Raw genomic sequence first — 60,948 nt, forward strand, 5'->3', positions numbered from 1 at the left:
TTTGTCTAGCAGAAATAGGCAGCACACTAAGATAGTTACATTAACTGCAGTTTATTGGTTAGTACTACAGAGCTCCTTCAAGAATAAGGAATTTGGAGGCATCTCTCTATACAGGAGAATGTTATCACAAGCCTGAACACAGCTTCCCTATCACCCACATGTAGGCTTCTTCTCTAGCAATGAAGAGAGATGCCATGCAATGTGAGTCACTCTGAGGGTGCTGGTTTTCCCCATTGACTAAGGAAAGCAGATGACTAGGTCAGCAAAGCTCCTCACCTCACACTACTCAGAAGAGCGCCTAATATTAAGTAAAATTCATTCTGCCCGATACCTGTTTGGTATGGTCACTGTCTGGAATACAAAACAGAGCTGCACACAGGTCTTCACCCAATGAACTTGCTCCCTCCTTTCATGCATAGACAATCTCCGTTCTTCTCTTTGAAATCTTCTTTCAGACAAATCACTTCCTTTAAACTTTTACCCAAGTGGAGACTTTTCCCCATCCTTGTATGGTGGGCTGATGACTAATGCATCTGGCAGATGTTGGAACTCATAGTAAGAGGCATTTTTGCTGCGGTCGCCTGAGAGCACCAGGAAAATAGTGGATTTTTGACAAACAAATCGGGTAGGGACCCTGAAGATGAGCTAAAGGAAATCAAGCTGTGGCCATTAAAAAAAAAAGATACTTCTAAAAAAGTAATCCCCTTAGGGATATGAGCCAAAAGAAAAATATGAAAATTGGAGGAAAATACAGAGATGGTGTAACCTTGGATGGGATAAGAGGATCCTCTCTTTTTCTATCCCTTTCTTACATGCTTGAGAGCTTCCTTATCCTCTGAAACCAACATTTGAATTTATGGCTCATATCCAGAGCAACCACAGAGACGTAAATTTTGAAGAGTGCTGAGCATCTCCATTGACCATGGACAGTAAGCTCTGAAAATCTTGTCAATTTCATGCAGGAATCTAAAGACAGATGTAGATACCTAACTTCAAATGGATAGGCTTGAAAGTGACTGTCTAAATGGAGAATAAGATTTTATTTGATAAATTCCAAGTTAATAAACTTGGCACTTGAATCATTACTCCACGCACAGAACTTCTGGAGAGCAGTTATGGGAGCAACTTCTGGGCAGGCAGAAGTAACTTGTAAAACTTCTTTTCACGTTCTTTGAGGAACAGCAAGTGCTTAAAATCATGCATTTCGCTTCTTCCTTTGACAGCCTTGGAATTCAATTTTTACAAGTTTTTAGACCTTTTTTCCTCTCAAGTTTTTCTTAAGGGTTTTTGTGGCTCTTATAGCTATAGCATTATTGTGGAAAGCAGCTGAAGATTTATGAGATCAATCCTGCAAATACAAAATACTGCCCACGATGCATATTCCAAAAATACTGGGTAGATCCGTAACACACTATGCAGCAAGAAGTCACAGTAAATAGTCCCAGAAATGCCAACATGCACACACATGTCTAAGGGTACAAAGTATGTATATATTCAAAATTAAGTGTAATATTTTTACATAGTAGTGTCATTTGCTGAACAGATAAAAATAACAAATAGTGTTGCCTCACAGTTAAGATTAACAGTGCGTTTTCAGACAATTAACATAACTGTTTCATTGGTGTCACGCATTTCTATTTTGCCCAGAATCCGTATCTAAGCCAGTTCATGAAAGTCACACACCATTTCTTTGAGCATAAACAACATTTCTCACTCACAGACAAGAAGATGGTGATCAGCTTCCTTGAATAGCTAGCTCAAGGAGAGATGACTAATTTATTCTCCATTCTCTGTGGAGTGGCATTTTTTTACATGCTGACGTGCTGTGATGAGCACTTTATGATGCATAGCTGACTGGCTCTAATACCACTTGATCCTTTATAAATTAAGGGGCAAGAGGCTGCAGCCTATTGTGTAACTCCATTACTGGGATTTGGATTAAGAGTGTCTTGCACATGTTATTGTCTTTCTTTTAGCCGCTACATGTTAGGTGCCTTGAGAATAGCTTTCAAAAATCTTTTTCTCAAGTCGTCCTGTTACTGACCAGCTGGGCTCTCTGAAAGGATCTGTTTGCCAGTGAGCTGCACGGGCCCGAGTCTGGGGAAAAATCCAGCAATCAACAGAAAAAGAGTAAGTTTAGAAAAAAATGTTTCCATTTCATTTCCTTCTGCATTGCAAAATCTGATCCTGGCTACTAGAGGAAATGTTTTTCTTTGCATAACTATTTGTAGGTTCGTCCTAAGAAGATTTTACCTGTTATACTACAGTAGCGACTGTTTTCCCAAGAGATTTGTTTTAGCAGGTATAACAGTGGGTACAATAGCAATTAGGACTTTTCCTTTCAGCTTTGAGAGCTGGTGGGTTTTTTAAGTTTAGAGACAGCTTGCTTGCTCCTGCATTCTCCTATGGTATGGGGCTTCCTACTGCGGCGCACCCCTCCCACCTCAACTCACACAGCCTCTACACACCCAGCCGATCAGCCACGTCGAATTTTATGGGAAAGAGTAAAACTAATGGGGAGGAGGGAAATGAGAGTTTAGATCCCCTCCTCCCCTCTGCCACAATAGAGAAGCCAGACTGATCCCATTATTCCAGCTGTGGCCCAAGGGAAACAAGGCAGAGGGCCAGTGGGACTAGGAAGGGCTGTGCAGGGCCAGGTCAAATCCTGTAGCCTGATGGAGAGAAGATACATTTAAGTCTTATTGTCATGAACAGGACCTTCTTCTTACTGAAAGGAAGAATGTTTAAATACAGCTGGGTTTCTTCGCACTTGTGAGCAGCTGGTCTTTGGTTTGTGCATCAAATTGCTTGGAGCTAAGAGGTGCAATTAGCAGCTTTGACAGTTGGACATTGTCTTTTTACACGTCTTCCATGATGATTGATACTGTTACCTTTATTCTTCCAGACAATCCTTTTCCTCTGTATTGGGTTTGCGTGGCACACAATGAGCCCCAACATCCAATACCCCATCTCACATTAAATCAAACCAACATACCCAAAGAGGATATAACCACCCAGCTGTGTGCAGGACGGTACCTATAAATCATGAGAGGCCGGCTCCAGGCATTGCCAGCCGCTAGTGTGCAAATCTTGGCAGAATCACCAAGAAGCTTTTGCTACATCACAAAACTCTGACTAAGGCATATCAGAGCTGAGGACAACAACCATGAGATGCTCTGTCACCTACACAGTGTAGCTTTCCAGGGGGGGAAGAAATTAGAGTGTAACTGCTGCCAAGACAGCTTTCCTGTTCCGGTAAGACTTTTTCCCCATCATTAGCTATGTAATGCTACTAGAATGCTACTAGAATGTGTAGCATTCAGAAAATCAGACACATATTCTCACAGTCAAACTGTTACCACAGCCAGACAGAGGTGGGCTAAGCGTATCTACGCTCTGATCCACTTTATGGACTCTTACAATCCCTGGCCTTCTTAGATGTCTAAGTTGCATCTTGAGATAAATCAGGGAAGTATCATTAGAAGTTTGCCCTGTCCTTACGCTTTTCTTGAACATCTGCTTTTGGCCACTGAATGAGACAAATACTGGGCTAGATGGATCTTGGATATGACCTAGTACAACCATTCTTATAGTCTCTAGTAAAAGAAGATCACAGAGCAGCAAGGGATTCCAGGAGGCACTGCTGTTCAAAGGGAAAGCACTCACACACTCCAGTGACGGGCAGTGATCCAAAATGCTAAGGTAGATGGATGGCAATAAACTCTGGAGACAAGCAGATGGCTCCCAAGCTACAGAACAAGTTCCCAACAACAAATACTAATGGTCTTAAGCCATTTTATGAACTTCTCACAAAATGTCAGAGCCAGCTATTACATGTCTGAGCTTCTTAAACATCAAAGCTATTTTCTTAAAAGTTGATTTATACAAGCCAAGTTATGTAATTTTAAGTTAAAACTTGCAGATCACAGAAACAGCATCCAAATTTTTTTTTTCCTAATAATCCTTTCTGACTAATGGATTTTTGGGCCAAGTTTCTGCCCTTCATACTTTTATATATCCCAGTTACAGTTCTGCAACTCCTTCAGCGCAGTTTGAGAAGAACAGCCGAAGTTAAATTGACTCTGGGCTGCTGCAGTCCTGTCCTCTGCCCTGGAGAGCCACGCGCTGCCAGCCACGCAGTTCTGTCCCTCTCTGGTGTCTTGCTGCTGGCATTTGTTCAAGCAGAAGGTGAGTCTCTCCAGGAAACTAATTTGTCTGAAGATGAACCTCCTCTTCCTTTTGCTGGGCTGGTTTTCAGTCACATCAGCTCCTTCAAATTATCCAGGCAGTGTGGAGATGAGGAGGTGGACACGCACAGGAGAGAAGGGCAGAATTCACAGCCTTGCTTTAGCTGAGTATTATCTGCTGAGGAGCTCTGCTGCTAGCAAAACTATGAGACATCCTGCTTCTGCAGGTCACTGAATGATGCAGTTTGGAGGTTTAGTTGAGACCTTTAATTTGATACACAAGCTGTCAGAAAGGACCACCTTGGTACAAATGGATCAACCAGAAAACAAGGATGGCTTACATTCTTTCAGTGATTTACCTGCCGTGAGAGCACATTCAAGAACTGCCTGGCCCACATGCTGGGGCAGAGTGTTTCTCGTCCTTTTAAGTCCCAGCAATGTTCTTTCTATGGTTCCTGTAGAAGACTCTCCTTTCATTCCTTGGAAGTTTTTAACAGAAGCACACATTTGTATCAAGTATGGTTTCTCTCTCGCACCTGCTTCTCCCCATGCTGATCATCAGCGATGACGCCTCTGAAGCAAAACACTCTTGACTCACCATTCACTGGCAATCACTGCCTCCTAATACGCTCAACACAGGTAGAGACATCACATATACAAGGTTGCGCCTGACATGAGAGAAGGGATATTTTAACATTTCTTCTCTCACTGTATCAGTAAAAGGAGTAGTTATAGCCTCAGTCTAATGAGGGAGAGGAAAAGGAGGCTGTACAAAGCCACTGGACGCAAGAGCTCCTACACCAGTCAGAGCAAATAGGACTTTAACATCTCCCTCCACACCACTAAATCTACTCTTGTTTACAGATATCAGAACTGGAAACATTATCAAATATCTTCTAGCCAAAATTATTTTAGTTTTATTTCTGTGATCTACTTCACTATATTTACCGTGGCTTATATTATGCATAAAACAAGCATTCCTGCTCTCCACTCGATAAATCAGTTGCTAAAACTCACAACTACTGGATTAAGAGTTTTAGTAAAAAGATTTACACGTAATAGGAACATCTGGTTGTCAATCTTATGATTAAAGATTTATATCACAGGTAAGTCAAAACTGGATTTAAAAAAATGTGGTAGAACAATTAAGAAATAAAATCTCCCTTGGAGATCCAACAGTGTTTTAAAAGTAGCTGCTTTCCAGAGTAAAATGTTTTACTGTCACGACCAGCTGCAAAGGACAAAAACTAAAGACCATTTTCCCCTTCAGAAGAGACTACACATAAATGCTGCTGTACTGTTTACTGCTGCTGCGGTGGGGGTTTAATCCTTCCTCTTTGAATATCAGTGGGTACAGGACTGGCCCTTGAAAGTAAATGTTTCTTCTGTCTTGTAAAGCACACTATTTCATGAAAAACTTCATTTAATAGGAGTTGCCACGGTTACCATCACAGGAGTGCTTTTGTGAATATGGTGATCATTCACTGAGTATATGTGAAGGCCTCAAGGTGCTCACCAGAAGTCAGAACTGTCTCACTGACCTCAAAAGTAACACCAAGTCTGTTGTCTGCTTTCCTAGCAAACTTTTCACACATGTGACACTAGTACTCCTAAAGCAACAACTGAAACATTTCCACTGTGCTTTAACGGATGGGTGCCAATACACTCTTAACACTTTCATCAAGGAAGAAACCAAGAAAACATTTGATCATCACCTAACATGCACTCTGGCTCAAATGTTGCCTCCCCAACTCAGCAAGTCCACAGAAGACAACTACATTCTCCATCCAGCAGCCAGCACAGATCAGAGTAGCCTCTAGCCAAGCGGGCGAAGAGTACCTGGAAATATGTGCCAATTTGTAGGTCTACATCCAGCCACTAAGATGTTGATAGCGCCTCCCCAGTCCCAGTGGAGTCCCAGATGGCCTTGTTTGGATCGTGCTGGTGCACTCTCTCTTGCAGGGCGCCAAAGGAGAGGTGCAGTGTAACACCGGCAGCTGGTGACCAGAAAAAGGGGAATTAATCTGCATGACCTCCACATCCCTTCACATAACTGTGGCATGCAGCCCTTGTACACCAGGCTTTCCACATTCAGAGCTGTCCAAACCAGTGCTAAGCTCTTCCGGGTTCCCTCACACCAGTGAGAGCTGGGTCAAGACTGGGAGCAAAGGCTCACCTTTCTACTTTATCTGGGATGTCAGTACCAACCACAGAGCCTGGGGGCTGATTCATTATTGCTTGACACAGAGCCACCGCCCGAAAGTCCAAGCCTGGGTGCTGATCCTGGCACCTACAAGCGAGAAACCCACAGAGTCACCTTGACTTGACGTCCCCTGAGAAAGGCTTTCCATCGCCCAGCTTAGTCAAGCTTCCAACTAGATGGTTGCAACAGAGATGGGGTGCAGCTCTGCTCCCCCTTGTACTTCCATTCAGTTCTGGGCTTCAGAATGATACAGAAAGGGACTCCAAAAACTCAGGATTTTATAGCAGTTGTTACTGAGTGCTAGAATTTTCAATAAAAAAAAATTAATATACTAGCATTCAAGTAAAAAAAGAGCAATTTGCTTGTAAAATACATATTTGCTGCACTGTACCATGAACTCTGGTAGGAGTGTGCATGCTAGGGTTTTCAAATGAAACTTAAAAGAGTGGGACCTGGGAACCAAACACCCTGCAACTCCAACTGAAAACCCTTGCCTCAGTGCTTTGAAGAAACAGCTTTTTATTGCATACTTGTATTTTACCTCAAAATTGTAGAATTTTAGGAGGTTGGGTGTCTGGCTTGAGACCTACCACAAATGAAACTGACCTCATCATAACCCTTTAAAAACCCAACAACCCAACAGTCTATGTGAGAAACTGCCACAAATATTTTGGCAACGTTTACCAGTCTTGAAAGTCAGCTTTTTAAGGCTGACCTAGCATGAAGACTGAACCACATGCCAAGTCGTAACTCCCCTCCTCCTTCCAAAACTGCAATTGTCTCAATTTTTTTTAATCCACAACCCAGTGTCTTAAGTCCAGCAGTGAATGTTAACAAAAGCTTGACCTGTGGAGTGCTAATTTCTTCTGGGACCACTAAAGGAGAAAACCTTTTCTATAAACGTCAGATCCTGTAAAACGAGAAGTTCATCACTGCAACACCTAGAGTAGGATGGAAAGCGCCAGGAATGGAATCCAGAACCCCTTATTAGGGGTGAGATTTTGCCTCCAGAGTTAGGTAGCAGAGGATGGAGACAGCGTGATTACAGTGCATTTTGAAAAATTTCAGTTGGGAATGAAAAATCCCATCTGTTAGCATCTTTGCCTTTTCTTCACCTACAGTCCCGAGTCCTCTGCTAAGCTAGATCTGTGCTCTGTCTCTCAAAAACTAGAAGAACTCTTTAATTTATGGTATAATGCCAGGAGGAACTGCAATGGCATCTGCCTTCCTTTTTTTTTTTGCAACTGCACAGAAGAAGTGAGAGATCCAAAATGCTGCATGAAAAGAATAGAAATGAGTACTTCTTTTTCCCAGCAGTGTAACTGTACCCCCAGAATTTCAGTTACATGAAAAGGGACACCTCTTTCCCTACCCTACAGTGAAGCTCTGCCATTGCATAGAAAGAAATATAGAGAAGAGGCTGGAAATACCCCGTAAGTGATACCAGAATGGGTAGGACATTCACATAGGGAAATGACCAAAACAGCCACTTCTTTTCACCCACTTGTTTTGGGACTGGAGAGCCAGACTCACATTATTATGCTCCACCCCCACAGTTGGTGCAGGAAAGATTATAGCCCAGCAGACAGAACTCAGGGAACAGAAAAGAGATTGAAATTTGAATCCAGGTGCGGATTCATAGGGGAAAATGGATGCTTTTGCTTCCTCTTCTGTTTTAGCACACATATGATCTGATGAGGTTCACCTTTCAGCTTTCCACCCTGCCTTTCTTCAGCTCCAGGCTGCAGCTATCCCTCTCCTGCCCCATGTTCTTGGTTATGAAGACCATTCTGTGAGGGATGGGGAGGAGGCTCCTGCTGCCTGCATTTCCTTCTGCGAGGACAGAGGTCAAAGCAGTTAGGTGGTGCTTAGCCTTGCTAATACAAGCTAAGATGGTTAACCTTGTACAATCTGGACATACAGCACCAGGCACACTTAAAGTTTCCTTTGGAGAGTAGACACCTCCTCATTAGCCACTGTGTTGGACTTACCAGGCTAACAGATTTGGACATAGTCACAAAAATTCACTTTACATCCTCTTTTAAGTACCTTAAATCCTACTTTAGATCTGGTCCGAGGCAACTACAAGGAAGATAACTTTTCGCAGAACTAGCATTAATTTCACGTCCTCAGTGTTAGTTTGGTTTTGAGAACAAGGTGGTCTACTTTTTTGGCTTCTTCAAAGATGTCTCCCGATACTTTCGTGTCTGACAGTCTTTGTGACCACTGCTATTAAATGTTATTTAATGAAAGGCTTGAAATTTGGGGAAATTTAACCTAGAAATGTTTTCACTATATCTTTATCTCCAAACCATTATCATAGCCTCGTAAGTATAAGGAAGTAATTAAAACTTAACTTCTCTTTTCAATAAACCCTACAGGTGATCTAACGTGAAGCACAGGTAACAGAGAGAATCTAAGTAAAGGCCAGGACTTAACACCTCATTCATTAAAATCTCTGAAATGTTTGGAATTTAATGCAGAGAAGTCTCCTTTTCACCATAATTATGTGAAACGCCAGAATAAAACAGAGTTAAATGGGGCAAATATATAAATAAGAGAGCTTCGAGTTTGTGGTAGCTTTACTTACTATCTTAATTATATATTTTCTTCAAATGTTTTTTTTTTCCCTCCCTGGGACAGATGGAATAAATTAATCTTAAACGCAGCATAAAATCTATTCCAGATCCTCTCATATCCCAGTGCTTAAACATAACTAACCAGAATAATAAAAGTCAGAGATGGTAAAGATCTATTAGCTGACCACCTAAAATTTTACATACAGAAATGTATCAATTTAACTAAACCTATTTCTAAATATTTAAGGAGGCCTGGTTACATCTTAAATCAGTTCAACAGTGGCTAGTGTCAATTATTTCACTTTGAAATCACACCTAAAAGCAAATGGAAGTGACCTCCTTTTAAGCACAGTTGCACTAACTAAATAAATGTACGTGCGCAGACCAAGAATCAGAGAGACAGCAAGGTCTGTCCAGTTCTGGTAACACAGATAGTCATCAACACCCAACACCCCTTCTGGGGGGCTCAGGGTCCTCCCCTGCCATTGCAGTTGATAGAGAATAAATATTTACCCGTTCCCAAACCAGAGGCCCAAGCTGGGAATCAAGATATACTGAACTGATGTCTCAGTTTTGCCTCTCTCTGGCCTTGGATGAATGTCCTAACATCGCATTATGTCTCAAAAAACTTTAATGTCTCTTACCTGAATATGATGATTCAAACATGAGAACCAGCTTGTATCATGGCTACTTTCAAAGCCAGGCACAGCATTTTGGTCCCAGTCCTAAAAGAAATTGTATGCATTTAATGTTGTGCGTACCTTGGTTCACATGGCAGCTTACCAGTCACACAGGACAGAAGAGTTTGTTTCTGTATATTCTGAACTACTACGTAGGTGCCTGTACAGGACTGTTCTGCATGAGCACTTCTTATAGCATGATATTTTTTCCTAATTCTTGATTAATAGGCTGAAAGTTTCTTCTAAAGATCACTGGAGACAGAGGGTGGACTGACCTCCTGTGACACCGAAAGGAAGGGAAGGGACGGCACACGAGCCCAGCAGAGCAGTGGGAATCCCCCAGTTTCATAATAAGCATTTCTAGTTTTGGCACCTGCTGATTGTTCCTAAAATATGCTAACAACACCTTGACAGCTCTTCCCAAGGTCTTCTCCTTTCCTTTGATTTTACAAGTGTCCCACTCACATCCAGATTATTTTAGAGAATCAGGGTCATACGCTATCAGAGACAACAGTGTCATGAACTCCCCCTACTCTGCCCTGGTGAGACCCCACCTGGAGTACTGTGTCCAGTTCTGGAGCCACCAACACAAGTTGAAGAAGGTCCAGAGGAGGGCCACGAAGATGATCAGAGGGCTGGAGCACCTCTCTTATGAGGACAGGCTGAGAGAGTTGGGGCTGTTCAGCCTGGAGAAGAGAAGGCTCTGGGGAGACCTGAGAGCGGTCTTCCAGTACCTCAAGGGGGACTACAAGAAAGATGGGGAGAGGCTGTTCAGTAGGGCCTGTTGTGATAGGACTAGGGGTGATAGGACATGTGATAGGACATGGAGTAATGGTTTTTAAATAGTGGGGGCTAGATTCAGATTGGAAATTAGGAAAAATTTTTTTACAATGAGAGTTATAGAACACTGGAACAGGTTGCCCAGAAAGGTGGTGGAAGCCCCATCCCTGGAAACATTCAAGGCCAGGCTGGATGAGGCTCTGAGCAACCTGATCTAGTTGGGGATGTCCCTGCTTCTTGCAGGGGGGGTTGGACTAGATGACCTTTGAAGGTCCCTTCCAACCCTAACCATTCTATGATCCTATGAACTATGCCCAGTGTGAGCCTGTTAAACAATGTTAAATGTTACCATTAATTTGTCTTACCATATGCCTATATACGGCTTAACGTACCACCAACAAACATTAACGTATCTTGAAATGAAGGATGCCAATGCCATACAATGTAGACACAGATAAAAAAGTACTGGTGGCAAACTAAACCAGTTTAGCACTTCTTATGCTAATGTAAGATTGTCCTGTGCAGTGTATTTTTACATTCTGGTCCATTGTATGTCCCAAATATTGAGATTTCCACTATTTTTCTTCTTTCATGTAAGGCACAAATAAGAAAAAGTAGAAGAAAATAATTATATTTTTACAAACTTTTTTTTTCCTTACTTCTGACCACTTTCTGCAAGTGGTTATCTCCTGCAGCTGATAGTAACCTGCTAGTTGAAGAATTTTGAAGAGAAAATTTGAATTCATTAAACCTGATATTTTCCAGAAAACAGGAACAGGTTGCCCAGAGAGGTAGTGGATGCCCCATCCCTGGAAACATTCAAGGCCAGGCTGGACGGGGCTCTGAGCAACCTGATCCCGTTGGAGATGTCCCTGCTCCTTGCAGGGGGGTTGGACTAGATGACCTTTAAAGGTCCTTTCCAACCCAAACCATTCTATGATCCCACGAATACTTGTATTTACGTAAATGATGGTGAAAGGGAGAGGTGTTTACTTCCAAATACAAACCAGAGGAGCACACGTGACATGCACAGAATACAGGAGCTGGCCCACAACTTTTCACCACGTTATTGAATACAACTGCCCCGCTACCGGCAGGCTTTCCTGCATCAGCACTTCTTCACAGGCAGCGTTCAGAACGCTCCTTTTGCATCACATCAGGGTTTTTTTTTGTCACCGTCACAGAAAATCTCACGAGGCTGGAAAAGCATCCCCTGCCCGCTCTTGCGTGCTCTTGCGTGGAATTTCAAAAATTATTATATCAGGTGTAATGAGCAGGTGCCAGGCAGGGCTAAGGGAGGCTGGAGAAAGCTCAGCACAGCAAAAGACTTCACATAAAAGGCTGCAAGAGTGGATACTCCAAAACTATACGGGTGGTGAGGAGGTCCACCCCAGAGGCTTTCTTACCTTTCACTTCTCAGCCCTTCCTCCAACTGGAAAAAGCGAAAGCGATAAAACGAAGGTGCTGAATTCGTTTTTAAGCCTAAGCGCGGTGGCCTGTCGCCAGGCGCGGGCGAAAGGTTCTCCCTGCGGGACGTCGGCACTTCCACGGGGGAGCGGGGGAGGGGGTCGGTTCCCCTTCCCCTCCGACCGGGCTCTCCCGCCGCACAGGGAGGGGCGGCAGGAGAGGGGAAGCCGGGAGGGGGGGCTCAGTGGGGAGGGGGAGGCCGGTGCGGGGGAGCGGCTCGGAGGCCGGGGCGGGCCGGGCGGCGGCAGCCGCTGCCCCTCGCACAGGGCGGGGCGGTGGCGGTGGCGGCGGCGGTGGCGGCAGAGCCAGGTCGCGGCAGCCGCTGCTTCCCCGCGGGAGGGCGGGAGTGGAGGCCTCCCGCCCACGTCGCCGCTATGGAGAAGCAGCCCGGCGGCGAGGACGACTGCGTGGACTCGGGAGCCGAGACGGGCGGGTGAGTGAGTGGCGGGGGATGGGTGGCGGGCTCTTACCTTGCCCTCCCCACCCAGGCTGGGTCGCGGCTGCGTGTCCCGGGCCGACTCGGGAAGCAGACGCGGTGATCCCCGCGGGAGACGGAGCCTCAGCGTGCCGGGAAAGCCCCGGGAGAGTCCATCTTCTCCTTCGGTTGAGCGAGGGAAAGCTCCCCATCACCCTCCGTGGGGAGGGAGATCGGAAGGGGTGGTGGCCGTGGGCTTTTAAGTTTGTGCTGCCTCAGCGGCGGGGCCCAGCGCTGCCCTCTCTGGGCTGCAGACAGGTTGGTCAGGGCATGGTGCGCACCATCCCTGTATCCCGGGATAACCGGTGCTGGGGACGGTCTGGAAGCGTGGCCGGCCTTGTGGCAGTGACACTGGGACAGCATCAGGCTGACTCCATGGAAGGACCATCAGAGAGCACCCACAAAAGCAGGTTAGATCCGTAGGCGTCTTGAAACTGAGTTGCTGTTGTCATGGTACTCATTATACTGAGCTATGAAGTGCTGCAAACTTTGCTGGTAGTTGTCCAACCTGTAAGAATCATATTAGAGTCAAGGAGATCAAAGATAACTCCTTTTTTTTTTTTTCTGATTTTGTGACCCCGCTGCCAGAGGTGTGTGCTGTTCGTTAGCTGGATGACATCTCCTAAGATCAGGGAGCTGCAAGGATGATCCATGGGATCCCCCATTCAGCTCCCACCTTAAGCCGGCCTCTGTGGAAGGGAGTGGGAAGTGCTTCCCACCCTGTCCTGTGTGCTTCTGCCATGTCATCTTGTTGGGAACAACAGCGAGCCTTTCCTCTTTTTCTGGCTCCAGAAGGAGAAAAGGAGGTTGCCCACTCCTGTTCACACTGTTCTCTGCTAGGTCTTCATTCTACTCCCTCCTTGCTTTCCCAACTGTCTTTCTCCCAGCTCTGTGTCCGGTGTATCTCCCTTGGTCTCTAGTGTGACTGTTGCATAGGCACGAGGGTGTGCGCGTAGACAGATAGTTCCCTTTGCAACAAGGTCAGACAGCGTTCCTGTTCTTACTTTGACTCTTTTCCTTCTTCTTACCCTAACAGAGGTTCAAGTATCCTTATCTCAGACTGATACTGGCGAATAACAGCACCTGCCGTTGCATGAGGGCACCACGCTGGTGTATGAGACTGAGAGTGTAACGAAACTGTAAAGGCAATTTTTTTTTTTGCAAAGTAGTGTCAGATACACAGTGCCAGAACTGAAGTAGCAATATTACAACTTTTTTTTTTAAAAGGTGGAGATGGAATACGGCAATCTTTTTCATACATCCAGCTATCAATTCAAATATATTTTTTTAATCTTTCCTGTGGTCTGGGAAATTAAGGACTTTTTCCATCACCTTACATACCTGTAGTACTGTGGACACATCTAATGGAGAGAGTTTGAAAGTGTTTTATGTGACATGAGCTTAAAGGAAAAGATCCAGACTTCTTTTCACGTAGTGGGATAACAGAGTTTTGGTTCACCTTTGGGGAACGTGGGTAAAAGGAAGACAAAATAACCAGTGAATTCATGGCTGGTTCAAAGCTCAAAAAATCCTTGATGAGTCAAGTCACTCTGGATTTGCTATGTTTATCTGGAATAGAAAAACCTGAGTTTCCTTAGGAAGGGTGCTTGGAAGGATTTGACCCAGCTGGTGACATTAGCCTTTAGACCTCAGTGACCAGCACGACAGCTGCTTGTGTCTGGTATTGATGAGATGCTAAAGCTGATGATGATTTCACGCAGCGTTCCTGTCCCAGGCTTGACACTGGAAGGTGTAGGTTAGCAGAAGAGTCTGTCTGAGGAATTTGAACAATGACATATGGCAATTAATAACTGCAGTGCTTTGCACTGATGTTTGTTTTGAAAAGCAATGGATCTTTGCATTTCAATTATTATTTTTAGTTGTGTTTAGCAGCTATTTTAGTCTGATAAACATGTTGCGTATGTCTCTTTCACAGTGTTTATATTTCAGCTTTCTCACCAAACCAACTGTTCACAGTTCTTGCTTTTCCCTCTTACCGGAAGATCTGCTCTTTGCTTTGTCTCAGTCCCATCATAGCTGTTGCTAAATTGAGCTGTTTTTCCTTTTTCACCAATTACTCAATGGTAAAAGAAAAATAAATGAATTAACTATTTTGAAGTTCAGCCGTCACCCTCTGAAAGAATAAGGAGAGACAACTGTCAGAGTAATTCAGTAACAGTTTTACATCAAGTGGTCCCTTTCTGTCACTCAGGGAACTATAGTGAATAGTGACTGTAGTAAATCCAGGCACTGCAAGCCCTTCTCGTCTTCTTGATCGTAGCTAACGATGTGTGAGCTCTTATACGGAGCCCATACTGCTGAAGCTGCTTATAGCAGCTAAGCAGTCAAGTACGTCAAGTACTCTACGGGGCATGTGTTCCTTAAGGTTTTGCTGAGGCTTCCAGCTACAAGAGCAGGCAAAACTCCGTGCTACAGCCAAGATCAGTTACAGTTTGAAGCCTTCATTTTCCTAATCCGTTGGAAAATCTGTTCCTCTGACTGCATTCACCTTGGTAAATAGGGTTGGCAAAGGGGCCGCTGAACAAAAATAGCATTTTTTGAGTTCCTGAATCCAATAAGAATGGATTGAGCTGTTGTTGTCAAGTACCTAAATAAAGAGAGTAGACCGTATAAGCCAGTTAGTTGATATTGGTTATTTATTAATGAGATTTGAAAGAGTTTGACCATCCTTGGTCTGCAAGACTTTACCCGTACAAACTGTATCTTCTCAGGAAATGTATTTCTGGGATTTTTAATATAGAAAACTTATTTCATCTACTACTGAAATCTTTTAGCCCAGAAGTATGGAAGACAGAGAGCCTTCTCTGGTGATAGTTCTAGTAGTGGATTTGTATTGTAAAACCTGGTCTTTTTTTGGTCTTTGATTAGAAAGCAAAAAAAGGGAAAAACAAGTGGAAGAAAGAAATTGAAGGGAGGAGAAATTTGTATATTTGAAGAACTGAAGATAAATTGTAAAGAAAAACAAAAAAGCTAGAAAAAATAATGCTGAGTTTCTTAAAATGAGTTGTAGAAATGTTAATTTTTGATTTTTCTAGATTTTTCAAGCTATGCAAATGCTGCTACGTCAGTACTCTAAATAGCAGAGCAAAGGTTTTTGGGGCTAAACCACCCAAGATGACAACCTAAGACAATTTTAGAAGTTGTTAGGCATGTAATTGTGAAGCAGTGAAACAGATTATTGTTACCACTGATGTCAAGGGCAAAGCATCAGCTGAATTCGTTGTATTCAGGACTGATATCCCGAGTGACACACGGTGAATGTGGAAAACAGGTAGCTTTTCACACCTAAAGTCTTATATTTTTTATTCTTTAACTTTTATTTAGTCATGTTAGCTGTGTTAAAGGATTACTTCTACAGGAATATGCTCTCCTGTTTTTCAAATGTATGTGCCTTAACTGAGGATAACACTTCAGTGAGATAGCTGGCATCAATGAAGATTTCAATATCTGTGACACTTCCCAGCAGAGCTTCACTTGTTGCCCTAGACAGCTGTAAGAGCCCGTGTCTTAAAGGGTTCACATTTTAATCCTTAACTTACTAATAGTATCAAAGTTTGCCTAAACTCTTAGTTTTCTCCTTCCTCACTTAGAAGTCGTTCAAAGTTTTGAGAAGTTATAACTTTTAACTTAAATTATTTGAATTTGCAACTTTTGCACTTATATTTCAAGTAATTTATTGATCTTTTCAGAGAAAGTGGGGAGATGTTATTGAAGTACAAGCATTTTTTCCTGTATAATAAGTTTAAAACCTAAATATTGATGATTGTCCTGGTTCTGGCCAGGATAGAGTTAATATTTACCTGAGCTGGGTGGAGAACTGAAGCTGGTAGCCCCTATGGCTGGGATAGTTAACTAATTAGCTAACAGCTGGGGTTAATTTACCCAAATTAGCCAAAGGGCTATTCCATCCCATCTGACATCATGCTCAGTATATAAGTGAGGAGGGTGCTGAAGGGAGGCCCTGCTAGTTGGAAGAGACTGGATGTGGAGATCTGTTGTGAGCTATTATACTGTATTTGTGTTCCATCACTCTATTGTTTTCTTCTGTCATTACTGTTAAATTTACTTTTTGTTCAATCTCAACCCGCGTGTTTGTTTTTTTTTTCTCCTGGTTTTCTTTTGTTTGTCAAATCTCCTCCTATTCTCTCGGAGAGTGGGGGGGGAGTGAGAGAGAGACTGCGTAGTCTGGTCCCCGTTGGGGCTGAACTACGACAATGATGCAAACTGAATTAATTAGTAGTTAATTGCTGAGTATTTGACAAATTTTAGGAAGGAGGAGAATTATACTGTTTCTTTGGTAGCAGGCATCTGCGAAGGAACAGTTCAACAATTTATGGAGAAATCCATTACAAAACAGAGAAACAAAAGATGTTTGAGGCTTAGGACACTGTACCATACAGCAGCTATTTTGAACATACATTTAGCAAAATCCAAAACTGTTTGGTTACAGCTGTTATTCAGGGAGGTTGTTTCTTTGCATTTTCTCCTATGGTTCTATCCCTCAAATTAATTTTGGAGAGGTTATGTTAATTTTTTTACCATGCTATAATCGTTTGTTGGTTTTCCTTGTGGCTCTCACTAGCTGCATGTGTGATCCCAGACAAATCACAAATTATTTGAGCCTCTGTTAACTTATCTGTTAAGGAGATAAAAATTACTTTTTTTATTTGTTGCAGTCCTGTAAAATGTATCAGACTGTAAAGCAGAAAATACAATTGTTAATAGGAGACAAGGCAGCCTATAAGAAAGAGGACACACCCCACTTAAGGGTAGAAGTATTAAGAATATTGTAATTCGTGCGTGTCCTCAGTCAGGAGGGGTTGCTTAAATTATCAAATGAGTAGTTGAATGGTTTATTGGGGTGAGAGGTTGCTTTCATGTCAGATATTTCTAGCTTAAAGGGATTCAACACTTACAACTTTGTCATCTGTATGGTAGTCCTTCACTATAACACGTCAGTCTCTTGTCACATATTTCATCCATCTGTGAGAAACTCTCAGGAATACAAATCACTGCTGCTGAAATCTATTTTAAGACCTATTTTTGCCTTGGGGTTTCTTTTTTTTTTTTTCCCTGAGACTTTCACTTCCTATATATCCATCATTCCAGATGTGTCAAGGTAGACAACTTGTCTCTTATTTGTCATTCAGATCATATAAATTTGAGCTATTTGTCACAAATTTGGGTTGAGGCACCATTTCTAGCCAGATTTAGTTGGTGAAGCGAAGCTCTTTGGTTGGACTTCAAGGCAGACAGACCTGCTATGTGTGGCACTGGGGCTAAGCACCGAAAGAGAGGTTGAAACAGACTTGAAATCACATTCTGGTGGCCAGGAGGTCTCTGCTGACACCTGGTGATGCCTAGGTCCCAGCAGGCAGTGAGGTTCACCTCAGCTATGTGAGAAGGTTAGGTGTTTGGTATAAGTTAGGCTGCTTCTATTGTCAGTTAAGAGCAACAAGACCCTTGGAGGGTGACATACCTGCTGGCTTTGGACGGGCAGGTACGTGGCACCTGAGTCCTGATGCGTCCCTCAGGGGAGTGCTCTGTGAATGAGTGCAGGCAGGTGTGCTCACTAAAGCACAATGTGGTCCTGCCCCATCAGATGCTTTTTGAAAGATTACAAACAACCCTTCATCCTTACACAAAGATGGCAGTGATGATGATGGTATCTCTTACATGGGGCCTCAAGCACTGCTGATGGTGATAGGCTTCTTGAGTGGGGCAGTTAACCCACCTTGAGTGGGAATCCATCGTCTGACTTCATCACTCGGCTAGAAATCCAGAGCAAGGCGTTTTGAGACAAAATGCTCTGAGTTATCCCATTGCAGTTGTCTTAATTACAGAAGTAGAAGTACGATGAAGGTAATGGGTTTGCCTTGGGCTGATGTTAGTGAAGCAGATTGCAACCTGACCTGCAGGAATTTGGTGACAAGAAACTCAAGACAGAGCTATGAAGTTAGATCTTCTGGCTCACACATTGAGCTTTAACTGCTATAAAATCTTCCCATGTGCCCCATGGAGCACTGTCTGGGGGAGGGAAGGCAAAGAAGCTGTTAAATACAGCTCTTAATATAAAAGTGAAATCTGAAACAATGCAAGGTAGAAAAGGCAGGGGAAATGTGAATCCAGCGAGTGCCGTTCCATCAGTTCTAGGCAAGCAAAGGATGCAGACAGCAGAAGAGCTTGTAAACTTTCAGCGATTTCATTTTTGGGGAGGATTAAGGAGTCCTGGCAGTGGAGACCTTGGGAATATCATGTCCCTGAGCACCAGGACAGAGTTGTCCATATTGTTGAATACTTAAAATGGTTGATGGCATCAGTTTGGATGGGGCCATCTCACTCTCTCCCATGTGATTCTTGGGTGTATTTTACCATGGGCCAGGGACTTGTTTATGCCACATTACCGTGGCCCAGAGACTGTTCCTGGCAGACCACTTGCCAGGCTGTTTTGGAAGGTAAGAGGTTTTAATGGCACAGGTGCAGATTGTTTCATGGCAGCTGGCTTCAGTCCCAGACGGTTCTCCTGAGCGCGTTTGTTTATTAGCGTAAGTGTCACCGCTGTAGCTGCGTTAACGTGACGCCGCGCCGCGGCTGCTCAGCGTGCTGGAGTAACCCCGCCACAGCACAACGCTGGTGTAGCTACGCTGTGTGTGTGATTCAGAGATCTAACATAGTCGTGCTTCTTGCCCAAAGAAACAGGTTTGCTGTGTTTTTATATACCATACTCAGTAACTGCAATACTTAACTGGTATTCTGTTTCCCTTTCTTGGGTATTTGGAGGCTCCGTATTACTAGCCAGCAATGAGTGGTACAGGCTAAACTCAGAGGGTTGCTCAGGATCATTTGTGTTCGTGACAGTCCGGCGCTCTCCGATAACACACAGTCCTGATCCTTCAATGGCGCTAATGGGAATCGAGGTCCCACATTTATTTCAAGCTTCTACATTCCTATTTTAATGTCTCTTGACATGTTGACAGTTCCTCTTTGCTGGTGAGCTGACCGTTGAGCACCAGTTCTTTGCAGACTGATGTGTCTTTTGACTAAGTGATGAGCCCTCCTTTTCAGTACCTCCCACTGCTTCGCTACCCTTTTTGATCATTTTTTTCCTCATTATGTGCCTATAAAGGGAACAGTCCTCCATTTGTTCAGTTTCTGTTCTGAATGTCTCTTTCCTTTTATCTATAATTTAATATCTATCAGAGGAAATAGCTTGCTGCAAGACCATGCAATTGGCCTGGAACATCTGATCCCCAGTATGGCCCCAGTCTGTCACCATTAAAGCCCAGGAGTGCTTTACTCTTGAGTTATCCTAATGGGAAAATCCTATTCCAAGGGAACTGATAGAAGCCAATACTCAGAATGTTAAAAATGGGGATGGAAAGAATGAGAAGGAACAAAGTTGCTTGATGTCCAGAGAGTCTACCATGACCCAGGAGGTGTTTATTTTGATACTTGATTTTTCTAATGCATGATCTTGTCAAAGGGAGTGTTCATTGTGTATACTAGTCCAACAAGCTTAAAAGACATAGAAACCTCAGGATTTAGTATCTGAAATAGCTGAATGTATTTTTTAAGCCACTTGCCAGCACATGTCATGAATCTGAATGGTTTGTGCTAATGTTTTGAAAATGTTAAGGATTTTACTAACAGTGTTATTTTTATTCTTAAAGACAAGATTCAAGACAGAGAAATTCGAAGAAAGGAGTTGAAGGGAGGACAAAAGGTGATTCAGGTTGGCCCTGAGAGCACATGGAGAGACTCATACTCATCCCATTTGGTTTTAGGCATGTAGTCAAGGGTCCTACATTGGGAATGGTATTTATGTGGGCTTCATCTCTAGAGAACAGCTAGGGAGAGGCACACTTCAGACCTCTCTTTTTGTTGACTATAGAGGGAGCTTAGGGAGGGTACAGGCCTCATTTTGGTATCTGAGGTTTACATAAGCCTCTGAGGTTAATTATCCTTTTCTTTAATTCTGTGTATGTCAGTTATGAAACAAACGTGAATTAAATATTAGCTTGAACCATATTAGAATTACAAAAAACCCCCAATACAATTCTAAAGCCTATTAAAATGCGTCTGTGCAATTAGTCTCCAAGCACACTGTTGTCTCCTCTGTCCTCACTCCCCATCTTTTTATTTTTCCTCTTGTCTCATTTTTCATGTCCTGCCTGTATGTAGACTGCCACTTCCTCGGTTCAGGACTCATTAATTCTCCGTGTCCTGTAATGTGCCCACAGCACTTTGGGGTAATAAAATAACAGTGTGAAAGCTGCTTCTCCTTGCAGTAAGCAAAAGGCACAATGTTGTCTCGCTTGTATCTGAAACACAAGCAGTGCAGATTCATACTGAATTAGCCACCGACTGCTGAACACGGATACGCTGAAGGACAGCCCCGGGCTGTTTTCAAACAGAAGTGCAGACTGAATTAATCCTTGCTTGGGATGCTTGGAGGCAGCTGGATGTATATTGCTTGCCTCTGGGCTTGTGAAGAGTGACATGTTGCACAGTTTCCACACCCTTCCTGATATAAGTGGTGCCAAATGATACCAACATGGCTTGCTGCTGGAAACACCGTGCAGCTTTACTTGGCCAGCCCCTGAGATGGCTTCCCTGTGGTCCCTGCCCAGAGCCAGACCGGTGGTGTGTATGTGGCCCAGCAGCAGGGAAAACGCTGTCTCCTTCTCTGCTCGTGTCAATACTGCCTCTGCCTTTCCCAGCTATTCAAGGATGCTGAGCGAGGTTGGTTGAGGGATAGCAGAGGCTGGTTGAGGTATTCACAGAGGAGGTGCTATCTAGGAGGTATATATAGAGTGACAGAGGGGCTACTAATGCCCTAATCCTGTGGTCTCTGCCGTGCATGACAAAAATGTTTCCTTGCTCCCTGATATTATCAAAGTGGCTGAGAGTGCAGGATTTAGTAAAGGAGAGCCTCCATCAGCAACTCTCTCCCCAGCATAGCAGACCTGTTTCAAAAGCTGTGATAACCTCATGGCACTTGAGAGAGTTGGGGCTGTTCAGCCTGGAGAAGAGAAGGCTCCAGGGAGACCTTACAGCAGCCTTCCAGTACCTCAAGGGGGCCTACAGGAAAGATGGGGAGAGACTCTTCAGTAGGGCCTGTTGTGATAGAACGAGGGGTAATGGTTTTAAAACAGAAGGAGGTAGATGCAGATTAGACATTAGGAAAAAAAAAATTTATTATGAAGGTGGTGAAATACTGGAACGGGTTTCCCAGAGAGGTGGTGGATGCCCCATCCCTGGAAACATTCAAGGCCAGATTGGACGGGGCTCTGAGCAACCTGATCTAGTTGGAGATGTCCCTGCTTCTTGCAGGGGGTTGGACTAGATGACCTTTAAAGGTCCCTTCCAACCCAAACTGTTGTATGATTCTATGATTTTTTTTTCATGAATATTGTGCAAAATTCAGATTGTACCATCTTTCACTGGTCCAGCAGGATTGGCAAGGAGAGTTGGAGCTAGTTCCTCATGGTTTTTCTCACCTACACCAGCAGTCTTATCATCTGATCTGCAGAATACTGAGTGCTAAGCATGGGGCTGTGAAATATTGGGATGATTACAATCGCTTTGTTTCTTCTGCAGAGTCTATGTCCATATTAAAATCAAAAGCACTCACTATAGTTATGTGAGGTTGATGTCCTTTATTCCCTTGGATGCCTGAGATCCTAGAGTATGAAGGTATCCTGAGAATATGCTTAGATGGCATCTATTTCCAGACAAATACCTTAGGAGTCAAGGCTCACATATTTTTTTAATTCAAAGCAATATTGCAAACTTGTTGCAATTATTTATATAAAACAAGCATTTAGGTTTGGATCCAAGAACTGTGTTACGGCTCCCCAAACAGTTTGCCTGTTATGTTTGGGGCACTGTGGGGCATACATGTGAGATGTTAATTGTGGCAGAGAGCTCTGGCAAGTGGGGTCTGTTCTGGGGACCCAGTGAGTGGGGGAGTGGAGGCCCTGTGAACTGTGAACTCCAAAACCAAACACTCGAAAGTCATAGGTAGGGCCTCAGAAGTGGAAATTATTTTTTTTTTTTTAATATATCCAGTGATGGCATATTTGTTTTACCTTGGTATTTCTGAACGTTTAGGACATAAATGGGCCATGTTTTAATCAGCCCAGAATGGGGTTTTCAGGAGTTTGGGGTTATATGCAGCTGCAAAATTAATTGCACTGTTCTTCAAAATACTTAACTGCTCTGACTTTCTCATGGGTAATCCAGTATGCACTGAAGGAGAACCAATGAGTGGTTTTACTGAGAGATGTCTTGAAGAGGAAAAGGTTTTCCTAAAGTAAAAAGCTTTGTCATCTAAACATTTACATTTTGGTACTCATTTTGCGTCTTCCCTGCCAGTTGTGACCAAAGAACAATAAAAATTCTCCTCTTTGAATAGTATTGTCTTTAAAAAACAAAAAAATCTGCAAAGCAGCATTTAGAGGACATAGGGTGAGGAAGATGAGGAGCAGAGTCAAAATCTAGTAGACTTCTACTCCTAATCTGTGTCTGAAGCAGCCTGTTTTTTTCCTTATAGAGAGCCTTCTGAGCTTTAATTTTTGTGCCTAAACCTAGGTAACATGAGTAGCCCCTAGATAAAACCCTAGCTGCTGTACTCACTCTGTGTAGGTGTTTTCAAAATTCATCCAAGATGCCAGTTTTTCTGAGGCCATGTTCAAAACCTGTTCCAGTTATTATCTTAGCACAAAAATAATGCTAAATGGGCATTAGACTATTTTAATATGCAACGTGAGTTAAATTTGGTGCATTTTTCATTATCTCTTTTAGGTTTAATATGGTCTAACTAAAGTCTTTGTCTTGCAGGTCTGAGTACAGCCGTATGTCCTCTACCAGCAGTAAGTATAACTTTGAGAATTTTTTTGAAATAGATTCTCATATTTTCTTTTTTCTGGTTGCTAATATTCATTAACATCAACCTGGTGTTATGATGGAGTTCGCTTTGACACAGTAAAGACCCTGTTCTTTCTCTTCCTGAATCTATCTCTAGAAACAGTCTAGAAAATTAGACTGAGCGAATGTTTATGACCAAAATACGAGCCGTGTGTAAAGTCATCAATATTGGAGCTCACAAGGATGCAAGACAAAATGAGAACAAAATCTGTAGACACGGTGTGGTCGGTGCAAATGGGTCCTCTGGCATAAATGCCATTAGAGCTGGGGGATGCGAGAATAATTGAATGCATATTGTAAGCTGATGCCAAGAGAGCAAATTCTGTGAAGCATTTCTTTCATTTCAAAGATAATAGATGCTCTAGTAAGTGTCACAGTCTTTCTAGACATTTACCATAGCTAGTTGAATTTCAGGTTATCCAACTGATAAAAGATGAATCCTGGTGTCTGGATTATTTTTTCTTTCATTTTTAACCAATGCAAAATGGCGATTTTTTTAAGTAACAAGGAGCACCTTTTCAGTCTTCTATCTACCCACTCCAATTACATTCTTAGTTGTAGGACATGCTGTATCCACAGCACTTTGAAGTGCGATAATGCTTATTCATGCACAGCTACTAGTATCTCTCCCTTGTCAAAGTGCAAGGTGATGCCTGTCTCCCTGATTCACACATAGACATGAGCTTTATTTATGCCAAGCAAATAGATCCAAAATTCACAGATGACTAATTGTGTTTTATAATCTGGATCTTTAAGTGCCATGAAAATCAGAGGGGAAGAAAGTTGTCAGTTTTTTCTCATTCACACATTCTGGCTGAAGCGTGGAGAGGGTTGTTTTCCATCTCCCATGGTCTTCAGCGGAGAGCTTTTATTGATTTCAACAAGAGCTGGATCAGACAGTGTTCGTAATGTCTGGCTCCTGAGCTGATGTGGCTAGCAGGGAGCTCGCTGTCTTCTCTCCGTCTGCTCAGTGTGTTTGTATCTGAGAAAGAGAGGATTCTGTGCAGCTTTTTCCTGAATTCTGTTGGTTAAATGGATTTCTGGATTCCTGCTGTCAGATGTAATTTTTGAAATTATTGGGAGGTAAAATCCAGACAATCAACTTTTCCATGATAGTGAAAGCATATTGGATTTGACTGGTTACCCCAGGTGTATGAACTCCCCCTCAGCTCATGATTTTGGGCCATGGCTTAGGGAATATGCTGCCAGCTTCCTCCACTTTTTGGGTGGTGATTTACAATCATTTGCCCAGTAAAAGTGCTTATTTGGCAGGTAAGTTCAGAAGAGAAGGTGTAAGTAAAGTATTTCTCATCTAAAAATTTGGGTTTCATCCCTTACCAAATTTGTGCGATTGCTGCACTTTTTACAAATAAAGGTAACAGATTACATTTTTAAGTCTTTGTTTTTATTAAATGAGTTGTTTGTAAGGGTAATTTTTGGTTGTGTGGCAGTTACAGCGTGTCATGTTAACTGTGATCGCCTCAGTGTCTCGCTGGCCTCGGCTATCCGGAATATGTCAGGGATTGCAGTTGTATTTAAACACCAGTAATTTGTCAGCACAACGGTGTATTATCATTCCAGCAAAGACACAAAAGTTCAGGAGGCAGAACAGTCTCTTTCTTTCTCTTTTCTGCTTCCAAGGGAAATTGTATTGATGCAGCTTAATGAGTAGCAGTATTTAACTTTGCGTTTTGTGGGCTTTGTGTGGTCGCTTTGGTCGGATGCTGCAAGAGTAACAGAAACAGCTACATAAAATAATTTTGGTAAAATAGAAAGGCTTTCATGTCGGAGGCTGGCAGTCTGAGGGTGCATAATGCATTTGAAGAAAAGATCGTCGGGGAAGAGATATTAGCAAAGAAAAGGTAATTTGTCCATTTTAATTTCTTTGGGGAAAAGATTCAGCAAGTGGTATCACTCATAGTAGAGAAAGAAGTCTAATCGATGATGCTCTTAGGCCCTAACATAATACAAAGTAAGCTGTTGTAAATTGAAAAGCAAAGAATCTCTGTTACCTACAGCTGCTTCATCTGAAGCTCCTGTTCTACTGAAGCGGAATTTATCTAAAGCAGAAGGATTACAGGGTAATTTGATTTTACAGGGGTCTTATTCGGTAGTACGAATGAGGCTCCAATTTCAGTGTTTAATAAATGAATAATCCTCTAAATTTCTGGGTGAACTCCACTGGACAACGGTTTTCCACAGACATGCCAGGCAAAGGATAAGAAAGATTTAGCAGATGAATTAACTACGGCTGCCCGTATCACTTGCTGCGATGACAGCAGCTGAACAAACTGCAGGACTTTGCACCAATGCAAAAGTATACAGGAACCGCAGATCCTCCAAATCAGAAATAAAATCTCGTCAGCTGCTTTATGGCAATGGAAGGATCATTCTGTACACACATGATTTCTGATACTTTTTTTTCCCTGAGCATATGGCAGCAGTTGTTGTGGGCAATGTAGTACTTCAGCAGTTCAAAGCCCTGCCTGGCGGGTTGGTTGGACCTTGGGTCTTACGCAGCATCTCACTTCTTTTCTTCTTTTCCCTTGTGTCCCAGCTCCGAGTAACCCCAAAATGCTTTTTACTGGCAGCATTCCTCTAACATTTGTGGTTTTGTACAGCAAGTGCTTTGGGAAGGAGTACCAAGAGTGTGTTTATTTCTGCCAGAAAGTGCTGCGGTTGTCTGCCACGCGGGCTCTGGCTGTTGTCAGGGTGACTGTGTGCTGCTTGGCCTTTTCTTATTGAGCAGAGTAAATAGGCCACGCAAACCTGTCTGCTGGATGCTGGGTCCTGAGGTATTACAGCTTGGAAAGGTTCAGCAGTGAAAGAGAAGAGAAGAGAAATGCTAAATTAATTTTTTACCTTTTTTTTTTCTGAATTCTGATGTTTATAGCCACTTTTCCCTTTGTTCTTTAGCAGGAGGTGTCCTTTGTCATATTTTGATGTTTTGCCCATTGGCATGCTCTTCATTAATTTAGAAGATGTATTAAGCTTCTTTTTGCTCATATTTTCAATTACCTTTTCAATTGCAGTTTTCAATTACTAGTAGGGATCCCTAATCGTATATGAGAGGCAATTATGGTAGGCACTTTACACACACAGAAGAGACCTTTACCCAAAGTACGTAATATCAAAATACAAAGACCATAGGTGGCAGGCATGTGGATACAGACAACAAAGAAATAATTAGTTAGTGTTGGTCAGGAACAGTCTCTGCACATCAACATTTTAATTACCTTCAGATTGCTTTGAGCTATGTGTTTCAGGGATGATTTTCAACCAGGGAGGAGAAGTTTTGATGGGGGCTGCTTATTTCCTCCTCTGCATAATCTTTGCATTTATGATAATGGCCCTTCAGAAAGACTCAAACCAGAAGTGGGTGTTTTGAAGCAAGATTTTTGTGATTTGAAATATTCCATACCTAGTCAGCTCTGGAGCCAGTTTAACCAGGTTGTCTTAGAAATAATTGTGGAAGTGAGTGATTTTTTAATTTTTTTTTTTCCCTGACATTTTTCAGCTAGACAATCATTTGTACTGTTCCAGCTAAGTTGGTAAATGAGACATAAAACTGGCCCTATGGGATAAAATGCAAGTATGTGGCAGATTTTAGAGCATTTGAGATAGTAAAACCCTGTAGCACATGGTGGTTGGTCATGTTGTGCTTCTCAGTGAGGTCAAGGGCTTGTCACTCATGTACTTTGCAGTTGGAAAGCTGGTAATTCCCTTGCCATGCTCCCCTGTCCTTTGTTTAGCAGCTGGGAAATGATTGTGTCCTTCTGGGGTGTTTTTAGGTTGTTTGTATTCTTCCGTGGTAAACCTGAGATACATGGGATATTAACATTTTATTTCCATGTTGCACATACTTCCTAACTCATGGAATTTCACCCACTTTCTGGATCTAAAAATTAAGCGCAAGACAGTTCCTTTTGGCAGGTTTACAAATACATGGATTACTGAGTATGCTTGGTTTTATTTTTTTTTTCTGTTTGGTATTCTGTTCCTATGCTAGTATAAATTCACATCTTAAGTTTAGGATTTGGTCAGTGTTTTGTCAGTGTCACCTGGGCTGATTTTGGGCTCTTCTGTACGAGTTTAGACTTTTCGCTACACGTGGCAAGAGTCTTCATCTGCAAACCTTGCAGTCTTTATGCAGGTCTAGTAAGGACAATGTTTCTCTTTTTCTTGATTCCAGAGGCAGGGTGAGATGTTAAGGCTGTATCCTATCTCTGTGCACCAGCTGTGTGTTGAAATAGGCTGCCCTAACGGCACTTGGGATGGGAGATTTTATTTCTTGAGTGGTGTTTGCTCTTTGTGCTGGATCTGGTCATGGGGAATGGGAAATCATCATCACTACAGTACTTGCTGTTTATGAAAAGGCCCTTGAAACTTTGTGTGCACCGTGAACTAGTCCAAGATGACATACTCTAATCGATGTACCTTTTCTTTCAGACTTATTGCCAGGCTTTTTTAGACACCCAGCAATTCTCATTAAAGACAGTTAGGGTAAGTTAATGGCATATAGTCAAGCGATAATATTAAAATAAGTAAAAAAATGGTTGCCTAGAAGTTAGTGCTGTCCTGAATTTGAGGTAAACCTTTGTTTTCCCGAAGCTGCATTACCTTTCTTTGCTGATTCAGTGCTGTAATTACCTGCTCTCGTTTTGAGTAGTTTTCTTTCCTTTGAAGGCAGCTGTGAGGTTAGGGCCTCATGAGAAGTAGAAATTATGTATTTGATGCACTTGCATTTTGAGGACCCATCAAAAACTACTCAGGTGCCCATGTAGCCCGTCAGGTAGGTTGTGAGGGGTCAGTGTTAGGCCACCTGTCCTGTCCATGCTTGGAGCTTGCCAAGTTAGATGACAGTTTTCACATCACTTCTATACCGTGTGCATGTAACAATATGCTGCCTCTCTCTTTTGCTCTTCCTGTTTTGTCTCTTTTTCTCTTTTTTTTTATTCCCACTATAGCATCTGCTTCTTCATGTTACCTGGCAAGAATCTTCCTCTTCCCTCTCTGTTCGAGTTATTAGATTGTAAGCATTGTTGGAAGGAAATGTGAAGAAGAAAATGAATAAAAGGGAGAATGGGATCCAACCTGAGCATTAGGTCCTTTATAGAGGAGAGCAAAGTCAGTGCCTCCAGAAGTTCTCCCATTTCTAATTCTTAAGGATTTTAGTTACCAAACGCTCTGGAGACCAAGGGATTGCATCTATCAAAATGGGCACTAAAGGAGCTTTTGACAAAGAACAAAAGATGTAGCCTTCCTGCTTGCAGAGATAACGGGAGCTACAGGAGTGTAAGGATCTGCAGAATTATGCAGATGTATAGGTGCCTTGTAACAACAGCATGTGGAGAAATGGCTTCCTGTTACTTGTGCCTGGCTAGCTTCATTTAACTGTTAAAGGTGATGAAAACAAACCAGGAACAGGAAGAGTTTAGAAGCATTTCAGCTTTTAAAAATCTGTCACAAAGCTAAAATTTCGTAATATAGTTGCCTACTTTAAGTCAGGTTAGTTCAAACCGGTTCTGACCCAGGCACTGCTAAACTGCCTGTCTTCTAAGAATATATCTCCAAACGATGTAATTTAATAAGTGTAAGGATGTAATTATATTCTTTTACTGCAATATGAAGATAGACTGTAGTATATTGTTTCTTATTTCCATAGAGAACTGAGATGCTTTTATAATAGCTGGCAGTGAGGTGTATTAAATACAATTGTAAAAACAATTTACAGTGGGCTTGCCAGCATCATGCTGCATTTCCAGAAGGTGTTACTGTAAAAGGAAGACTAATTGAAGTATGAGGAAAAATGGAAGAGGAAATTGGTCCCAAATCATGTAGAGCTCTTAGCCTGCAGCATCTGTCAATGTTGCAAATTCAGGTGTTTTATATAGTAGAGAAATCTGAAGTGTCAGCTCCTGTGGAAAATACAGTGAGCACTTTCCGCATATCTTGCCTGGCCCGTGTTAGGCTGCTAGAGGTAGCGTGCAATGCTGTTTCCCACTGTGGCTGTGTGAAGAAGGAAAATGTCATTGCTACATGTCACCTAGCAGTCTTTGGCTGTGCAAAACATGTTTGTGTAGCTGCTTGTCATCAAATTCCACCGTGATGAAGGAGCAAATACTTGTGTATAGAAAAGTATACTACTCAACCACAGAAAGTTGAAGTTGGAAGGTGCCTCTGGAGATTGCCTAGTCCAAGCCCTCTGCTGAAAGCAGGGGCTGTGAGAGCTGTTTGCTCAGGACAATGTCCCATCATGTTTTGAATATCCTCGCAGCCTCTCTGGGCAACTTCTTCCCATGAGTGACCACCCTCACAGTAAGAATTTTTGTTTAAACACAGTTTCCTATATTTCAGTTTGAATCATCATCCCAGAGTAACATCAGCAGGCTCTATTGCTTTCCAGTCTCTAATTTTACCTCTCAGTTACATCATTTTTAATCAACTTCTTCCTGTTTTGCTATGGTGTTTGATCACACAGCACCATCCCCTCTCCCAGCTCCACCAGCATCCCAGTCTCACCCACAAACATCCACAGATGATGAGTCCTGATTTTCAGGACCTGCAAATGGACCCTCACCTGTGTCAAAAATGGCATGGAGTTATCATTGCTGCCGAGCACCATTGCCTGGAAACCATACTGGAGATGTTGATACTGAGTTAACATCATTATTTGCACATTTACCCGTTGAGAAGTTGAGGTTAGAATGCTGTTCCAGTAGGGAGACAGCATAGAATCATCACAGAATCTTAAGGTTGGAAGAGACCTCCAAGATCTTCAAGTCCAAGTGTCAACCAAACACCACCATGCCTACTAAACCATGTCCTGAAGTGCCATGTCTATACATTCTTTGAACACTTCCAGGGATGGCGACTCCACTACTTCCTTCAGCAGCCTGTTGTTGAGGTTGATCTTACTGCACTTGGTTGTTTAGAAGCATAAGGAGTAGAAAGGAAACATGCCCTTAAAGACAAGACTAAGGATGGCCGGTGGCCAGAAAGAGGAGATAAAAAAGAAATGAGGCACAACCATGTGTAACTCCATGCACAAACGAATGTGTAACTGTGCTTGAAATCAAATCTCAATTTGATTTTTGCATGCCAAACGTGTGGCATTAACCACAAACATGACCTTGCCCTAGTAAAAACTGACGTTCCTCTTTCAATGTATTTAGCTTGGAGTAACCCATGTATCTCTGTTCTTTGTTAAAATCAGAGTTGTAGTCTTTGGGACCTTTTAGCACGCACCAAACTGTGTGTCCCATGGTTAAATTACTTCCTACTGGCTTAGTGCTATCTTGAGATTTCTGTATTGAGGGGGTGTGAGCATGCCCTACACAGTTACTGGACCAGAGCTGTCAAAACTCTGGTTTTGTTGTTTTCTATATTGTCTTCTGACCACATCCACTCAAATTTTTTTTTCCTGTCATATAGATACAGCAGATAGAAACTGGACTAGTTATTAAAAAAAAAAAAAATTGTGTGCATGAATGACAATCTGGATGTTTTTCTAGCTCCTTTTTTAAGCACACATAGTCATGGTCCAAACCACATAAGCAAATATTTCCTCTTTCTTGTTACTAAGCGTGATTCAGACACATAGGAAGTCTTTGATAGGCGCTTAGCTATCGAGTGCCACACAATTCTAGCAAACATTTACAGGAAAGATTTCAAAGAAGGTTACATTGGATTATTAGGTGATGTGGGTTGAATTTCTGTCTGTGGAAGTGTGACTGCTGCTGTCCCAGGAAACCGCAAGGAGCTAGGCAGCCATTTAGTGGTCTTTCACCCTGAGCAATGGGTTGCAGGAAGGATCTTGGCATTCCACATTTTGCTGGTACAGTGGTGAGAATGATCTGGAAATTGTTGAGATGTCTGTTTGAATTGTTAAAGCCTGAAGAGGGAAGCTAAAAAAAAACCAAATCTGTCCGATGGTAACACCTGACTCAGAGGCACTAGTTGTGGTAGAATGGGAAAAGCCGTCTGACTCACTGAGTCAAAGGACAAAACATTTGTGAAGGCTGAACCCATTAAGGCAATTTCTACTAAATGTGTTCTGTGTTGACATTGCCAACAATTAGTTTCCTCCTTTTATGGCTGCAGTACATTATTGTGATGTATTTTCTTTAACTTTAACTTTTAAAAATAAATAAATTAATTTTATTTATGCAAGCTTGGTGGGGAACTGGGACATTTGGTAATTGGTGCATGCCACATTTTAGAGCATGCCACCATATGGGATCAGGATGAAGCACCGACGATAAAGCGTGCTTTCTATTACTGCTTCCCTTTTCCATCAGCTGGTATGGGGTAGGTCTTTTGAACCACGCACGGCTGTCGGCTGAAAGGATTGTGAGATTCAAAATATTTTTTCCACTCTTGTCACGTCCAAGCGGCCCCTTTGCTGTGGTGCTAATATTGTTGGTTGTCTACAGAGACACAAACAGGCAATGCTTGACCCCATGGGCTTGATCCCGTATTTTCTTTAGGTGTGTCCTGAGTTGTGGGTTGCAGATGCTTTGTTGTGGCTTCTGCCTTCTCTCTGGCTGGGTTTCCCTGCCACCTCTTTGTGATAGCAGGAAAAAGTGCAAACTGATTAAAAGAAGATGATTGTCTGAAAATTAACATTTTTAGCCAGATCGGTTCTCTGATTCCCATCAAAAGGCACAATCCTGGTTGCTCCTTATCTGAGGGCTTCTTTTCAGTGTGTTCAGCAAGCTGTTTCAACTTGTACCTAGACCTGACGCCTGGGAAGCACTGGAAACACTTAGCCGGGAATAGCAGGGGGAAGAGTGCCAGCAGTGAAGCCTTAAATTGTCTTAAGCCTCTCATAAAATCACACTCTCCATTAACTAGAGTACATTGTGTGAGGTATGGAGCTCATTGTTGGACCAAATTTGTCAGCTGCTCAAGCGTACAGCCTTGCTTGGGTTTTGTTAAGGCAATGTTCTTTCTGCCCTTTTATAAAAACCATATTTTTCAGAATCTCAGCTTTACACAGGAGTTGGATTTTAAGAAAATACAATGCTTGCAATCAGAGGACTTTGAACTGTGTGGTGTTGGACACAGTTTGAATGCTGACATGCATTTGATTTACTGAGTGTTCTGGTTTTGTTAGTGAGGGGGGGCCTAAGCTGGTAGCTTCTGTAGGAAACTGCTGGAAGTCGCTCCCCTTTGTTTAGTGGACTCGGCCAGGCCTAGGGCGGACCCGCTGCTGGCCAAGGCCGAGCCAATTGGTAGCAGAATGTCCCGTGATAACGCCTCTGCGAAAAAAAAAAAAGGAGAGATGTGAAGCAGCTGAGCGGGGGGCAGAGAGGGGGAGGCGCGAGCCTCATGGGCCTTGCAGGCCTCACCCTCTGGCCTCTCGCCGGGCAGCCGACTGGGCCCAACTCGGCCCGGCCCGGCTGCAAGAAGTGGAGAGGAGATGAGAAGTGAATAAGATGTAAAAAGGATCCTGAGAGGCGTCTGCCAGCCTGTTGTAAGGAATGGCTGCAGACACCAAGGTCAGTGAAGAAGGAGGGGGAGGAGTAATGCGGCTCCTGGCCAAGATTTCCCTGCAACTCGTGGTGAAGACCATGGTGGAGCGGGTTGTCCCCCTGCAGCCCATGGAGGTCCACGGAGCGGTAGAGATCCACCTGCAGCCCGTGGAGGACCCCACGCCAGAGCAGGTGGAGGCCTGAAGGAGGCTGTGGCCCGTGGAGGGCCCGCTGGGGCAGCTGTTCTAGAGGGACTGCACCCCGTGGAAGAGATGACCCACGCTGGAGCAGTTTCACGAAGGACTGTGGCCTGTGGGAAGGGACCCCACGCTGGAGCAGAGGAGGAATGCGAGGAGTTCTTCCCCTGACGATGATACAGCGGCGTAAAACAACGCGTGATGAACTGACCACGACCCCCATTCCTTCTCCCCTCCCCGTGCCGCTCGGGGAGGGAAGGTAGTAGAGATAATGTTAAGCCCGGGAAGAGGGAGGGGTAGGGGGAAGTTATCTTGTTCCCTGTCTCATTCTCCTGCTAATTTTAGAAATAAATGAATAGTTTTCCCCAAGTCGAGTCTGTTTTGCCCGTGACGGTAACTTTAAGGATTTCTACCCGTCCTTATTTCAAACCTTGAGCCGTTTTTCTTATATCATCTCCTCCTCTTCTCTCGGAGGGTAGGGGGAGCGAGAGAGAGACTGCGTAGTCTGGTCCCGATCGGGGCTGAACTACGACACTGAGTTACTACACGTTGCAACTCCGTAGAGAATCTGATATTAATGCCAAAGATTTGCATCTGGTTTCTTGCCAAGTCCAGTGATCCATATCTTTCTTTAGGAAAACTGTGATCGGGAAGGACGTGCATCTTTGCAAAGCTTAACTCTTCTGAAGTGGAAATCTACAGCCGTTTGGCATACCACTGTTTCAGTTTCAGGCCCTCTTCCCTTCCCTACCCCCCTGAAAAAAGTGAAGCGACTTTTTTTTTTAATTCTACCTACAATAAAATGAATTAACGCAATAGTTGAGCATTAGTAATTAACGCATCTTCCCTGTATTTCTCCACTGGACTGAATTTAGTGGCACCATAGGCTGTTACGTAAAGTCCTGCGCCTTTACCCTGATGGCCCAGGCTCATTTGTGCCAGTAGCGTCACCAAACTCACTGGGGCGAATCCTGCGAGCAAGCAGCAGCTCACCATTGTGCTTCAGTTCCCCACGCAGGGATTTCTGATTACTGTTTCTTCTTGTGTGTTTCTGAGACACAGAATGACGTTTGCCAGCTGTTTTCCACAGACTGGGAATACTTTTCAGGGTATATTAATGTGGTGGTTTAGCCCGGATCACCACACAGTTTTCTTATTCACCCTGCCCCTACCTAGTGGGACAGGGGAGAGAAATTGGGAAGAAAGGAAAACTCGTGGGTTGAGATAAAAACAGTTTACTAAAAATACTAAAAACTACAAAGCTAACAGGATATAAGGATATTAATATATACAAAATATACAAAATGAACAATGTACAACTTCTCACCACCCAATGTCCGAATGACCGACGCAGCCCGTCCCGAGCAGTGATCACAGGAACAACACCGAGCAGCAAGCAAGGGGGAGAGCAAGCTAGCAAGGTAGAGGGAACGATGCCAGCAAGCAAGAGAGTAGAAAAGGATGCCAAGGGTGCCCGAACGGATACCCGACAAGAAAAGGAATAACTGAAAATGATGCCCCCTCCCATGGGCAACCCCCACTTATATACTGAGCATGACGTTTATGGCATGGAATACTCTCTTTGGCCAGTTTGGATCAATTATTCTGTCTGTCTTTTGCCCAGCTTCCTGCATCTGCACGTTAACGAGACCTTAACGAGACTTGGAAAGCCAGACAGTGTCCTTGGTCTCATTCACAACAACTCGTATCATCAGAATGTTTTTATCAACATTCTTCACACACAAAATCCAAAACACACCGGCTACTGAGAAGAAAATTAACTCCATCCCTGCTGAAACCAGGACAATTAAAAAAAAAAATCCTTACTGTTTCTCTTATGGATATTGGGTCTCCTGTGGCAATTAATCTCTGTGTGATGAAGCCATTTGAGCCCTTAGATGGGCAAATAGAGGTAGATTATAGCTTTTGAGTGAAGACAGCTAAGACAGTGAAGACAATTTGAAGATTCCAAAATCATGTGAATCTGTTTTATGATATTGGCCTATGTGCAGACTGAGATACCAGGACAGCTCTCAAATTGTGTGAACTATGTGGGAGGGAAGAGGGGAAATGACAACAGCTGACATCCAGGAGAATATCCCTGAAGGTGTGTGAGTACACCGGAATTTTGAGGTTCTTGCTTTTCAGCAAGTTAGTAGCTAAATCTGTGGTTGAGGAGAGTATTGAAGTAAGACTTCAGTGTTCTCCAGAGGATAAGTAGATGATAAGGCTTTTTTTTTTTTATTTAAATGCTGATAATTTCTGACACTGCTGTTGCCAATTTAACTTATGGTGTTAGCAGTGTATTTTGAAAGAGGAGAACACCAGGTTGCAAGAGCACCATGCAGCAAGAGTAAAGAGCTCCTGGAGAAGACCACAGCATTATCAGAAAAATCCTTATCTTGGGCTATGTCTGTGAGGAATTGCCAAGCAGTTTGCTTGCTTATAGAATCATAGAACAGTTTGGCTTGGAAGGGACCTTTGAAGATCATAGAATCATAGAATCATAGGATGGTTAGGGTTGAAAGGGACCTTCAAAGGTCATCTAGTCCAACCCCCTGCAAGAAGCAGGGACAACTCCGACTGGATCGGGTTGCTCAGAGCCTCATCCAACCTGGCCTTGAATGTTTCCAGTGATGGGGCATCCACCACCTCTCTGGGCAACCTGTGCCAGTGTTTCACCACCCTCAGTGTAAAAAACTTTTTTCCTTATGTCCAGTCTGAATCTACCTCCGTCTTTTTTAAAACCATTACCCCTTGTGCTATCACAACATGCCCTGCTGAAGAGCTTCTCCTTGTCTTTCTTCTAAGCCCCCTTACAAAAAAACATTATGTGAAAGCACCCACTGTGGGTTCCTACAGTTTGTCTGTGTGAAGATCCCATACACCTCCTTCTTGGAGCTGGGGTTCTTTTTTTTCCAAATGCTTAATATACAGTAAAGCAGAGCCTCTGCTTTGCCATGCCTACAAGCTCCATAAAGCCTGGGTAGAACACACAGACAGAGCAAGGAGAAGATTGTAGTGTCAGGGGCATGGGATTACACATCCAGAAACACAATGTGGCACTCCTGTCCCTTTCTTTGTAGCCTGTTTTTGAAGGAAACATGATGTGAACATGTGCCATCTTTCTTCACAGAGGGACTAGCTTCCCACAGATTTCATCAGGACTGGATGAAAGGCAGTGGAACAAACTTTTGTCTCCATGGAGAAGAAAGGCTGTAGTGTGAGTTCAGGTTACTTCTTCTTCTGACCTGCAGCGGGACAGTCAGCCCACAGGCAACACACATGTACCTTTGTAGCAAGTGTGAACTGCTTCTGGTCTGGCGAGTAGTTAGGGGATAAGTGAGAAAGCTGCAGTACTGGGAATGAGGAGATGAGGAAAATAGGGACTGAGAGTGTATCTGTGACATAAGGAGTCCCTGAGTCTTCGCCTTGCTGTGAGCAGTCAGCAGCCTGATTAAAGGAGTCAAAGTAGTTTGTTTTGGAGGATATAATGGAAGACATGACGGTCATATAGTTCAAGAGCATTTCTTCCATAGTGCTCATCACAAAAGCATGTCTCATTTGTTGACAAAGTGGTACAGCAAGGTAAGATATTAGAACAAGAATGATCTTCAAGATAAGCATGTGGGCCCACAAACTTTCCCTCCAATTTTAGTTGCATAGTTGAGGCACCCAAGATGGAAGTGAAGAAGTTAGTTCCCACGGCACTTGTGGATAGTGGAGGGTGATCGACCTTATCTGGGGTTTGATTCTGTCTCTTACTATGGATGACAAAAGGAGCCCAGGACGGCCAGCCTTCCGCTGGAGGGACATCTGTCAGGCACCTAACCTTCCACGGGATGACTCTTGGCTGCAATGATTTGATTTGTGTTTCCTATGAAGAAGATGAGGGTCATGTGGTTCTCAAAGCAAGCTGAGATGGCAATCTTGGCACCATAGACCATACGACTACAAAAAGTAGAGCGAGTGTCAGGGTGCAGTTGCATGATCAGCCTAAGATGTGTAACTACGCAAGTAGCCAGGCCAACGTAAGGGAGTGGGCAGGCCTGCATGGAGTGGTGAAGGATGTGAGATGGAATGAAACTACACCTTTCAACAGCAGCGTAAGTCAATAATGGGAGCCCAATCCCCTTGGGCAGGTCAGGGGATTGTAGCTGGTGGGATGAGAATTCACTGGGGGCTGTAGCACAGTGGGGAGCTTCAGCAATTGCTGCACCATCTGTCAGCAAAGGTACCAGAGGATGAGATCTGCCATTGCATTTGATCATGCAGGGCCTCTGTGGGCATTAAGTATCGCTTTTTGATAAGATTCGTTGATAAGATGCATGCTGTACACTAAGGGCAATGACACCTTATAAGACCGTTCGTACTAATGTACCAGAGAAAGCTTTTTATCTCCATTAGGCAGACAATGGGCTTGATTTTCCAGCTTTAGTTTTGCTCAGTACTTTTTTTTTTTTTAGTTTTTTGGTTCTACAGCAACTGGATGACAGCACAGAGAGCCTATAGCATGTGCCCATCTGGAGTAGCAGATTGACCATGTTGCCATGCTTGTCAGTACGCTGGTCTGCTGTGAGCATCCTGGCACCGTGATCTCCATCAGAGGGCATTCAACTGCAGCTCCACGGGAAAATGCTGCTTTGATGGGAGTGTGAAAGAGGCTTCTCCTCTTGTCGCTGTGCTGTGCAGAATATCTGCTTTCTTATTGCTTCTGAGCATCCTTCATGAGGTTTGAGGTGGTGTGCAAAGCAGGGCATGCTGAGAAGCGCATTATCCTGCAGCCCTGCATTTGTCAGATGCTATTGAACAGCAGGGAAAGAGAATGGAGGAGCTGGTGAATCTGTCACATCCTCCTTGTTGAAAAGGTTATTGATGCTGCATAATTCATCAAAGCATGACCTAGCAGTGGGTTCTGCTGCCAGAGGTGTCCAGTAGCCACTTCTGTTGCAGCTGCCCATAAAGTGATGCTCCTTGTTTATGAAAACAGCCTCTCTCTTTGTGTCTGCCCATGAGCCTTTCAATTAACACACCTAAAAGTCAGTCATGCGTTGGACTCAGATAAAATGTGAAGGTCCTGTTCAGTTAGAAATGACATTTCGAACATCACATTTCATTTTTCATTTGTTTTGACATTTCTTTGAGTTTTGGAATGGGGTTGAAATAGGGAGATAATGACATTTTCTGTGCAACAGAAATCCCAGGAAATTTCAATTAGGAAATATCATAGTGCATTTATTCTGACATTGTTTATACAGTGACTGTTTTTTTCTTTACATTCCCACAGTTGAAGTATTTTGATTTATTAACAATGAACAAAATATGCTGATCTGTAATGTTCAGTTTTGAATTATTTCATTACTTCCTGATAGCAATTATTTCCTCCTAATGAAGTACTGCTCAATGGGAGTTGCAGTTCAGAAGCTTGGCGCGTTTGCTCTGACCCTCTCCCATTGCCCGATTTGAATCTCCTGTAGTGCATCTTGCGGTGTGGTCGGAATGAAATGTGAAGTCTCACTGCCTGGTGTAGCGATAAAGAAATCTGTTCTGTGCAGTGTAAGAGAGGTTCAGGGGCTCGTTCCCATAAAGCAGCATGCCACAGTGGGAAAATGGAAGTTTGTCTTTCAGTGGTCAGATTCTCAATGCAATATTGCGGGTCAGCTAAAAAAATGTATTTTTATGTGAAATATTTGTAGGTTGGATACTTCCTCTGAGTTTCCTGGATAGAAGATTGAAAATGTAGGTGGCTAGAAAATTGAAAATATCAACCACAGTTTGGAAATGTGCTTTCCCATGCACAAACTGGAGCCGATCTCTCATTGCCATGGACTCTGTCCTAGCTCACGTCCTTACCAGGTTTGCCTAGCCCTGTAGGTAACTCTTCATTAAATATCTCCTGGTGAGTCTGAGAGCTCTTTAGGTCCATATCCTGATTCACCAACACAGGGTTAGGAGAGATATTTCCGGGAGACAGGTGCTTATCTCCTTCCTGACCTCTGCTATGGGCTGGTTTTAGGCACTCAGTGGATTTCCAGACAAGTCCACTGGAGAACCCTGGAAAATCAGATGTCATTAAGACTGCTGAAGGTGATGGCTTCTCTTGAAATAAAAAAGTGGTTGGAGCACTGCCCCGAGAGGGGACAGGTCTTCCTGCAGGGCAGCCCCAGGGGGAATGGAACCTGGGCCTCTCACAGGGTAAAAGAGGGACCAGACTGCCAGGTTGTGACCAGGTGAACCAGTAACTGTTCTGCTGGAGCCAGCTGTGCAAGAGTCCTGGGGCCAAAAAGCAAATGCAAGAGGGGGACTTCTCTAATGGAGTGTTATTCAGGTGGCATGGGAGAAAACTCTGCTCACTTCTTCTGAGGATGTTTTGCTTCTTGTGTGGTTTAGTGTGAAACGCATACCTACTGCAGGGAGAAGGAGTTGTCGCTCCAGTTCCCTGTACCTCCAGATGAGCCTAGCTGCTTCTCAGCTGCTAGGCTTGCTGACTTGAAGTTCCTGGCCCAAAGCAGCAAGGATGGTGTTACCAGATACTGGGGTCTTTATGACACCTCTCAGGGGTGGTGGCTGCCCCTCCTCGCCCTCCACTCCAAGGGCACTTAACCCATTGCTTCCCACTTCACCCGCGGGTGTTTGTGTCACTAGATCACCACTGTTGTCGTAGTCATCAACTAGGTGGCTCTGGATGCCAAGAGGGTTGTCCTCTGTGGGCTTCTCTGTTTGCTACAGAGTGAGGGGCAAAGAAAGAAATTAGGAAGGCAAGGTAATCCTCCGCAGGTTTTTCAGAGGCAGCAGCCTCCTCCATGCACTCAGCAGGGGACGTAGGCAACTGTGCTAGACAGACAGAATCACAGAAGAGTTTGGGTTGGAAGGGACCTTTAAAGTCCATCTAGTCCAATCCCCCTGCAAGGAGGATCTCCAACCAGATCAGGTTGCTCAGAGCCCCATCCAACCTGGCCTTGAATGTTTCCAGGGATGGGGCATCCACCACCTCTCTGGGCAACCTGTGCCAGTGTTCCACACCCTCATTGTAAAAATTTTTTTCCTGATGTCCAGTCTGAATCTCCCTCCCTCTATTTTAAAACCATTACCTCTCGTCCTTTCACAACAGTCCCTGACAAAGAGTTTTTCCCCATCTTTCTTATAAGCCCGCTTTAGGTACTGGAAGGCCACTCTAAGGTCTCCCCAGAGCCTTCCCTTCCCCAGGCTGAACAGCTCCAACTCTCTCAGCCTGTCCTCATAGGAGAGGTGCTCCAGCCCTCTGATAATTTTCATGACAGGTATGTATCCTGTCTGTCCCCAGGACAAGACAGCTTGAATTTCAGTGAAGTCCTCCTGAAATGAGGCAGCTGGCACAGGCAGACTTGACAGTGCCCACTGCTTTCTGTCAAATTGTTTTTCTGATAAAAAGATTCTGGTTTCTGGGCAGGGAAAGGAAAGGAGGAAGAACCTCAGGGCGAGGCAGCCATTCTGCTTTGCAGGACTTTTCTTTTTCTCTGCTCAGCAATATTGAATCAGCAACAGAATAAAAGTAATACATAGAGAAGGACCCATCCAAAGCTCAATCATAAAATATCAGGCTACCTTCAGCTTCTGGCTTTAGGACATCAAGTGTGACAGCCCCTCAATATTTAGGCTGACCGGTTGCTTTAACCTCTCACGGATGGTTAATATTACCCAACAGAAGAGTAAAAACTTTAGAATTGTAAAATACTCTTTCAATCCTGGTAGTAATTACCTCTTAGCAATGTTACTGCTTTGCCAACTCAAAGAGAACTAATCCCCTTCTGTTGTAGGAAAGAAAAAAATGCAATAGCTGTGAGAGCTGTGGAGCTTATTTTCAAATAGATGCCTCAGCATTTTGATATTTTCTGTGGGATTAACTGGTAACACAGGAAGGCTCGTACGTATGCAGAGCTTCCATTCGCTTCTGTGACTGTTTGCCGGGGGCAAATTGAACTGTGTCGTGAGAAATGGTGTTGTTTCCCCCCCTTCCTTGTCCGTTGAAGCAAAAAGACTGGTTAGTGACATAGAATTTGCAACTTATCATCAGTTCAGGGGAAGTTTCTTTTAGCTCCTTGCCTCATTTTTCTGCTTTTCTTATGTTTCTCTTTTTCTTACCGAAACAGAAAGGGCTACCATTTTTTAAGCACAGAAGCCACATAATGAAAGGTGTAAAAGTGTCGCAGTAAAAGCGTCTTTGCTGATGTAAAATAGATACTGAAGCTCTTTCTGTATTGATTTGTTACACTTTTCCCCCTTCAGCATAGCTGCTTCTAGCTCAAAAAAAAAAAAAAAAAAAAAAGGATGATTTCCTCTGCTGTATGTATGACCCTAGCTCCTCATGGTGGCTTTGTGCCGTGCTTCGGTGGCCGTCTGAGGCTGGGCTCTGCGAGCATCTGGTGCTGATGGGCACAGGCACGATGGCTGCAGAATGCTAATGCTGCGGCTGGCTCCCACAAGGAAAATGCTTTTGAAAAATGCTGTAGCCATGCAATGTCCGGGCACCACGCTGAGCAACAGGAGGGCAGAAAAGCCATGCACGGGGATTTTTATTTCTTTTTTTTTTTCAATGCAGAGCAAGAAGCCGACAGGAACGATGGCTCTTTGCTTCACATTGTTGTGTCCAGGCTGCTTTCGGAGCTGCAGTCATTTATATGCATAAATATCGAGCCTGTCACTTGTTGCAGGCTTTGATAGCATTTGTGTGACAAAGGAAACAGCACGAGAAAAGAGCTGAACATCTTCTATTCCAGTCTTAGAAAATGAATGACTGCGTAGCTCTGGCAATTGCTTTATTTCTGGTTTTATTAGATCACTGTCCTGTGCAATTTGTTTTCCTTCCTGTCCTGTTGTCCCTTGTGAAGGACCATGAGAGGACTTCCCCCCACACTCCCTTTATCTTTCTCCCGCACTGTGACTATCCACAGGGTATATCTCAAAGAATTACCTACCAGTGACAATTGCCACCGCAAAGCCTTTTGCCATGTACTGACACAGATTTTTTTTTTTCTTCAATTTTTTTTCTTCCATTAACCATCTGACAAAGTCACTCCACATCACCCGTTTCAGGCAGAGATACAAGAACTCTGCTGTAATTGTGTTCCTGATTATTTACTTGATTTTTCTGTATCTCCCCTAGGCAAAATGCGTGCTTGCTATTTGCTCTGCATTCTGTATCTTTCTGCAGCTTCGAAATTGAGGCTGATGGTATGTTTACTGGTCATCCCTGGAAAGCTATGCAGTTACATCTATCTTTTTTTCCTGGGTCTTGCAACTATTCTCTATTGAAAGACAACTGAAATACACTGGTTGTATAATACTGCTTTTCCATTAAAGCAATTGCTGAAGTATCACAGGAATGTTATTCTGGTGCCAGGAGGGAGGAGGGAGAGGTTCGTACTGATTGCCAATAGGAGGGGAAACAGCCCGTGAGACAATCCCCCTATTAAATGTGGTCTGCACGATGAAAAGCTCAGGAAGCCTTTCTAAAGCTTCACACATTTAGGCTTTGTGCCCAGGCTCAGGGTCTCAGACACGGAAGTGATTTCAGAACACCACACAGGGAACCATTTCAGCAAAATATCCAGATTACCTGGGTAATTTATTAAACTGTCTTGGATCTCCATTCACATGCATCTTTATTGGCATGCAACTCCAGCAGAACAGAAGTGACAATTTCTCCCCTGTCCTCCAACCAGCTCATTGCTCTGCTGCTGAGCTATCAAAGAGGTTTCAGGGACAATAACAGATAAAGCCCCTGTGAACATTCCCAAGGGTAACTAGAGGTTTCGTTTTTCCCCTGAGTAAGTGTAATTTTTTGTGCTTCCTGCTTTTACTGGTCTTCACTAATCTTATAAAAACCTTGACGTAGTAGTGTTATAGTCTTGATGGTCTGAAGATATAAATGGTGCAGGATTTGTAGGGACAAGTAATATCTTTTCCTGAAGAAGGACTTGTGTGCCTGAAGGCTTGTCTGGTTTTTTTTCCCAACTGTATCAGTTGGTCTAATAAAAGATATTACCTCTTCCTACAAACTTTGCCTTACTTATTAAAACAGTTGCCTCCAGGACACAGAACATTTAACTGGGTGGAAAACTCCGACGTCAAGGTGACAGGGTGGAGTTCAGTGGTGTGGTTTCCATGCCCTGAGCCAATTGGCACAAATTAAAACCAGGTGAGATGAACACTGTCCACCCTGAACATTAGTGTCCCTTTCACCGCACTCTATGTCAGTATTTTTGTCTTTTCTACCATTTGTGTGGGACAGCTCTTTTCTAACCCAGAAATGCACATTGGGTAACGTCTTCTGGATGCTACCTCAGTAGAAACAGCAACTCTTATGGTATGCTTGATGAAACTTCTCTGTCCCCTGATTATTTTCTTGGTTGCTATATCTCTGTACATGATTGTTAGTTTACTGCAGGTGAGCTTGAGAGAGATGAAAAAAAGCCCAGTGTGACTGAGTAGACTATTTCTCCTTTAAGAATCACCTAAATGTTGACAACTTGGTTATATATCCTAAAGGATATTTTTCTTTTTATACTCTCAGGTGAACTTTCTGTGGAAGGCATACAAGACCCATTCCTTGTTAGCGTACATATTATCACAGACCCAGGTGAATCCAAGACTCTTCAGCAAGCCATCGATAAGCTTCTAGCCTGGATCCATCCAGACCTCCAGCTGTTTCGAGTTTCGGAAAGACGAGTGCCCAAGAAGCACAGGAAGCCAGGTAAGGCTGGTGTTTCTCAGCCAGCCCTTGCCGTCATTCTGTTTCTGCAAGAGGAATATGGAGAAGAACCCATCTTGCAGCTCCACGAAACCTTTCAGCGGCCACCTTGGCATTACCACCACACCGAGCGAGTGCATGGGAAGTTCCTCCCTTACATGCCATGCAGCCAGGACTTCTACACTTTGGCTCCGGAGACTCCTCTGTGGGCCATTCGCCCAGTGCACTATGGGAAAGAAATTATCCGCTTCACTATTTACTGCAGGAGTGAAAACTTTGTTGACATTTTGAAATTGTACGAGTTAATACTGAAAAGACCAATGTGTCAGAAAAAAGCAGACTTTTGTGTTTTTCCTGTCTATTCTAACATGGAAGTAGACATTCAGTTTTCTTTAAAAAAACTTCCGAAGGGCCAAGTGCCAATGCCGACAGAATCAGCGGTGCTGGAGTTCAGAGTAAAAGATGTGGGGCAGCTTGTGCCTCTCTTGCCCAACCCTTGCAGCCCCATCAGTGAAGGCAGGTGGCAGACAGAAGACCACGATGGAAATAGGATCCTTTTGCAGGTAAGTTCAGTACACAGGGAAACAGAAGCACATTTATTGGTTTTGTGCAGGAAAGCTTAACCTGCAAGGGCAGCCAGAAAAGGAGGCTTTTTTTTCGCTCTGTCCTAGGAGAAAAAGCCAGGACAGTACCACTAAAGAAAGAGCTTGAAACTCCTTGCTGTGTGTGTAGCTAATCGGGAAAGCAGTGGATGATACTATCCAGATTATCAATCAACCTCAGTTTATGCAAAGAGTGATGGGAGATGAGATGGCTGTTTAAAAGAATGAGGAGAGAAGGAATTATGAGCCCGAGTGGAGAAATGATGGCTGATGGGTGTAGTTTTATAAGAAATACGAGCGCAGAACTGACAAGGGTTTATAAAATAGCTCTCAGTTATGAGATTTTTATGGAAGACAAGCAGAATTCCCTGATGGTACTCATTATTTTCTAGCATCACGGGGTGACAAACTGCATCACTCTTTTCCACAGTGATTATTAGGATGGGGAAGAGAGGTGGTGAGGGAAAAGAAATGCACCCTGAAGAGCAGCCTTATAGAGACATTCCCACAGACTCACTTTTTGAATTAATCTCAAGTGCTCGTAACCAAGTCCTGAAAGAGAGTTTATTTGTTAGGACATCTGTAGGCACCATATCTGGGCAGTGTATCAGCATGCTCTGCTTCACTACACCACATCCGAGGGAGATAAAAGGATAACAAGCAGCAAGCTTTTAATAGCTGCCTGCCCTGCAGAGAGGGTGTCTGTGGCAATCCAGAGCCAGATTAATGCGCTTCCTGCACTGCAGAGGTATTTATTGCTGCTTGGCATTCAAATGAAGGAACACAGACACTCACCTTTGGAAGACTGTGCAGATTCCAAAGAGGGGCATTTTTTTTAGAGTAAGTTGCATTCATTAAGCTTGTAAAATTGTCCAACTTTATTTCTGTGGAAAAGGCATTGTGGATACCACCCTTCCACCGTATGGACCTCTCAGCATGCAGAGTGGTGTGTGCACCCCCCTGCAGCACAGTACCTCTGGGTTTGTAGCTCCTAGGACTGAAAAGGATACATAGAGCGTTTGTCACATCCAGGTGGTGGTAAAACCTTTCGATGCCGCTTTGCCGATGCCGCCCACAGAGACACCCCATGCCAGAGCTGAAGAGCACACGTGTAGGGCTCAGGAGGCAATTCAGCTTCCTTGCCCATCTGCCAAGACAGTCAGCAATTTGTCAGGGTTGCTGCTTGCACTGTAGGCATGTCTGTGTTAGCCTGAGGTAACTTGTAAACTTAAGCTTACAAGAACCGTCACGAAGCTTTTACACAGCCACCACACTCACATAAGTCCCCTTTTCCTTATTCTTTTTCAGGAGGTTTCTGATCTGTGATATAACTTCGGTTTATGGGATCTTGCACTGGTTTCAAGCAAATTGAAGGGAAGTGTGAAAAAAAAAAAACAATAGGGCTTCTAAATAAGGCTTTTTATTTCAAAACAACACATTTTAAGAAATAACAGGTGCCAGGCAGTAGAGAGGCAAAGCAAGACTTGCCAAACAGCAGGTGGAGGTAAACCCTGTAAAGAAAATCACAGGAAGATTTTAGCCATATGCACCGAAAGAGAAGAGTGAAAGCCTGCTAAGCATGGCCTCCAAGTGCAGTTAATTTTCATTTCTGTTTTCACTGAGGATGACCAAGCTGAATAGGAGGGCAAAACAGCAAATGGGAATGAAGTTACAGAAATGGAAATGATCACATTGGAAATGTGGTGAAGCAAAAGAAAATTATTATACACAAAATGGGGGGAAACAGAGACTTTGGATCTAGCTTACACAGTTGTGAAGTCAGGAGGACTAGGTCCTGGTGTACAGGTTTTACACAAGTCTGTACAATCAGAACTGGAGCTCTATAACTAAACCAAAGGGAAAATGTCCTCTTTGTACTCAGGTGACTACAAGCCACCAGTGCAACACAGCCATGGAAAGAAAAATGCAGTCTCTGGTGCGTACCAGATTTAATATCCCCTGAGGAGTGTGGGAAGTGCTTGTGCCATTGCACAGGGTCCCACGGACCTCACCTGTCTTCGGCCCTGGCTCCAGAAAGGTGACTTCAGAGAGGTGCAGGTACAGAGAAGGGCTCTCATCCTGTGCAGAGGAATGGAGAGAGTGTCTTACAAATCGAGACTGGAAGAGTAGGGTCATCTGAGCCTAGCCAAAATAAGTCTGAAGGGAGGTCTGACTGCACTTGGAAAATATACCAGCAGGTAAACGGCAGGAATGGGAAATGACTCCTCTGGCACAGGAACTGTCAATAAATAAATTTAGGTTGGTAGCTGTACATATTAACGGCCTACTACATAACAGCTGCCCAGCAGGTGCAAACAGGTTAATGCCCTAATTCAAGACAGGATGGTCAGTTAAGGAAAAGGGATTGTATGGTGGAGCATGGGTTATAGGAAACACTGGATTTGGTGATACATGGACTCCTTATACTCTTTTGACTCATTCTGAGTTCAAAACAATTATATTATCTACCTTTTCAAGTAACAGGACTACCTTCTCACGGAGTGCTGCTGTTAACAACATTGTCAATGCCACCGCGTTGGTAGTGACTTTCACTTCTTCCCAGTTATATGAACCCAAACAATGACCTCCTGGTGTTTTTCAGTCTGCGCTCTGTTGGTGCTTGGTAATCATCAGAATTTTTTTATTTACTTCGTCTGCATCTTTTTGCAGATTAAAATTGCCAATTATACCCCAAATGGTAGATTAACATCCCTGTTAAATTGCAGGCAGTATTTAATGTTTCAAGGTTGAATATGCCTCCGTGATTAGACTAACAAGATGTGACCTCTCTGTTTTTCTTGGTGTGCTTGCAGGAGCTGGATACTTGCCAGCCAGATTGATCCGTGTTCTTAACCCAATTTGCAAATGCAGTTACCAAGGGACTTAGATAAAGTCAGTGCAAGGAAAATAAAGTTATTCACGGGTAGAATAAGTCTGTTTCATACCACAGAAACAATTCCTTCATTTGCAAGGAAGCCTTTCAAAATTATTTTGTCACAGTAGTTTTTCCACATTGGCAAGTTAGCTCCAAGGGTGCAACTGTATCCCAACTGAGGCAAAGGGTTGGCTTTAGCAGGAGCAAGTCTTAAGCACATGTTTGCATCCTGTGGGAAGACACCCACACTGCTTCACTGGTGCTAAGCCCAGAAGGAGCTCTGGGGAGCTCTTGTCGGAGCAGTGGGAAGAGTGTGTAAATAATGTAGCTAAGAATATAGCATATACTGCTATACTGGATGTATTGCTGGTTTTATAGGCCTTGTCCAAATTCCTGGCTGTCTCTGGGCGTAATCCGCACAGAGACAGCTGAAGTGCTAATGAACTTGCACTCCTTGTAGTGTAACCTTTTTATAACTGAAAGGTTAATGACTGATGGGCTGGCTTGGCCACGCATGTTTGGGAAGCAGGGATAGAAAGAGAAGAAAGTGCACAGGTGGCTTCTTTAAGTTATGAGAATGTCTTTGGATAGCGTAGGAAAAGTAAAAATAACATTTTGGCAGAATTTCCTAGCTGCTCTGCTAGGGGGGATGTGCAGATTAGACTCGAGACAGACCGGAGGGATGGCCCTCCTGAAATGCCAGGCACCTGAGTCACCCTGTAATAACGAATTTCTTGCTGAAATCCCTCCCCCTCCACCATCTTCAGCACCAAGAAGCAAGCAGCATTGCCAGAAAGCCAAGACAAGTAAAAATCCCAGTAAATGTGTGGTTTGTTACCAGTCTGTGCTAATCCTGCCTGAAACAAGGTAGTCAGATCTGTCATTGTGAGACTTTTATGCCAGTTATTGTTCTAATGAACCGATACTGTTTATAGTGTGGTTATTTTCTGCCTAGTGTTGCTTTAGAGACTATCCTTGAAATAACAGTGTAAATGTTAACTGATTACAGCTTTTAGTTAGAGGGACTTTTTTTTTTTTTACCTAATCTGCTGAGTTAATCAGTCAGTGTTCTTCTTACCTATACTGGGCAACCATAATCTTAAACTCAGAAGTGGTATAATCGTATTTGTGAAACGTGGTTTATTACCTGGAGCTTTGGTTCTGAGAAAAGATCGCTTGTGAGCCCAGCCATTAAAAAAATATTAACCTGCTGCTGTGCTACCTGCAAGCTTAGGTCTCTGCTACCTGGAGGTTGCTCCATCGCTTGGTGTACAAAATGAGTCTTCTAGATCTATGGTTAGGATGTAGGCATTCTCTAATGGTTTCATGAGGTCGGCTGCAGACATTTACGGACAAGATCAGTATGTTACTGTTGAATGCATCCTTAGAGTTGCCAGAAGTCAATCTAGGGATGCAGATGTCTGCCAGCTGCATGCATAAGGGTGTTCTGTGATAGACATTTGTAGTGCCAAATGCCTGAAGATGGGAAGCAGCATGAAGGTTGCATGCTTACGTGGACATCGGCAAATACGTTATACAGAAAAAAAAGATTCAAAAGCTTATAGCTGAAAACCTCTTTGTTTAGTCAGTGTATTGTATACAGGGTTCTGTGAGACTCATCTCTTAATCCCCTTTTATCTGGGGCCACGAGGAGAGCAAAAATGCATTTATTTAAAACATGTACGTGTCTGCGTGAAAAGTATGATTGTAGTCAAAACTAACGTTCAAGATACGTGAATGCAGAAATCAGGGAGAGAGATTTTTCCGTGACGCATAACCGACCCAGTGAATTTAGGGAGCAGTGACGGTGCCTTCTGACAGAGTCCTGGGGACTGGCTGTAACTGAAGGAAGGAGCTGGGACAAAAGGACTCAGACAATGCAGAAGATATCCTATCTTAGATATATGGGCAGCAAGGGTGGGTGTTACTGAGCTACTGAGGTCAAAATAATTACAAGATCTGAGGTTAGGACAAAGCTTTTCCTCTCCCAGCCCCAACTGAGACTAAAAGAAACATTTTACTCTCCTCCACAGCACGAGGAACGCTTTGCCTCTCAAGTTTATCTTGGCCAAGGAAGGGCAAATCTTGGAGGTTCAGGGTTCATTTCTGTTTCTGTTGAGAGGTTTAGGACACAGATCAGTGTGATCATGGTTGATTTACTTCAGCCAACCCACCAAACCCTTCCAGACCTCACCTGGCTCTGCATTTCCTCTCTCCAACACAAAGCAGTGTTCCTTCTCCTTCCCTTAGCCTCCAGTTTAGGTGCCTGGATGGTCATCCAGCATTCGTATGATCTTGATAAAACGTGTAAACAGTCTGGTAGCCATCAGTCAATCTGCTACCATTTTAGCGGCCTTGGGCTTTGTGGCACCTCTGTCTTATGCCGCTGCCTGAAGCATTACAGCAGTTTAATCTCCTGAAAACTGGGAAGCTTTCATCTGCCTAAACTGTCAGCAGGCTCAGTAAAGAAATGGCTTAATGGTTTGTAAAATGATGAACACAAGGTCAGACTGGATGATATAATGTGCCCTTGTAGTCCTAAATGCAGTTAAATCATCTCATCCCTATTACTCGAAGCGTTACCAGCTACAAACTCTGGGAAATAAAGGAAAGAAGGCGCAGTCCCATCACGGCAGTCTTGAGTCACTGCAGTTAAGTACAAGTAGAAGAGAGAAAGATGAGCAAGGAAACCAGGACGCAGAGAAGGTAAAAAGGAAAGACAAAAACAGGCAAAGAGAGAGCGCTTTTGCAGAGAACAGTTTGGTCTGCAAGAAGGAAAATGGAGACGAGAAAAAAGCTTCAAGCTTGCTTGAATTGATAGTGCAGATAGAGCAGATCTGAACACAAAGAGGAAGAAAAGTGAGGAAAGCAAGGACAAGGAAGCATGTATATAGGGCACCTTTACAAAAATTACATTTAATTTATGTTAAAACTGGTGAAAAGGATAGACTTTTGGAGTAAAAATTGACTCAGTCAAGGGAGGTGCCTTAAGTGATTTCGTTAATCTGTAAGCCAAATACTAGCCTCCTGTTTTTAAAAATCTTCTACTCTGTTTTTCCTTTTCTTTTAGTGCCATAGGTGTTTGATCCTTCTTAGTGCCAGTTGTTGGTTTTGGGGGAGACACAGCAAATCAGTCACTAACCCAAATAGGAGGAAATTTTTTAGTTGTTTTTCTTCATCCTAAGGTACCTCCTTGCTGTCGTTTCTGTTAGTGCAGTTATGTTTCGTGGCATAGTAAGATCTCTGATTACTCTATACACCCAGCAAAAATGCTTGAGAGTGAATATATTCAGTGTCACAAAACACCCACCTGTTCTAGTTTTGTAAGCACAGTACGTGCCACTTTTCAAATATGTTCAATTCCATTTTACATGAAATTTGTGCATTTTGTCTTGTGATGTGCTGCCCTTTTGAATACATTTTGCCTTTCAAGTAAGACTTATGGTGATACTAGGGACTAACGTCTGCCACTTTTTCTTGTGGTGTTTTTTTTTTTTTTCACCTGGATCAATCGCACTGGTTGTAATACAAATAAACAAACACCGTCACACTCCTGTTGAGCGAGGCAGGCAAAATCGGGGCTCGAGATAGTGAAATCATTGCTGTGCTGGCTGTTTGGCTGGGTTCTGACCTCCACGGAGGCTTGCTGGCCGTGCTTAATACAGATAATGTGTAATGAGATCACTATCTGCTTTCTTAAAAAGCAGATAACTAAAAATAGACTGCAGGACCTCTCATGGATTTTTTGTGTCAGGTATGGGCAGCTCAAGTGAAGTCAAAAGTGCATTTCTGCAAGGTTCACCCCAAGTTGTTTGTGGCATTCCTGGATATTTGTCATGAAATTCTTCTGCAGCTCATTGTGATGCACAAAGACTCTAAATCCCTCCAGGCTTCACAAAGATTTGTGCGGAGATTATAAATGAGCAGCAGATTAGCACCAGATGAAAAATCTGTTCTGTTAGAGAGCTAATCTCAGTTAGTTTAGTCAACGGTCTGGTTTGTTGTGTGTCTTTATGACGGATCTCTCTCCCTGTATTTGGAATTTCAGTCAAAATCAACGTGTCAATTTGGATCAAGTCTTTGTTGTCTCAGATGGCCGACCCCCTCTCCAGCATCTCTGCCGTGCTCATGCCTGACGCAGGCAGCATGGCTGTACCAGGCAGGGCTCTGCCGGGCTGCAGCCAGGTAACAGGCAATGCAGAAGGCAAACTGTGACAAGGACTTAAAAAAATTCAGAAAAATTAAAGCAGATGCAATGGATTCCAAAGCCAAGGGAAGAACTGGGGAGGAGGAAGAAGGCGGTTCCATTGAGTAGCTGCATATGCAGCACGCTGTCCTCGAGGCATAAGAATAGAATAAAATCAGAGAGTCATTGAATAGTTTGGGTTGGAAGGGACCTTTAAAGGCTATCTAGTCCAACCCCCCTGCAAGGAGCAGGGACATCTCCAACCAGATCAGGTTGCTCAGAGCCCCATCCAACCTGGCCTTGAATGTTTCCAGGGATGGGGCAATAGGTCTGGCTGTTTTCAGTAACGTGGCCAAAACGACAATGGAAAATCAGCATCTCCCACTCACCTGTCATGGTTTCTCCTGAGAGTAGTCACACATGGAACTCCAGTTTGAACTTAGTGGGAGTGTCAGATAGTGTAAGGCTGAAGCGAGGAGGAGTGCTGACATGAAGGCACAGGCTGCGTACAGCTCTCCTTGTGCCGTGCCAGGCTGGTACGAGGGAGCACAGTCAATGGCCTTGGCGCAGGACTAGGAGCCAGTTTTGCCTGGGTTTTAATCCTGGCTAAATCATCAAATCCTCTCTGTGATCTCTGACAAGCTACAGAATTTAGGTATAGAAAAGTCTTATTAGTCCATGTAATCCAGTTCTCTACAATATAGGATTAGCCCGTAATCTTTATTTACTAGTATTTCATGAGATGGAGCTTCTGACACTCTACCTGTTGTACAGTTGTACGGTCCAGTATTCTCACAGTCTGGAAAGTTTTCAGTTACGTTCTTTAAGATGAAAGTATTAAAAAAATGTCCTCCTGTTATTTCACCTTCCTGCTCATATCATGAAGAGCAGCATTGGAAAATAGGTCTTCTAAATCATAACACAGCTAAACAAAAAAGGATTGAGGTAAACAATTCTTACTATAAACAGAGCTGTTCAGAAATAAGCTGTGTGAGGCAGCCATCCTAAGGGCAGTTTGTACTTGTCCCTTTCTCCTCGCTGATCCACCATTACCTCCTGCCAGGCCAACAGGGCTTGACCGGGAGCTGTGACCCAGTAGCAGGAATAACAGCAAATACCTTGTATAAAATGAAATGCTCTTATCTGTCCACAGGAACGTTAAAAGAGCTAGGAAAAAAAAATTCAAAATAACAAAACTTTAAAACTACTGTCTTATTTAAAGTAGATTTTTCTTGTTACTGTATGTATGTTCCAATTAGGCCAGGTACTTAAAGCTATTCAGCTGCAGGGGGCAGGTTGCCCCTTCCAAGTGCTCCCACTTAGAAGTGCATTTTCCCTTTACTTTGAGTATTTACTTTTTATCTGCATTTTCGTTAGAAAGTTCCTCCATGAGAGCCCCTGGGGTTTCTAGCAGGGGTGTTTCATCTCACCTCATCCATTTATCCTGGCGTTGCCCTCCACTCCACCCCCTCGTAGGTGATGCCTCAGGTAAGCATCCTTTTGAGTACTGGTAATTTGGTTGCACATGTGGTGATTGTGTTGCATATCTACAATCCAAAACTAACAAAAGCTGGTTTAAACTGGGTGGTTTATTCTCACGTCTGTGCTTTATTCCCAAAATGCTTAGGATTTTACTTGTATTAATAAATTGAGTATGCCCAGGAACATTCCCAGGCCCTGAAATCTCTGATATGGAGTGGCCCATGCACGTGTTTGCTGGCCAGGCAGGATACAGCAGGTACCTACAATTACACAGCTAAATCAGACCCAGTATCTCTCACTAGTGGTGAATTGAGAGATTAAATTAAATTACTTTTTCTTTGGAACAAGTGTGAAAAGTTATGTCAGTAAGTAAGAATAACAAATGATTACCATCGTCTAAGTGCATGAGACTTTTACTAGTGTGCAAAATATCTCCTTTATACACCAAAGCAAAATGAACACGTGCGAGTTATCTCTGCAGGATGTGGTTCCGTTCCAAGTTGTAGACACCTAAAACTGGTACCTAACTGCAGATATTTTTGTGTGAGCTACGGTCTGTGTTGCCACTGTAGTTGATGGATAGCTACTTGGTACAACCCTAGGACCTAGAGAGCGATTCGGCTAACCAGACACAGGAATTTCCTTTAAGGAAAGCTGAATTGCTCTCCAGACTCCATTGGCTGTGTTAACTGGACAATTAAATCTTATCTGTGATGTCAGTGGGCTATACTTTATATGTACAGATAGATGATGTGGTCTGTGCAAGATAAGTACAAGGCTTTCATACTGCCCACAGAACTCTCCCCAGTGCAAGTGTCAGATCTGTCCCCAAAAGCCTTGTGTTTTCGGGTACAGTTTCGTCCGAGTTGTTACCAGTGCTTGTGGTCCCAAGGGCCTCCTTACCTTTTCACAAACAAGACTGAACTTGCTTGGATTCTTGGTTTCTTGGGTGCTTGATCTGCCAAATTATCAATTAAGTCTACAAAAACACAAGAGTATAGCATAAAAACTAGCCAGGGGCAGGCAGTCCACCATCTTCTCTCTGAGAGGCAGGAGAGAGGTTCTGGAGGTGCTTCTGTTGATTCAGCAAGCATGGTGGTTGACTCCCTGTAGTGTATCTGGTATCAGAGCTACTGAACATTAAAAAACAGTACCTTTTATCAGTGCAAATGGCAATGTAGTGAGGAATGTTTTCTTGAAAAAGCTCATCAGAAGAGTGTGGCGATTTGGTTGTGTACTTTCAGCGTGCCATATCGTTATTGCTCTGTTATCTAGAAATGTCGTCAGTTAAGAAACAGGTGCTATTTTCTTCATGGACACAAGACTTTTATCTTTTAAACAAATTAGCTCACCTAAATAAATAAAATAATATTGCTTCTAGAGGTCTGAAGTGATTTCTGGTTAATGTTTTGTTGCCAGCTTGACTTACTTTATTTGATTCTTTTGTACTCTATTTCTTATCAGTTAATGAAACTGCTACACTACTGTGGTTAATTTATCCCTTAATTAATTTAATTCTTTATGGCATTGAGGGAAACAACTTATTATATTACACAGAAATAGGTTAAGAATTAACATATCTCATTACCTATACATTGGTGTATGTATGGCTATTCATCTGCAACGCCTAAGTGAACTCCTATGGTTTGGCTGTCCTATAAATCACCTCTAGCTGGACGATCACAAATGAGCAAAACATTTTTTGCAGATGTGAAAATCCTTTTTTTTTGCCTATAAAATCACTGCAATAAAAAGCAGAAGATGGGTATGACAGATCTGGGTCACTAAGACAATGTGATGTGCACTAGCAAGATGCTAGAAGCAGCAATGTATGGAGTTCTTTTAGAGACAGCGGATACAAGGACCTCCTTGCTTGCCAGGTCTCATCCCTTTCTGTCATGTCATGTAATCTCTTTGGTAAAATAATCAAGCTCCATCTTTATCCATTACTCACCCCAGAGGACTCATCTACTTCTGTTGTGATTAGAAACCTTTTATGAGCTTGTGGTTCAGGTGTTTTAACAGATAGTTCATCTTTTTTTTTTTTTCTTGTGGGCTGCATCTTTTTCAGTTTGAATTTATTCTTTTTCACATAGGCATGATTTGACTTACTTGCAGCATTCTGGATGGGGCTGTAGCAGTGTTGTACACAGTGCATTAATAGTTCTTTAACTCACCTGAGACTGCCCAGAACTGTTTGTCACAGCCTTGTCATTTTAGTAGCACCTAGTGACCAAGTACTAGTGACCTAGTACTCTCCTCTGTTGTTTCCAACTGACTTTTCACATAGCTGAGATTAACATTTATACTCAAAGGTATTGTCTTGCACTTTGTCCCGCTGTTCCTTTTGGGACAGAAATCTAGCATTTTGTGTTATGTGAGAAATTCCAGTAAGAAGAATTGAAATTAGACTTTTTAAAATGCAAGCTTCTAAAAGGCTTACTGAGATAAGTGGGATGATGAAAAACCTTATGATTGCTTGAACACTGAGGACTCAGTTCAGTTACTCAGACATCAGTGTCTAATACTGTAGGAAGGCCACCTGGCCTCCAGCAGCTTTTTGAGAAGGACATCAGCTCCCCATTTGTCACAGCTGCTGTCTCTGTGCAAATGCTCAAGTATCTGGCAAGTAGACAACTGAATCCTGCCCTAGGAATGAGGTTCAGGTCCAGATTCAGATCATAACCATCAGGTTAGGTCTCCAATCTAGGTGTCTACAAGCAAATCAGGTGTCCAGAGCTGCCCTTAAAGTCGTTAGGAGGCAGATAATAGAGCAAGTGGATTCTAGGCTGCACGGTTCAACTAACCAGATGTGAAAGAGAAAATGTGAAGGAGTTGGAAGAAGTGGTAAATTCTCACTGAGGCAACAGAGAATGAGGCTGCTTGCTAAAGGCTTTTTCATGTTTCAGAGGAAAAAAAATGAAAACATTTGCCCCATGGTAACCAAGAAATGAGAAATAACAGTGATGATAACATATATCTCCCATTTCTACATTTTTGGTCCTTAGCTGTCCACTAAGGCAATAATGTTGGAAGGCAGCATATGAATGAATCGGAACAAGCCAATAGTAAGTGAGAATTTCAAGCTAGTGTAATTCAGCCCAGAAGGCAAGGCTCCTCTATCATTTATTCTTGGTGTCTTCAAGGCTCCTTATGTAAATATTTGGGATTTTGGCAGGGTGCTTTCTCTTTGTTATTGAAGTGAAACATTTGCTGCAAGCATACTGAATGAAGTCTGCTTCGTAATTATTTGCAGTAACAACTCAGCAACGGAGACTTACGGTTGTAAGACTGCCAATTCTGTATTAATGTGATCTTCTTTTCTCCCTCTCCTGGCTGCAGCAAGCACGCAGTTGGTGTAGGAAGTCTGCAAAGCAGAACAAGCAACCATATCCATCTGTGTCAACAGATTCCCACTTCACCACTCTGCCAGCCTTTCTTCCTCAGAGCCACCGATCTGTCCCTGAACAACCAAAAGACAAGGAACATCATACAAACAGCCTTGGTCATCGTCTTGGTTTCTCCCAGGAGGACCTGAGACACAGTGATCAAGGAGACTTCACACGCAGATCCAGCAGTGCCTCCAGCATTTCATGGTCCTTTCAACGAAGCAAGTCCCTGTTCTGCTTGCCCACAGTGAAGTCCTCTTCAACCTCAGAGGCTTTTCATTTCAGTGAACCATTTCAGTTTTTAAGTACTGAGTCACCTGCAACCAGGTTAAAAACATGGAGATGCAGCCCCAGGCTTAACATTGATGACTTGGAGGGTGCCCAGGAGACTGATGTAGACACAGGGATGAAGCTGTCCTTCTCAGACCTGTCTGTGGTCTCTGCGTACTCTGCCCTTAATGGATTTTGCAATGGCTTGGAAACCTCTCTTCCCCCACAGAAACAAACTTTCAGTAAGGCTAAACAGGCAGCCGCCAGTGGAAGGCCTGTATCAGCCGCGTGCAATACCTTTGAGTCAGTTGACAGTTCACTGCCTTCTCTTTCTGAATGGTCTTCCAACTCATTCTCATCAGCATCTCTCTCCAAGCAGCACAAACGTTCCTCGAGAGCAGCTCCTTGTTCTCTGGATGATCCTGATAGTGTTTGCCCAGCTTCACCAGTTAATGAAGAAGAATTTTACATCTGAGGTTTCTCTATCTTACAACTTCCAGGGCAAATGTGTTCTACTTGTGAATGACAGCAGTGGGCCCACCTTGAGCTTGCAGAAGGTTCCTCACTGAGGAGAAGGTGATGCAACAAAGCATGCTAAATATTTGAAGAAAACACTCAGATCCCTCAAAGATGGGTGTCCCCAAACTATGTACAGTCAAGCAGTCTGAGCTTGCACCCTGTACCTTTGTGCTGGAGGAGGTGATCAGCACTGAGGTTTTCCAAGTGCAAGGTGGATGGTTTCTATGACTGACCCTTGGACTGGTGGTGAAGGGAATGCCAGATATAATAATATTTTTCTCTTTGGAAGAAAATGAAGAGTAATTTGTGACACCAAACTGCTTTAACTTTTCTGAGAAGTTCCCTTAACTCAGGAAAGATGGAGGAGAAAGGGGTCTTCTTTCCTCTTCACGAGTTCCAAAGGCAGCTCTAAGCACAGCAGCTCCCAGTAGCACATCTGCAGTAGAGTCAGGCAAGAAGTTTCCTGTGAGGACTCACACAGTTCCTTCTAACCTCTGAGAGCTGGCAGTGGTGAGGTGGGGGAGAAGCTTCACTCCTTCCCCGAGGAAGAGGAAGCTCCACTATATCTCTTACTTTGACAGTCCAGGATGCAGAAAGTGCCAAAGGGGAAACCTTACAGAACATTTTCAACCCATCCTGTCGAAAAGCCCATCCTTTCCAGTTGGAAGGGAGCCACCCGGGCTGTTGTCTGAACCACTTGCGTAGACAGTGGTAACCCACGTAAACCATGTTTACTACTTCTAACTCAGGCAATACAGAGCTTGCATTTTTGGAGTACAAAACAAGGAAGATAACCCAGTGTTTTAATATATTGCTACACCACTAGTCCCAAATATGTGGCAGCTCCCTATTTTTTAAGGGATTGTTATTTTTCTGATAAAAATAATTAATGCAGAATCTTATTTGTCATATTTCCAGTGCAAGCATACTTTTTTTTTCTGGGTAAAACACATTTCTCCTCAAATACCTCTCTCCAAAGGGAGAACAAGTCAAATTTTACAGGATTTACAAGTGATATTTTTTAAATATGCATTCTTGATAACCTGTTTTGCTCCAATTAATTTGATATTTAAAAAAAGAAAGTAAATTAAAAGCTGTTAATATGACAGCTAAGTACCTTCACTAAGATTTAAGTTGTATAAACAGATTGCACTGTGTGTGTTCTGAAAAGTTACATTTTTGGTGGAGAAGTGGCACTGATTGCAGCTCTGGCCAAGCCAGTGAGAAAATGACCATGTTAAAATGTGTGTGCAGAATGCTGGGTGTAACCTATGCACAGGTACAGATGCTGAAGACCTACCATGATGGCATTGCGGTGCATCAAATAAAAATGCATTTGTGGAGAAGAATGTTTGCTTTGTTACCAGGTAGTTTTAATCAGAAGAATTGCTACTTTGGGGGAAAGGAAAAAAAAAAGCACACACATACTTTAAATAATACTAACAAAAAGTGGATCAGCTCCCCTGGCCCATTAAGTAAATGCACAGTTTGTACAAATAATTCTGGAAGAAAGCCTGGGGGAAATTGAGTGCAGGTTTCTAGGGAGGAGGGGGAATTCCATTAAAGCTGGACCTCCAATCCTGAAGAAGCCAGAGGGAATCAAGAGTCAGGATGCTACTCCTCAAGGCTTTTTCCTCTTGCTGTCATTTTCTCCACACAGGGAAAGAGGCATCAGGCTGAAGTCCAAGTCTCCTCTTTGTGAGATGCTATCGTAGGATGTGTCACAGGTAGACCTTGTCTTTTGTGCTAAACACAATGTATACATAGGAAAATCTATTCCAGCTCTAAGAGCACAGGAGATTGTCAGCCTCCTCCTGCCCTCCAAATTGTTTAGGCTTACTGCAGTTCTGGGTAAACTGTTCTCTTAAGAAATGTCTGGGACCAGAAATAGCACCGGTGAAGGATGTGTCATGGTGTGCATGTGTTTACTCCTTCAGAGTCCATGCAGTCTTTCCTCTGACTTTCATGGCCTTTAGATCAAACCCCCTCTGAACACAGCGGATCCCATTTATCCAGAGTTGTGCTCCGTGTTATTCTTTGTACCCTGTCAAAATACTTGTAAAACACTCTGAGGTCAGAGCAGCAGTTTTTTCTACCAGTTTGCAATTCACCGTATGAGCAGTGATGTCTAGGACAGTCAGGCTCCACAGGTTTAAACTTATGATTCATTATTTTCTGTCATGTGCTTGGTAGTACAAAAATAAATTATGAAATAGCATTGTGTATTTAAGGGACAGTCATTTTACCAACACTAGTCACTTCCAGATATGACAACCAACAGAATAAAGTTGATTCAAATCTGTTAAAGATTTTAATATTCATTATTTGAAGGGGGGGGGAAGCCTTTTCAAAATATTTTACTAATACAGATAACATTTGATCTGAACATGAAATCAAAAAGTCTTCAGAGAGCTGCTTTGAGCTGATGTGTCTGTCTGATCCTGGGATCATGCCAGCGTCCAGACTCCTGACGAAAGCTGGTTGGGGCTGTTCACAAAGAGGAGGCTTTGAAACATCTTTCCTCTGAGGTTGTGCCTCTGCAAGAAGTTGTTCAGCACATCTGGGGGCCGTCTCCTGGTGCGGCAGGAAGCAGTGGCGGTCTGCAAACAAGCATTGCGAGGCACACGTGTGGCATTGACTGGCAGCTCTGCAAACATCTCCGCTCCGGATTTTACCGTGTTAATGCTAATGGGAAGAAGGCCAAATGAGCTTCCACAGCCTCTGAATTTATGCTGTCTCCACTGGTTCTGTCTCCAAGTATTTATGTTCTGTTTACTGATACTTAACTAGAAATGAAAGTTTAAATTGTTTACATTCGTGGTGCTTGTGACCGAATTTTGGAATAACTGAGTGTCCTCCTGTCAGGAAAAACAGAGACAATGGTGTACAGAAAACTTTTTGTCTGTAATAAAGAAAGCCAGATTTTGAAGAGTGTTTCATTGAAGGTAGGCTTCATTAGTTCTCTTCCCATTATTTAAGAAGGGACTGATCCCTTCAGAGAGTTGAATATGCACAAGTTTCATGGCATTTATTTAGGTATCGTATTGTTTTGGTTAAATTCTGAATAATGTCATTGAGAACTGCAGGTTTTCCCTGAACTTTCTCTCCTCAACCCCCGAAATGTGTTGCTTCTGTTAAATAAAATGGAAATGGAAAGTCCTTCATGCTTAGCGTTCTGCGTGTTTGTTTATGAAGTATTTCAGGCTCACTGACTATGTTAACTAGGCGTCAAAATGAAGGCAGTGACACAAGCTCTCCAGCTCTTGGCAGTGTGTGTCGGTGGGATAATTACAAAATAAACATAGCCAAAATAGTTTTATGTTGGACTCAGTTTTGCCTCTGCAGACCGGATCTTTTGATTCTCACTGTGTTCTAAATCATTTCCTACAGTAAAGCTGAATGATAAAACAGGAGCTGTGACACATATTGGCAATCCTGCATGCTCAAATCCCATCTTGGTTTGTTTCCTGTACGTTGATCTTCATAATAGTGCTTCCCCATTGTTTCCATCAGTGTGTGGTGTTATCTGTTACACATTTTTTATTCCCCTCGTGGGATGTGTCTGTATGTCAACATTACATTGTATATGCAAAGCTATGTAGGTTTGGCTTTGTTTAGGTTTTATGGGTTTATGGTTTAAGAAAGTGAGGTTTATGTGTATTTATATGGCAGTTACAGAATCATAGAAACGTCAGGAGTTGGAAGAGGCCTCTGGAGGTCATCTAGTCCAAAGTGTCTGCTGAAAGCAGGCACAAAGCTGCTCAAATCTCAAAGCTTTGAAGTTAAATCAGGTTGTTCAGGACCTTGTCCGATCAGGTTTGAAAATACCCAAAGGAGGCAATTTCACAGTATCTGAGCAACCTGTGCCAGTGCTTAACCACTGTCATGGTGAAGAATTACAT

General features: G+C 43.2%; 1 protein-coding gene across 1 annotated transcript; it reads left to right on the forward strand.

Annotated features, from left to right (window-relative positions):
- The first annotated feature begins 12,215 nt into the window (after window positions 1-12,215).
- Window positions 12,216-59,118, forward strand: FAM124A (family with sequence similarity 124 member A). Its single transcript, XM_086741928.1, has 4 exons — window positions 12,216-12,329; window positions 23,235-23,266; window positions 43,547-44,286; window positions 56,211-59,118. Exons 1-4 carry the CDS (start codon window positions 12,271-12,273, stop codon window positions 57,000-57,002), a joined length of 1,623 nt encoding a protein of 540 aa, XP_086598054.1. The 5' UTR covers window positions 12,216-12,270; the 3' UTR covers window positions 57,003-59,118.
- Window positions 59,119-60,948: the final 1,830 nt, after the last annotated feature.

This window comes from Chlamydotis macqueenii, chromosome 1 (assembly GCF_036417535.1).
Source record: "Chlamydotis macqueenii isolate bChlMac1 chromosome 1, bChlMac1.mat, whole genome shotgun sequence".
Taxonomy (NCBI): domain Eukaryota; kingdom Metazoa; phylum Chordata; class Aves; order Otidiformes; family Otididae; genus Chlamydotis; species Chlamydotis macqueenii.

Excerpts from the sequence above, each read along its gene's own strand:
- FAM124A (XM_086741928.1), top strand. The coding sequence starts at position 12,271 with ATGGAGAAGCAGCCCGGCGGCGAGGACGACTGCGTGGACTCGGGAGCC. Across the intron at positions 23,267-43,546 it reads CCGTATGTCCTCTACCAGCA|GTGAACTTTCTGTGGAAGGC; the intron begins GTAAGTATAACT and ends TTATACTCTCAG. Across the intron at positions 44,287-56,210 it reads GAAATAGGATCCTTTTGCAG|CAAGCACGCAGTTGGTGTAG; the intron begins GTAAGTTCAGTA and ends TCCTGGCTGCAG.